Source organism: Mauremys reevesii, linkage group 12, assembly GCF_016161935.1.
Source record: "Mauremys reevesii isolate NIE-2019 linkage group 12, ASM1616193v1, whole genome shotgun sequence".
Classification (NCBI taxonomy): domain Eukaryota; kingdom Metazoa; phylum Chordata; order Testudines; family Geoemydidae; genus Mauremys; species Mauremys reevesii.
The window spans coordinates 45,390,260-45,458,155 of NC_052634.1; the positions used below are offsets into that span (position 1 = coordinate 45,390,260).

General features: G+C 53.9%; 23 non-coding genes across 23 annotated transcripts; 18 read left to right on the forward strand and 5 right to left on the reverse strand.

The window, feature by feature from the left end:
- Positions 1-6,030: 6,030 nt before the first annotated feature.
- TRNAS-AGA lies at positions 6,031-6,112 on the reverse strand. The gene has a single exon. It is a non-coding gene; the product is annotated as a tRNA-Ser (tRNA).
- Positions 6,113-11,195: 5,083 nt separating this feature from the next.
- On the reverse strand, positions 11,196-11,268 carry TRNAR-UCG. The gene has a single exon. It is a non-coding gene; the product is annotated as a tRNA-Arg (tRNA).
- Positions 11,269-17,569: 6,301 nt separating this feature from the next.
- Positions 17,570-17,641, forward strand: TRNAD-GUC. The gene has a single exon. It is a non-coding gene; the product is annotated as a tRNA-Asp (tRNA).
- Positions 17,642-18,799: 1,158 nt separating this feature from the next.
- Positions 18,800-18,871, forward strand: TRNAD-GUC. The gene has a single exon. It is a non-coding gene; the product is annotated as a tRNA-Asp (tRNA).
- A 1,162-nt stretch (positions 18,872-20,033) lies between these two features.
- Positions 20,034-20,105, forward strand: TRNAD-GUC. The gene has a single exon. It is a non-coding gene; the product is annotated as a tRNA-Asp (tRNA).
- Positions 20,106-21,267: 1,162 nt separating this feature from the next.
- TRNAD-GUC lies at positions 21,268-21,339 on the forward strand. Its single transcript has one exon. It is a non-coding gene; the product is annotated as a tRNA-Asp (tRNA).
- Positions 21,340-22,501: 1,162 nt separating this feature from the next.
- Positions 22,502-22,573, forward strand: TRNAD-GUC. The gene has a single exon. It is a non-coding gene; the product is annotated as a tRNA-Asp (tRNA).
- A 1,161-nt stretch (positions 22,574-23,734) lies between these two features.
- On the forward strand, positions 23,735-23,806 carry TRNAD-GUC. The gene has a single exon. It is a non-coding gene; the product is annotated as a tRNA-Asp (tRNA).
- A 2,384-nt stretch (positions 23,807-26,190) lies between these two features.
- Positions 26,191-26,262, forward strand: TRNAD-GUC. The gene has a single exon. It is a non-coding gene; the product is annotated as a tRNA-Asp (tRNA).
- A 2,386-nt stretch (positions 26,263-28,648) lies between these two features.
- Positions 28,649-28,720, forward strand: TRNAD-GUC. Its single transcript has one exon. It is a non-coding gene; the product is annotated as a tRNA-Asp (tRNA).
- A 1,160-nt stretch (positions 28,721-29,880) lies between these two features.
- On the forward strand, positions 29,881-29,952 carry TRNAD-GUC. The gene has a single exon. It is a non-coding gene; the product is annotated as a tRNA-Asp (tRNA).
- A 1,161-nt stretch (positions 29,953-31,113) lies between these two features.
- Positions 31,114-31,185, forward strand: TRNAD-GUC. The gene has a single exon. It is a non-coding gene; the product is annotated as a tRNA-Asp (tRNA).
- Positions 31,186-38,423: 7,238 nt separating this feature from the next.
- Positions 38,424-38,496, reverse strand: TRNAK-CUU. Its single transcript has one exon. It is a non-coding gene; the product is annotated as a tRNA-Lys (tRNA).
- Positions 38,497-43,621: 5,125 nt separating this feature from the next.
- Positions 43,622-43,703, forward strand: TRNAS-AGA. Its single transcript has one exon. It is a non-coding gene; the product is annotated as a tRNA-Ser (tRNA).
- A 1,766-nt stretch (positions 43,704-45,469) lies between these two features.
- Positions 45,470-45,578, reverse strand: TRNAI-UAU. The gene is made up of 2 exons: positions 45,541-45,578; positions 45,470-45,505 (listed from the first exon to the last, which is right to left on the reverse strand). It is a non-coding gene; the product is annotated as a tRNA-Ile (tRNA).
- Positions 45,579-46,376: 798 nt separating this feature from the next.
- TRNAQ-UUG lies at positions 46,377-46,448 on the reverse strand. Its single transcript has one exon. It is a non-coding gene; the product is annotated as a tRNA-Gln (tRNA).
- Positions 46,449-49,292: 2,844 nt separating this feature from the next.
- Positions 49,293-49,365, forward strand: TRNAR-CCU. Its single transcript has one exon. It is a non-coding gene; the product is annotated as a tRNA-Arg (tRNA).
- Positions 49,366-52,497: 3,132 nt separating this feature from the next.
- On the forward strand, positions 52,498-52,570 carry TRNAK-CUU. The gene has a single exon. It is a non-coding gene; the product is annotated as a tRNA-Lys (tRNA).
- Positions 52,571-54,335: 1,765 nt separating this feature from the next.
- TRNAK-UUU lies at positions 54,336-54,408 on the forward strand. Its single transcript has one exon. It is a non-coding gene; the product is annotated as a tRNA-Lys (tRNA).
- Positions 54,409-56,244: 1,836 nt separating this feature from the next.
- TRNAT-CGU lies at positions 56,245-56,318 on the forward strand. The gene has a single exon. It is a non-coding gene; the product is annotated as a tRNA-Thr (tRNA).
- Positions 56,319-61,826: 5,508 nt separating this feature from the next.
- Positions 61,827-62,043, forward strand: LOC120376533. Its single transcript, XR_005587391.1, has one exon. It is a non-coding gene; the product is annotated as a small nucleolar RNA U3 (small nucleolar RNA).
- A 2,520-nt stretch (positions 62,044-64,563) lies between these two features.
- On the forward strand, positions 64,564-64,636 carry TRNAK-UUU. Its single transcript has one exon. It is a non-coding gene; the product is annotated as a tRNA-Lys (tRNA).
- Positions 64,637-67,075: 2,439 nt separating this feature from the next.
- TRNAK-CUU lies at positions 67,076-67,148 on the forward strand. The gene has a single exon. It is a non-coding gene; the product is annotated as a tRNA-Lys (tRNA).
- The last annotated feature ends 748 nt before the right edge of the window (positions 67,149-67,896 follow it).

Here is a 67,896-nt window from a genome sequence, read left to right on the forward strand (position 1 = left end):
TTTAGCGAGTGGAAATTGTGAAACTGCATTGAGGGGACTGGACCACTGACCTACCAGCTCTTAACACCCAAACTTTCAGTAACTCTATTGTCAGTGCCTGCGAGTGTAATTCAAACCATAAGAAAAAACACACTGGGCCAGACCAATAGTCCATCTAGCTCTGAATCTTGTCTTCTGACAGTAGCCAACACCAGGTACCCCAAAAGCCACTCCTTATCGCACCACTAGGAGTTGAACCCAGGATCTCCTGTTTACAAAACAGATGTTTTAACTAGCTAAGCCACGGTACCTACTTTTACTTAAAGCATCATGTCTGCCCACACCTGACTCTCTGCCAATCCCCACTGGGCCCTGACAAGCTTTGCTCGTGTTTGGATTCTGTAAAGCAGAGGAGCAGGGAAAGGTTTACTCCCGCAGTGTGTGAGTGATTCTTTGCACAGGTCTACGCTACAAAATTAGGTCGGTGTAATTACATTACTTAGGGGTTTAAAAAATTTACATCCCCCCCCAAGCAATGCAGTTATATCAACCCAGCCCCAGTGCAGACAGCAGCTCAGCTGTCAGAACTTTCTGGAGCTATGAAAGGGGAGGGGCCCAGACTCTGTAGCAGGAATGCAGGGCAGGTGAGTTCACGGCAGACAGGGTGGGATACAGGTGGAGGCCAGTTATGGTGATATAATGACCAGCAGCATTTACACTGACACTTTGTTGCTTTACATTTGCTGCAAAAAGCTCTAGGCCTCTTATTGAGGTGGTTTTATTTTGTCACCAAAACAGGGCAGTTTTGTCGCCAGACATGGCATTGCAGTGTGTGCACCAGCCACAAGCTACCGACCGAGGGAGTGTTGTGTGTTTTTCACTTACCTGAGCAATATAATGATGCTGAAATAACTTTGCAGTGCAGACCTGGCCAAAGATTCACACACACACACACACACACACACCTTGCAAGGAAAACCTCACCCGCTCCTCTGCTTTGCAGAATCCAAACACAAGCAAAGCTTGTCAGGCCCCGGTGGGGATGGCAGGGAGTCAGGTGTGGGCAGACATGACACCTCAGTTATAGGCAGGTACCATGGCTTAGCTGGCTAAAGCACATGTTTTATAAACAGGAGATCCTGGGTTCAACTCCCAGTGGTGCTTTATTGATTGGCTGTTGGGGCACCTGGTATTGGCTACTGTCAGAGGACAAAATATGGAGCTAGATGGACCTTTGGTCTAGCCCAGGGTGGCTGTTTTTATGGTTTAAATTACACTCACAGGCACTGATAATAGAGTTACTGAAAGTTTGGGAGTTAGGAGCTGGTAAATGAGAGTTCTAAGCCCCTCACAGATGACCCCCTCCCTCTGGGACAGGGGCAGGTCTGAGCTCTCCCACCAAATGGCTCATTGTGGCTGCCAGAACCTGTAGGCAGCTCATTTAGTTTGCGCCGAGGGTTGAGTTCTGCTTTGTGCACTGTGTGCATGAATGAAAATCCTAAACTGCCCTTTGAAATAACGAATGCAGCAGGACATGTTATTGTCCCTGCCCCAAAGCAGACAGACCAATGGAGAAATGCCATTGAGTCCAGGGTAATACTCCACTGCCAGTTTATCTTTTTCACTTGCTAAACTCCCTCCCAACCTTGTGGGGTCCCAGAGCCCGGTATTGAGCCTGAGCCGAGATGTCTACGGTGCAAATTTACCACCCCACGGCCCAAGCCTGGGAGCCTGCACTGGCACGGGACAGCCGTGGGTGTTTCATTGCAGTGTGGACATAGCCTAGCATTATGTCTACACTGCCATTAACACACCCAAGTCACTATTCTCAAACCCTGGGTCAGTTGATTCAGGCTTGTGGGGCTTGTGCTGCAGGGTTATAAAATTACAGTGTAGACACTTGGGCTTGAGCCCAGCCTCCGAGACCCCACGAGGGGTGAGGGTCTCCGAGCCTGGGCTCCAGTAGCCCAAATCAGATCATCCAGGCCAGCCGGGCCAGTGGGATTTTATCACAGTATAGATGCCCTCTCAGGATATGTCTACACTGCAATGTAAGCCCAGGGTTAGCAGAAGTCATGTCAGCAGCCCCAACACATAAACATAAACCACAAGGGAAAGTCCCACCCCCCAGATAAGCTGGGCAGTGTCCTTCTCCCTACGGTTCGTAAGTCCAGCAACCAAAAGTCCTTTAACATGAGCCCCCCCACCCCCGCACCCCACTCACAGCTGTTGTCCTTAGTCAGTGCAAACCCAGAGGTGCCTCTGTAGAGTTCACCTGCCATCCTGGGTGGAAAAGGGGGAAACTAAGAAAGCCCCGTACTCACTATGTTGTCTAGGGACTCACTCATCCCTCTACAGCCACCCTGGCCTAACATTGGTCTGACACCTACATTTTAGTATTGGGACCCAAACCCCAGCCCACTTGGCTTTGGAACCCATGTCCCCTGCCTAGCAAGTGCTATTGAATTGAGGGTGAGTCCCTCCATCGGGGTCTGCCAAGCACAGTTGTGCTGCCCTCGATTCACACAACAAGGATAACAACCCTTTATTTTACTCCTGCCCCTGTAACATGGAGACTGGGAATCCAACACCAGCCACAAGTGATCATTTCGGCAAGCAACCCAACCTATTTCCAACATACTGTAAAATCCACATGCAGACTCATAAATGAAACCTTGCAAGAAAATCTTCCTGAGGGGGTCTGAAGCACCTGCTGCTGGAGGGAAGGAGGGAGCTGTGAGTTGGGATTGAGGAGCAGCGTGAGGAGGAGGGGCCTGTGGGTTGGGATTGAGGGGCACTGGGAATAGGAGGGGGCTGTGGGTTGGGACAGAGGAGAAGGGTGAAGAGGCATAGGATCTGGTTGGGAGTGAGGAGCAGTGAGCATAGGAGGGACTGAGGGTTGGGATTGAGGGGCACTGGGAAAAGAGGGGACATGGGTTTAGGCTGAAGAGCATCCTCGTTTGGGGATCCAGCAGGAAAGGGGAAGGCAGCAGGTGATTCTAATTCCTTAGGGATTTTCAGTTGTGTTTATGTGTGTGTGTGTGCAGGGGAGGAACATGCTCTATGCCCAGAGACCTTTATTCCTCCAGGCTGCAAGGACAGAGGGGCTGTCAGGAAGTTGCCCCTTCAAACCCACACACAAAAAGGCCCTCTGAGGAAAGGGCAAATCCTGAAGAGAAAAAGTAACAAAGAGGACATGAGAAAGACAGTTTAAGATCTTTGTGAGTAGTTTATTACCTGACCAGAGACTTGAACTCTGGACTCTCAAATTAAAAGCCTGATGCTCTACCAACTGAGCTAGCCAGGCTCTCAAAAAAAAAGGAAAGTAAGTTGGTGCAGAGGAGAAACTAGTCAAGAAAACAAGAGCGGGAAACAATAGGGGAAACCTGCTGCTCTCTCTGGCCTGGTCAACACTACGAGTTTATATCGAATTTAGCAGCGTTAAATCGCATTAACCCTGCACCCGTCCACACAATGAAGCCCTTTAGATCAATATAAAGGGCTCTTAATACCAGTATCTGTACTCCTCCCCGACGAGGGGAGTAGTGCTGAAATCGGTATTGCTATTTCGGATTAGGGTTAGTGTGGCCGCAATTCAATGGTATTGGCCTCCGGGCACTATCCCACAGTGCACCATTGTGACCGCTCTGGACAGCAATCTGAACTCGGATGCACTGGCCAGGTTGACAGGAAAAGCCCCGCGAACTTTTGAATTTCATTTCCTGTTTGCCCAGCATGGAGTGCCGATCAGTTCAGGTGACCATGCAGTCCCAGAATCAAAAAAGAGCTCCAGCATGGACCGTACGGGAGATACTGAAGCTGATCTCTGTATGGGGAGATGAATCTGTTCTATCAGAACTCCGTTCCAAAAGACAAAATGCCAAAGCATTTGAAAAAATCTCCAAGGCCATGATAGACAGAGGCCACAACAGGGACTCAACACAGTGCTGAAACTTAAGGAGCTGAGACAAGCATACCAGAAAGCCAAAGAATGAAATGGACGCTCATGGAGGGAGGGGCGACTGACATCTGTAGCTATCCCACAGTTCCCGCACTCTCTGAAAACCATTTGAATTCTTGGCTGAGTTCCCAAAGCCTGAAGGGTCAAAAATATTGTCGCAGGTGGTTCAGGGTATATGTTGTCCCCCTCCCTCCCCATGAAAGCAAAGGGAAAAAAATCATTTCTTGCCTTTTTTTCAATGTCACTGTATGTCTACTGGATGGTGCTGGCAGATGTGGTGCTGCAGCGCTACACAGCAGTGTCCCCTTCCGTTCTGCAGATGGTATGGTAGGGCTGATATCTGTCATTGTTATCCCATGAGTGCTCCTGGCAGGTCTTGGTGAGGTCAGCTGGGGGTGCCTGGGCAAAAATGGGAAGGATTCTCAGGTAATTATCTTCTTTAAGCTTTGTCTAATGGAGATTCAGTCCTCCCTCGAATATCATAGCAGCTGGAGGCTTCCCTCCCCTCCCCGCTTTGAACTCTACTTGCAGAGGCAATAAAGTCAGTGTTGTTTCAAATTCCTGCATTCTTTATTACTTTGTCACACAAATGGGAGGATAACTGCCACGGTAGCCCAGGAGGGGTGGGGGAGGAGGGAAGCAATAGGTGGCGTTGTTGCAGGGGCACCCCCTAGAAGAGCATGCAGCTCATCATTTCTGCAGGATGTCTGGGGCTCTGACCCAGAGCGGCCGTTTGCCTCTCTGGTTCTTTAGTAGGCTTTCCTGATAGTCTAGACAGGACTGACTCTCCCTTTAGACAAAACTTAAAGAAGGGAATAACCTGGGGAGTCATTTCCATTTTTGTCCATGCGCCCCCGGCCAACCTCACCAAGGCCAGGAGCACCCATGACAGCAGTAGATAGTACAGTGTAACTGTCACTGTCAACTTGCAAAGCAGCAGACAGTACAATATGGCTGGTAACCATCTTTACTAACTTGCAGAAGGGAAGGGAATGCTGCTGTGTAGTGCTGCAGTACCGCATCTGTCAGCACCATCCAGTAGACATACAGTGATGGTGTAAAAAGGTTGAATGGGCTCCATGGTTGCCGTGCTATGGCGTCTGCCCGGGCAATCCAGGGAAAAGGGCGCGAAATGATTGTCTGCCGTTGCTTTCACGAAGGGAGGCTTGAGTAACGACATTTACCCAGAATTACCCACGACACTGTTTTAGCCCCGTCAGCATTGGGATCTCAACCCAGAATTCCAATGGGGGGGGGGGAGACTGCGGGAACTATAAAAGCAGCAAAGAATCCTGTGGCACCTTATAGACTAACAGACGTTTTGCAGCATGAGCTGTGGGTGAATACCCACTTCTTCGGATGCAAGTAGTGGAAATTTCCAGGGCAGGTATATATATGCAAGCAAGAAGCAAGCTAGAGATAACGAGGTTAGATCAATCAGGAGGATGAGGCCCTGTTCTAGCAGTTGAGGTGTGAACACCAAGGGAGGAGAAACTGGTTCTGTAGTTGACAAGCCATTCACAGTCTTTGTTTAATCCTGAGCTGATGGTGTCAAATTTGCAGATTAACTGGAGCTCAGCAGTTTCTCTTTGAAGTCTGGTCCTGAAGTTTTTTTGCTGCAGGATGGCCACCTTAAGATCTGCTATTGTGTGGCCAGGGAGGTTGAATATCTGATTTGCGTCCATTTATCCTTATCCTTTGGACAGTCTCTACGGAAAAGGATAAATGGACACAAATCAGATATTAGGAATGGCAATATACAAAAACCTGTAGGAGAACACTTCAACCTCCCTGGCCATGCTGGGCACTTCACTGGCAGAGCGACATCTATCAGGGTGTGACCCCTCTCCAAACCTATAGAGTTCAGGTGACCTAAGCCCTGGTTAGATAGTGCTGAAGGAAAGGAAGAATTGTTCTGTCCATGTAGCTATTACAGGGATGGGAAAACCCCTCCACTCATTGTCTACTCCAAAGTGTTATAGCAGTGCCACAGCAGCATTTTTAGTATAGACAGAGTGAAATTAGATCTGGCTCTAGTTTGCACTGTGGATGCTCAGCTACTAATAGCAACAACAACAGTGCAGTGCTTGTGTAGTTGGCAGGATTCCAACCTGCGCAGGGAGACCCCAATGGATTTCTAGTCCATCGCCTTAACCACTCGGCCACAACTACTTAACATATAAAGCCATTTCACTACATGATGATTCTGTTCTCACTGAATTGTCACTTAAAATTGTTTGCTCAGACCAGCTTCCCCACCACACTCATGGCTGCATTAGTGTAAGTGTGTCCTTGGCTGAACAGCGAGAATTCCTGCCCATTTCCCTTCTGGTTGGAGCAGGATGAGAGTGTGTTTGTGTGAATGACATTGCTGTAGATTGTTGTTCATTCCCCACTCTGACAATTCAGACAGTCCCTTTCCTAGTCAAATCTCCAGCACATCGTTCCAATAGCAGGGGGCAGGATTTCTCTGGGGCACTGAGGGCTGCTGTGTGAACTCAGCCTTGCATTCCACCCTTCATGGACTAACAACAGCAGCAGAAAGAAAGAGCCGAGCCAATATCTCCCTGGCAGGGATGCAGGTGCCACGTCCCCTCTGTCTGACCATCGCCATTGCAGGAGAGAAGGGTTCACTGGAATCAAATGCCCTGGCTCAGACCAGAGACATAGGAAGATTTTGCTGTTCATGGATCTGTGCAAATGAAATTTTGTCTCTGTGTGAAACTGAGGTCAGAAATGAAACATCCACAATGCTCTAGGGAATGTGGGTGAAGGACTCGGGCTGAGAAATGATTTAACAGGGGGTTGTTTCAATTTATTGCCCCAATTAAAATCTATGGCAGCCATTGTTGTTAGTATTTGTACCTGTGTTGGGACACCCCAGTGGGTGTCAAGTCCATTGCCTTCACCAGGGGCAGTCGATTATTTTATCAGGGTACAAATTTCTTGGCCAAGGTATAGTCAAGGCCTAGACTCCAGAGAAAACAATACACTGCTGCTACGAAGAAGTACCTAAAAAGATTTTGCAGCCACCATGGGCATAACTATGATGTGTCGTGTTTCACTCTTTATACCTGGCGCCACCTCCTTTCCCTTTAGCCTTGTAGTTGACCTAGGGCAAAGCTGAACATCTCCTCAGATACCAGGGAGTGTTTATGTCCATCCCTGCGAGCTACACAGGGGTTTGATGTTGCTGCTTTCAGTCCTCTGGCTCTGGCGGGATAAGGAACAATTCAGGCTGTCACTGAACTGAAGGAGGAAGATCAGTTTTGACAGGGAGAGGGACGCCTCCTCTTAAAGGTGTTTGTCTGGCTGGCAGTCCTGGTTCCCAGGTCTCGCCCATGGGGCTCCAGCAGTTGTGGGACCAGGTCACCCCTTGGCCCCACCTGCTGCCCCAGGCGCCGCACCCCCAGGGTCCTCGTCAGTGCAGTGGAGCTGAGCAGCGTCTGCCTGCTCGCTCCAGTGGCTGCCGGCCCCTCCCCATGGCAGGGCAGGGTGGGTCGGTGCCTCCGTGCGCTGCCCCCACCCCGAGCCCCTGCAGCCAATGAGACGCTGCGGGGGTGATGCCTGGGGGCAGCAGCACACGGAGGCCCCCCAGCCTGCCCTGCCTTGGAGCCCCAGGTAAGCACCACACTCCTGACCCCTTCCTGAGCCTGCACCCCCACCCCCTCCTCATATACTCACTCCCAGCCCCAAACTCCCTCCCAGAGCCTGCATCCCTTCCACACACTCCTGCCCCAACTCCCTCTCAGACCCTGCACCCCTCCTGCACCCCAATCCTCAGCCCCAACCCAGGGCCTGCACCCTAGACCTCCTCCCCCCACCCAAACTCCCTCCCAGAGCCTTAGGCAGGTGAGGGGCAGAGTTTTGGGGGCAGGTTCTGGGCAGTATGAGTGACATTATTGGCCCACTGGGAGGACTGGAGGACTGGCACCGGCCCTAAGGTAAATTGAGGTTGAGACCCTGCTTTAAGGGATTGGAGCAATGCTGGAGAGACTGACGGGCAGGAAGCTGGGGAGCTGTGTGTGCTCCAAGGAGAGTTGTTGTTGTGCTCTGGTGACACAGAGTGGGGGTGGGGAGTTTGTAAACTGTGGTGTTTGTACAGAGATAAAGTTTACTAACCCCCAGGTTAAAAACTGTTTCTGCTCTTGGCTGTACACGACACTCTCTGTGTAGCGTATACATCGGTGGGTGAATGTTTCCCTGCAGAGTAGTGGGATCTAATCCAAGTGATTCCCTTTAAAAACTTTTTTGAATGAAAATCGATTTCCAGACCCATCTCCAGTATGTTCAGGAGTTCGCTGAAGGGGGGCAGGGGGCTTGAAATGAATTTAAACACTCAGCATTTTCCTGTGCAAATGAATAAAGACCTAGCAGAGCTGTCCAGCAGCTGAAATCAGTTCCAGTCCTCGGCGTCTCTAAGAGGGACACTCGGTAGCTGAGGCATGTGGGACACCTCTGTGGTGAGGACAGGTGAAAAAATGCTGGATTCAGTGAAAGCTGAGACCATAGGAGGGGAAGGTGAACGGCAGCACCACACAGGGTCATAACACTCAGACACGGGGCTTCACTGCAACTGCCCCTGTGTTTTCCATTATTTCTATCCTAAGGAGCACACCCTCCCCCTCCCCCACACACTGTCACACACAACCTTCTCCCCTTGAGCCCCATCCCACCCCTCCCCCTCTCCCCCCACACGCCATGGGACACAGTCTCTCGGTGACTCACCCAGATGGGGGCTTGTCTCTGCATCTCCCCAACAGGGGAGCAGAGAGCCGAAAGGGCCACAGGAGACCAATGGAGCTAGGCAGGGATAGAAAATACTTCCCCTCCCTTCCCAAGAGTCCCATTAATCTCACCCATGGGACGTTCCAGCACCGGGTGGGCTCAAAGCACCAACCTTCCCCTGAGCAATGGAAGGGGAACCAGCTCTAGCACATGGAAGGAGGCTCCCCACCTCTGCTGCTGCCATCCTGCAGCCTTTAATATGGATTTGTTTTAGCTAATGCAACACCCCCCCCTCCGCTAATCCCTCCATGAAACATGGCGACAAGCTCCTGAAAGCAGAGTCCAATTGTGCAATGGGTTAGTGCCTAGTACTCCCAGAGCAGTGCTGAGTCAAGTCATGTTGAGGTTGTGAGTTCAAACCTCACTTGGAGCACTACTTTCCTTTAAGCAAATGGCTTCTGCCAATCATTTTGCCCTGCAGAAAATACAGTTGCAGCTCAGAAGACACCGAGGTCCCCTTGCTTTACAGAGAGCAGGGCAGATTCCACAGATCTTCCAGGCTCTGCTCTCCACCAGCCGCCTGTGTCAGGAGGGGTCAGGCAGAGCCCAGAGCACTGCCCCCGACTCCCCCTCAGTCTTTGCTCCCCAAACCACCTGTGTGCTCACCCTCTTCGCTGTGAGACTCAAACCCTGCCTGGCTTTCTGTATGTTGGGGTTTTGTTGTCTGTCGTGTTGATGTGCATGTGGGTCCTGTGTGATTTTTGTGGATGCCATATAGTTTTGTGTGTGTGTGTGTATGTGTATGACTTTTGAATGCAGGTTGTTTTTTGCTAAGTATTCTTTTGGTATGTGGTTTTTGTGCTTTCCTGTTGTGGGCTTTTGCTGTAATTTTTGGGTGTGGATTTGTTCTATGTTTTGTGTGGCTTTCCCTTATGTGTCTATGGCTCTGTGTACTGGGTGGGTTTGGTTTTTGTTTATGTCTGTGTGGGCCTGTGCAGTCTGTGATGTTCTCTTTCTCTATTTGTCTCTCTGTTTGTATCTTCATGTGTAAATTCACTGGAACTTTTCAAACTCTCCACAGCTTTGCCAATTTTCACCAGGAATTTTACTCATTAACAAATTCTCACTTGTTCCCTACCAGTTGGTGACCATTGTCCGAGGGGCCTGTCAGTCTCAGGGTCCTGATTTCCCATTGACCCTTCCCCCTTCTATTGGGACTGGGAACTAGCCAACCAAAAAACCCCACTCAGTTTTAGTAAAGGGCCAACAGTCCCTTACACAAGCTGGGCCTGTGAGGGAGGGAGAGCTCAGTGGTTTGAGTATTGGCTGGCTAAACCCAGGTGTGTGAGCTCAGTCCTTGAGAGGGCCATTTAGGGATCTGGGATAAAAATCTGTCTGCGGATTGGCCCTGCTTTGAGCAGGTGGTTGGACTAGATACCTCCTGAGGTCCCTTCCAACCCTGGTATTCTATGATAGGGTCACCAATATTCAGAGAAACTACCACAAGCTGGTCCCATGGTGTAAGGGTTGGCATGCTGAAATCTGAGTTCAAATCTCAGTGGGACCTTGTGGTAAATCCCTGGAGATCCAAGTGCTTTCCTATCTCCAGCTGTATAAGAATAAGTTGTTTACCTTGTACTGAGTGACTCATACCCACTGGAGCCAGGTCTTTGGTTGGAATGGGGTCTAGAAGTGGCTATGGTTTGACTGGGTGTTTGGGATTTCTGATGCCCACAAGTTTGGCCCTTGTGCTTTCTACCAAACTTTTCCTCTTGCCCACATGGCGCTTGAAGAAAGGAGTGTCAGGGCCAGGTTTCATAGTCAGGGAAAGGCAGGAGGGAGGCAGAGTCCCAGACTGGAGCCCAGCACACCTCTCCTCCTCTGGGCACCTAGGATAGAGGCGGCTGGTGCTGACAGCTCCAAGGGAAGGCTTAAAAGCCACAGAGCAACCAAGGGCAGGGCAAGAGGAGAGGAGAACCATGCCTATGCGTGGCCAGCAGACAGCCACAGAGACACCCAGCCAGGCTGCTCCTGGCATGCCGAACCCCACTGAAAACCACCCACAGCCAGCTGCTGATGCTTTGTGGCCAACATCAGAAGATGGGAGGAAAGCAGGGCCAGCCCCCCTGGTGGGGCCTCTTACCGTTCCCACTCCAGGTGCTCACTTTGGCAGTGGGGCAGGAGATTTTACCCCAAGAGGCTTTTCCCCAGCTGGCGAGAAGCAGAGACACACCCAGGCTCCAAAGGTGCTATGTAGCAAGTACCCTCCAGCACAGGGACAGGCGCACACTTGGAAGAGGGAAACTGCTCCACACTCTAGCCCGGGCAGACGCCCATTTTCTTTGGCAAGTCAGGAAGGGCAAAGGAGAGACTGGAAGCACCTGGGGCTCATGCCCCAGCCTTTGTGACACCCAACCCCCAACTCCTTCCTGGGGCTCTAGCTGAAGCCAGAGCATTGGCCTGAGCTGCCAAGAAGAGGTTCCAGCCCTGAAGGGAGCAGGACGTTCAGCACAAAGGTAAAATTGCACAACCACGAAGGGACTTGAACCCTCAATCGCCTGATCCGAAGTCAGATGCCTTATCCATTAGGCCACGTGGTCACAAGAACAAAACCTTTCCAAGCACTTATTTGGAAAAGGCAGACACTGTGTTTCTCAGGTCCTCTACTGAATGGGGCCGAGACTCTCTGGGCACAAGAAGTCGAGTTCCCAGCAAGATGTGAGACAATTCTCTTGAGCCAGGTGCAGGACTTTGGCAGGGAGGCTCAGGCATGAGGGACTGGGGTGCAGCGGACAGCCCAGCTATCTAGGTGCTTAGATTTGGTCTCACTGAGGAGGAGGAGGAGGAGGAATCCTGCTGACAGGCAGTGGCTGTGGAGAAAAAGAGGGATCTCCAGGCTGCTCAGGTCTCCTTCTTCCAGCTCCTCATCTGGCTGAGCTGCTCCACCGGCCTGGACAAGTCCTCTGCATGCACAGCAAATAGCTCAAGAGCCATTGCTGCCCAAACCTGTGCTGGGGGGTGAGCTTCTGTCTTCCCTGTCCCATCTGCGCTAGAGCAGACCTAGAGATTGAGAGAGACAGTCAACAACTATTAAGGCTAAGATTATAAAAGAGGGTCACAGAATCTGTGACTTTCAGAGATCTCAGTGACATTTTCCACCTCAGCCCTGGGGCAGCAAGACTGGAGCTGTCGGCCGGTGGGGGCCCCACAGCTATCAGCCACCAGTGTCGGAAGGGGCTCCCACAGGCCCATGCCACCACGGATGGACCCCACAGCTCCCAGCTGCTGTGGGTGGATCCAAGAGCTCCCAGCAACCACATGTGACAGGGGGACCCTGGAGCTCCCAGTGGGGTGACCAGGTTATACAGTCCGGTCAGCGTTGCTGCGGGGCTCAGGCAGGCTGGTCCCTACGTGTCCTAGGGCATCGCACTGCACCCTGGAAGTGGCCAGTAGGTCCCCCCTGCTGCGCCGCTGACCAGGAGCCGCCCGAGGTAAATCTGCACCCCAACCCCCTGCCCCAGCCCTGAACCCCCCCAAACCCAGAGCCCCCTCTTGCACCCCAGAGCCCTCACCCCTCTGCACTTCAACCTCCTGCCCCAGCCCAGAGCTTCCTCCCACACCTGGAACCCATCATCCCTGCCCCCACCCCAGAGCCATCACCCCGTCGTGGACCCCACCCCTGCCTCAGCCCACAGCCCCTCCTGCACTCTGAATCCCTCGGCCCCACCCTGCAGCCTGGAGCCCCTCCTCCACCCCAAACCCCTCATCTCCCCACAGCTCCCACAGGCAGACCCTGGGGCTCCCAGCAGCCATGGGTGGCGGGAGCCCCACAGCCCCACCCCACTGCGTATGGACCCTGCAGCTCCTACGAGCGGACCCCAGAGCTCCCAGCCGCTGCGGATGGACCCAGGATTTCCCAACAGGCCTTGATGGCGGGAGGACCCCGCAGCCCCACGTCATTGCTCACAGACCCTGCAGCGCCGCAGCCCCGGGAGCTCCCGGCCGCCCCGGGCAGGAGAGGAGCCCCTGGCGCCAGACACTGCAGGCAGAGCCTGGAGCTCCCGTCACCGGGGTGGGGTGAGGAGAAGCCGCAGCCCCGGAGCTCCCGGCCGCCCGGGCAGGAGAGGAGCCCCGGCGCTCAGACACCGCAGGCAGAGCCCGGAGCTCCCAGTCACCGGGGTGAGGAGAAGCCGCAGCCCCGGAGCTCCCGGCCGCCCCAGGCAGGAGGAGCCCCGGCGCTCAGACACCGCAGGCAGAGCCCGGAGCTCCCAGTCACGGGGTGAGGAGAAGCCGCAGCCCCGGGAGCTCCCGGCCGCCCGGGCAGGAGAGGAGCCCCGGCGCTCAGACACCGCAGGCGGAGCCCGGAGCTCCCAGTCACCGGGGGTGAGGAGGAGCCGCAGCCCCGGCCAGTGCAGGTGGCCCCGCAGCTCCCAGCCTCCGCGGGCGGGCGGACGCCAGAGCCCCCGCTGCCATCGGGACCCGCGCCGCCCGGCAGGACCCGTCACCCGCGACCGGCAGGAAACAGCCGCGCGAAGCGCCGCGCCCTGTGACCCCGGTGCTGCAGCTTCTCGCCCGGCGGGAGGCGGCGCCGCTGCTGCGGTCTCGGTCCCTCCGCCCGGCAGCGGGACCCGCCCCGCGCGGCCTCGCGCCGCTTCTCGCGGGCGGCGCTGAGCTCTGAGCGCACAAGGCCCTGGCGGCTCCGCCCCGCATCGCTGTCAGACAACGTCACCAATGGGAGATGAGCCCGTCAGAAACGTCAGGTGGGGAGGGCCCAATGGGAGACCAGCTTTCAGAGACCCGCCCCGCGCGAGGGCCAATGGGAGATCAGCTGTCAGAAAACACTAGGCAGGCCGGCACCAGCCAACCAGGAACCGCCCCTCATCTCAAGGACAGCCCCGCCCGCACCTGTCCTATGCCCCACAGCAGCAGCCAGCACCAGGGGGTTTGTGTCACACCTCACAACAACCCCCAAAGCAGAGTCTCAATTCCCCTCCCCCACCCCTGCTGCTGCTCTTCAATAGGTAACAAGAACCCCACCCACACACCAAAAAGAGAAAGGGGCAGGGAGCACTGTCTAAAGCCAACAATCTCCCTCACCTCTCCCCCCCCCCGCCCCCGCAGCCCCTTCCCCATGTCTGGCCACACGCTCCCAGGTCAGGGTGACCACACACTCCCCGTCGGGGCAGGCTCTGCTCAGCCCGGCTCCCCACAGCCTGCACTAAACATGTGGGGACCAACCCCAAAACTTACTCATATTTTACCCCAATGGCCCCAAAAAGCTGCTTTTAATATGCAAATAAGGTGCTGCCACACTCAGGCCACGCCCCAGCTCTCCAGTGGAGCCACCCAGGAGAGAACCAGGTGATATTTAAATTAGCCAAAGCAACAAAGAATCCTGTGGCACCTTATAGACTAACAGACGTTTTGCAGCATGAGCTTTCGTGGGTGAATACCCACTTCTTCGGATGCAAGTGGTGGAAATTTCCAGGGGCAGGTTTATATATGCAAGCAAGAAGCAAGCTAGAGATAATGAGGTTAGTTCAATCAGGGAGGATGAGGCCCTGTTCTAGCAGTTGAGGTGTGAAAACCAAGGGAGGAGAAACTGGTTCTGTAATTGGCAAGCCATTCACAGTCTTTGTTTAATCCTGAGCTGATGGTGTCAAATTTGCAGATGAACTGGAGCTCAGCAGTTTCTCTTTGAAGTCTGGTCCTTAAGTTTTTTTGCTGCAGGATGGCCACCTTAAGATCTGCTATTGTGTGGCCAGGGAGGTTGAAGTGTTCTCCTACAGGTTTTTGTATATTGCCATTCCTAATATCTGATTTGTGTCCATTTATCCTTTTCCTTAGAGACTGTCCAGTTTGGCCGATGTATATAGCAGAGGGGCATTGCTGGCATATGATGGCATATATTACATTGGTGGATGTGCAGGTGAATGAACCGGTGATGATGTGGCTGATCAGGTTAGGTCCTGTGATGGTGTTGCTGGTGTAGATATGTGGGCAGAGTTGGCATCGAGGTTTGTTGCATGGGTTGGTTCCTGAGCTGGAGTTACTATGGTGCGGTGTGCAGTTGCTGGTGAGAATATGCTTCAGGTTGGCAGGTTGTCTGTGGGCGAGGACTGGCCTGCCACCCAAGGCCTGTGACAGTGTGGGATCATTCTCCAGGATGGGTTGCAGATCCCTGATGATGCGCTGGAGGGGTTTTAGCTGGGGACTGTATGTGATGGCCAGTGGAGTCCTGTTGGTTTCTTTCTTGGGTTTGTCTTGCAGTAGGAGGCTTCTGGGTACACATCTGGCTCTGTTGATCTGTCTCCTTATTTCCTCGTGGGTACTGTAGTTTTGAGAATGCTTGGTGAAGATTTTGTAGGTGTTGGTCTCTGTCTGTGGGGTTAGAGCAGATGCGGTTGTACCTCAGTGCTTGGCTGTAGACAATGGATCTTGTGGTGTGCCCGGGATGGAAGCTGGAGGCATGAAGGTAGGCATAGCGGTCGGTAGGTTTTCGGTATAGGGTGGTGTTAATGTGACCATCAATTATTTGCACCGTAGTGTCTAGGAAGTGGACCTCCTGTGTAGATTGGTCCAGGCTGAGGTTGATGGTGGGGTGGAAGCTGTTGAAATCGTGGTGGAATTTTTCCAGAGTCTCTTTCCCGTGGGTCCAGATGATGAAGATGTCATCAATGTAGCGTAGGTAGAGAAGGGGCGTGAGTGGACGGGAGCTGAGGAAGCGTTGTTCCAGGTCAGCCATAAAAATATTGGCATATTGTGGGGCCATGCGGGTGCCCATAGCGGTGCCACTGATCTGGAGATATATATTGTCATCAAATTTGAAATAGTTGTGTCTGAGGATAAAGGCACAGAGCTCAGCAACCAGTTGTGCTGTGGCATCATCAGGATACTGTTCCTGACAGCTTGTATTCCATCAGCGTGTGGGATGTTGGTGTAGAGAGCCTCTACATCCATGGTGGCCAGGATGGTGTTTTCTGGAAGGTCACCAATGCATTGTAGTTTCCTCAGGAAATCAGTGGTGTCACGGAGATAGCTGGGAGTGCTGGTGGCATAGGGTCTGAGTAGAGAGTCCACATATCCAGATAGTCCTTCAGTGAGAGTTCCAATGCCCGAGATGATGGGGCGTCCAGGATTTCCAGGTTTGTGGATTTTGGGCAGTAGATAGAATAGCCCTGGTCGGGGCTCTAAGGGTATGTTGATTTGTTCCGGTGTTAGTGTAGGGAGTGTCCTGAGTAGATGGGTCAGTTCCTTAGTGTATTCCTCAGTGGGATCTGAGGGCAGTGGCCTGTAGAATTTGGTGTTGGAGAGTTGTCTGGCGGCCTCCTTTTGGTAGTCAGACCTGTTCATGATGACAACAGCACCTCCTTTATCAGCCTCTTTGATTATAATGTCAGGATGGTTTCTGAGGCTGTGGATGGCATTGCGTTCTGCACGACTTAGGTTATGAGGCAAGCGATGTTGTTTTTCCACAATTTCTGCCTGTGCACGTCGGCGGAAGCATTCAATGTATAGGTCCAGACTGTCATTTCGACCCTCAGGAGGAGTCCATGTGGAGTTCTTCTTTTTGTGCTGTTGGTGGGAGGGTAACTGTGTATCAGTGCGCTGTTCAGTGTTTTCCTGAAAGTATTCTTTGAGTCGGAGACTGCGAAAGTAGGCTTCCAGATCGCCGCAGAACTGTATCATGTTGGTGGGGGTGGCAGGGCAAAAAGAGAGTCCCCGAGATAGGACAGACGTTTCTTCTGGGCTGAGTGTGTGGTTGGATAGATTGACGATATTGCTGGGTGGGTTAGAGGTACCACGGTTGTGGCCCCATGTGGCAGGTAGGAGTTTAGACAGCTTACAGTCCTTTTTCCTTTGTAGAGAGGTGAAGTGAGTGATGTAGATCTCCTGTCTTATTTTAGTGAAGTCCGTTTGTATGGAAGTTTGGTTATTGATGAGAGTCTCCAGGTTGGAGAGCTCTTTTTTGATGTGATCCTGTTTGCTGTATAGGAGGCTGATCAGGTGGTTCCTCAGTTTCTTTGATAGAGTACGGCATAATCTCTCACTGTGATTTCCACCACTTGCATCCGAAGAAGTGGGTATTCACCCACGAAAGCTCATGCTGCAAAACGTCTGTTAGTCTATAAGGTGCCACAGGATTCTTTGTTGCTTTTACAGATCCAGACTAACACGGCTACCCCTCTGATACTTAAATTAGCCAGGACGTCGCTCAGTCATTTCCCTCTGCTCCCAGCAGGTGGCGGCGGAGAGCTCCGAGATCGCTCCCTTCCCTTTCTCGCGTCGGCTTCAGCCCCCGGGTTACAAACGCACCAACCGGGGAGCAGGAGTGTGGGGCTGCTCCAGGGTGACCAGATGTCCCATGTTTAAAGGGACAGGCCAGTTTGGGAGGACTTTTTCTTCTATAGGAGCCTATTACCCCCCCACCCCCGTCCTGTTTTCCACAGTTTCTTCAATGTCACCATATGGGGCAGCTCTGCGGGGACGGACTTGCACACTTGGGAGCCATCAGCCGGATCTGCGTGCCAGGGAAGCTGCGTCCCTCCAGAGGCGCCTGAGAAGCCAGAGGGGCCGTGGGTGAGTTTGTGATGAGGTGAGTGTGAAGTGTGGAAGGGGGAGGGTGGCAAGAGGAGGTTTTGAGAGGCAAAACAGTGCTGCTGAGCTGGAAGGGGAGGGCAAGGTCCCAGGCGGGTGTTGTGTGAGGAGCTGTGTAGGCCCGGAAAGGCGTCCTGCTGGGCAAGGGCAGGTGAGGAGGGCCAGGGCTGTTGCTGCGGCCAAAGCCTTTGGGAAGCAGAAGAGGGCCAGGAGTGTTGTTGCCTGCTGGGGCCCATGCGACGGTGTAGGTGTACGCTGACCATAGCTGGTCTGTGGGAGCTGGGTCCGCTTATCATGCCCCTTTCCTCGTTAGTATAGTGGTGAGTATCCCCGCCTGTCATGCGGGAAACCGGGGTTCGATTCCCCGACGGGGAGGGTCACCCCTTTTGAAGGGGGGACAAAGAAATCCCTTGCCTGCCCGCCACATGCCTTGCATTCTCCTTCAACGGCCACTTCCCTTCGCACCCCGCACTGATGACTTTCACCTCCAGAGAGACAGTTACCTCGCAAGGACACGCTCGCCCTAGCCAAAGCCTCCCCCGGGGCCTGCACGTGGGGGCACGTTTCAGAGCGGCAAAGGGAAATAGGCTGGCCAGGGCCATGAGGACAATGGCCCAGACAAACGGGGAGGGACTTGGTCCAGAAGTGGAGGAAGACAGAAAAAGGGACAGGCATGGGATTGGCTTCCTGTCTTGTTTCCTTTGCTCAGCATTTGACCTGTGACTGTAATGGGGAGACTTGAGAAAGACCTGTGGCCGCCGGTGAGGTAGGTGGCCGCCCCGAGAGCGCAGAGCTGAGCATTTTCCGCTGGGCTGCTGCCTGCGCCCCCAGCACCTGGCCGTGATCGTATAGTAGTTAGTACTCTGCGCCGTGGTCGCAGCAACCTTGGCTCGAATCCGGGTCACGGCGTTGCTTTTTGGTGGGGAGGGGCTATCCTGCAGCACGCCTCTTGGCTCAGTCTGATGGCGTCCGTTTGCAAAGAGAGCCATCAGCCGGTCCTCAGTTTCTGCTTGGTAAAGGCAAGTCAGTGGGGTCCATCGGTCAGAAAAAGAGTCCCAGGACTTCTTGCTGGGCGCCAGGGTCCAAAAGCAGCGCATTCCCTCCTGGAAAGGGCTGTGTTTGAATGTCCGTCCAGTGCGTTGAAGGGAAGGATCTGCGTGCCAGGGAAGCTGCGTCCCTTCAGAGGCGCTTGAGAAGCCAAAGGGGCCGTGGGTGAGCTTGTGATGAGGTGAGTGTGAAGTGTGGAATGGGGAGAGTGGCAAGAGGAGGTTTTGAGAGGAAAAAAGGTGCTGCTGAGCTGGTAGGGGAGGGCAAGGTCCCAGGCGGGTGTTGTGTGAGGAGCTGTGTAGGCCCGAAAAGGCGTCCTGCTGGGCAAGGGCAGGTGAGGAGGGCCAGGGCTGTTGCTGCGGCCAAAGCCTTTGGGAAGCAGAAGAGGGCCAGGAGTGTTGTTGCCTGCTGGGGCCCATGCGACGGTGTAGGTGTACGCTGACAATAGCTGGTCTGTGGGAGCTGGGGCCGCTCATCATGCCCCTTTCCTCGTTAGTATAGTGGTGAGTATCCCTGCCTGTCACGCGGGAGACCGGGGTTCGATTCCCTGACGGGGAGGGTGACCCCTTCTGAAGGGGGCACAAAGAAATACCTGGCCTGCCCGCCACATGCCTTGCATGCTCCTTCGACGGCCACTTCCCTTCGCACCCCACACTGATGACTTTCACCTCCAGAGAGACAGTTACCTCGCAAGGACACGCTCACCCTAGCCAAAGCCTCCCCCGGGGCCTGCACGTGGGGGCACGTTTCAGAGCGGCAAAGGGAAATAGGCTGGCCAGGGCCATGAGGACAATTGCCCAGACAAACGGGGAGGGACTTGGTCCAGGGGTGGAGGAAGACAGAAAAAGGGACAGGCATGGGATTGGCTTCCTGTCTTGTTTCCTTTGCTCAGCATTTGACCTGTGACTGTAATGGGGAGACTTGAGAAAGACCTGTGGCCGCCAGCGAGGTAGGTGGCCGCCCCGAGAGCGCAGAGCTGAGCATTTTCCGCTGGGCTGCCTGCCTGCACCTCCAGCACCTGGCCGTGATTGTATAGTGGTTAGTACTCTGCGCCGTGGCCGCAGCAACCTCGATTCGAATCCGGGTCACGGCATTGCTTTTTGGTGGGGAGGGGCTATCCTGCAGCACGCCTCGTGGCTCAGTCTGATGGCGTCCGTTTGCAAAGAGAGCCATCAGCCGGTCCTCAGTTTCTGCTTGGTAAAGGCAAGTCAGTGGGGTCCATCGGTCAGAAAAAGAGTCCCAGGACTTCTTGCTGGGCGCCAGGGTCCAAAAGCAGCGCATTCCCTCCTGGAAAGGGCTGTGTTTTGAATGTCCGTCCAGTGCGCGTTGAAGGGAAGGATCTGCGTGCCAGGGAAGCTGCGTCCCTTCAGAGGCGCTTGAGAAGCCAAAGGGGCCGTGGGTGAGCTTGTGATGAGGTGAGTGTGAAGTGTGGAATGGGGAGAGTGGCAAGAGGAGGTTTTGAGAGGAAAAAAGGTGCTGCTGAGCTGGTAGGGGAGGGCAAGGTCCCAGGCGGGTGTTGTGTGAGGAGCTGTGTAGGCCCGAAAAGGCGTCCTGCTGGGCAAGGGCAGGTGAGGAGGGCCAGGGCTGTTGCTGCGGCCAAAGCCTTTGGGAAGCAGAAGAGGGCCAGGAGTGTTGTTGCCTGCTGGGGCCCATGCGACGGTGTAGGTGTACGCTGACAATAGCTGGTCTGTGGGAGCTGGGGCCGCTCATCATGCCCCTTTCCTCGTTAGTATAGTGGTGAGTATCCCTGCCTGTCACGCGGGAGACCAGGGTTCGATTCCCTGACGGGGAGGGTGACCCCTTCTGAAGGGGGCACAAAGAAATACCTGGCCTGCCCGCCACATGCCTTGCATTCTCCTTCGACGGCCACTTCCCTTCGCACCCCACACTGATGACTTTCACCTCCAGAGAGACAGTTACCTCGCAAGGACACGCTCACCCTAGCCAAAGCCTCCCCCGGGGCCTGCACGTGGGGGCACGTTTCAGAGCGGCAAAGGGAAGTAGGCTGGCCAGGGCCATGAGGACAATGGCCCAGACAAACGGGGAGGGACTTGGTCCAGGGGTGGAGGAAGACAGAAAAAGGGACAGGCATGGGATTGGCTTCCTGTCTTGTTTCCTTTGCTCAGCATTTGACCTGTGACTGTAATGGGGAGACTTGAGAAAGACCTGTGGCCGCCAGCGAGGTAGGTGGCCGCCCCGAGAGCGCAGAGCTGAGCATTTTCCGCTGGGCTGCCTGCCTGCACCTCCAGCACCTGGCCGTGATTGTATAGTGGTTAGTACTCTGCGCCGTGGCCGCAGCAACCTCGATTCGAATCCGGGTCACGGCATTGCTTTTTGGTGGGGAGGGGCTATCCTGCAGCACGCCTCGTGGCTCAGTCTGATGGCGTCCGTTTGCAAAGAGAGCCATCAGCCGGTCCTCAGTTTCTGCTTGGTAAAGGCAAGTCAGTGGGGTCCATCGGTCAGAAAAAGAGTCCCAGGACTTCTTGCTGGGCGCCAGGGTCCAAAAGCAGCGCATTCCCTCCTGGAAAGGGCTGTGTTTCGAATGTCCGTCCAGTGCGCGTTGAAGGGAAGGATCTGCGTGCCAAAGAAGCTGTGTCCCTCCAGAGGCGCTTGAGAAGCCAAAGGGGCCGTGGGTGAGTTTGTGATGAGGTGAGTGTGAAGTGTGGAAGGGGGAGGGTGGCAAGAGGAGGTTTTGAGAGGAAAAAAGGTGCTGCTGAGCTGGTAGGGGAGGGCAAGGTCCCAGGCGGGTGTTGTGTGAGGAGCTGTGTAGGCCCGGAAAGGCGTCCTGCTGGGCAAGGGCAGGTGAGGAGGGCCAGGGCTGTTGCTGCGGCCAAAGCCTTTGGGAAGCAGAAGAGGGCCAGGGGTGTTGTTGCCTGCTGGGGCCCATGCGACGGTGTAGGTGTACGCTGACCATAGCTTTTCTGTGGGAGCTGGGGCCACTCATCATGCCCCTTTCTTCGTTAGTATAGTGGTGAGTATCCCCGCCTGTCATGCAGGAGACCGGGGTTCGATTCCCCGACGGGGAGGGTGACCCCTTTTGAAGGGGGGACAAAGAAATCCCTGGCCTGCCCGCCACATGCCTTCCATTCTCTTTCGACGGCCACTTCCCTTCGCACCCCGCACTGATGACTTTCACCTCCAGAGAGACAGTTACCTCGCAAGGACACGCTCGCCCTAGCCAAAGCCTCCCCCGGGGCCTGCAAGTGGGGGCACGTTTCAGAGCGGCAAAGGGAAATAGGCTGGCCAGGGCCATGAGGACAATGGCCCAGACAAACGGGGAGGGACTTGGTCCAGTGGTGGAGGAAGACAGAAAAAGGGACAGGCATGGGATTGGCTTCCTGTCTTGTTTCCTTTGCTCAGCATTTGACCTGTGTGTGTAATGGGGAGACTTGAGAAAGACCTGTGGCCGCCGGTGAGGTAGGTGGCCGCCCCGAGAGTGCAGATCTGAGCATTTTCCGCTGGGTTGCTAGCCTGCGCTCCCAGCGCCTGGCCGTGATCGTATAGTGGTTAGTACTCTGCGCCGTGGTCGCAGCAACCTTGGCTCGAATCCGGGTCACGGCGTTGCTTTTTGGTGGGGAGGGGCTATCCTGCAGCACGCCTCTTGGCTCAGTCTGATGGCGTCCGTTTGCAAAGAGAGCCATCAGCCGGTCCTCAGTTTCTGCTTGGTAAAGGCAAGTCAGTGGGGTCCATCGGTCAGAAAAAGAGTCCCAGGACTTCTTGCTGGGCGCCAGGGTCCAAAAGCAGCGCATTCCCTCCTGGAAAGGGCTGTGTTTTGAATGTCCGTCCAGTGCGCGTTGAAGGGAAGGATCTGCGTGCCAGGGAAGCTGCGTCCCTTCAGAGGCGCTTGAGAAGCCAAAGGGGCCGTGGGTGAGCTTGTGATGAGGTGAGTGTGAAGTGTGGAATGGGGAGAGTGGCAAGAGGAGGTTTTGAGAGGAAAAAAGGTGCTGCTGAGCTGGTAGGGGAGGGCAAGGTCCCAGGCGGGTGTTGTGTGAGGAGCTGTGTAGGCCCGGAAAGGCGTCCTGCTGGGCAAGGGCAGGTGAGGAGGGCCAGGGCTGTTGCTGCGGCCAAAGCCTTTGGGAAGCAGAAGAGGGCCAGGGGTGTTGTTGCCTGCTGGGGCCCATGCGACGGTGTAGGTGTACGCTGACCATAGCTGGTCTGTGGGAGCTGGGGCCACTCATTATGCCCCTTTCCTCGTTAGTATAGTGGTGAGTATCCCCGCCTGTCACGCGGGAGACCGGGGTTCGATTCCCCGACGGGGAGGGTGACCCCTTTTGAAGAGGGGACAAAGAAATCCCTGGCCTGCCCGCCACATGCCTTCCATTCTCTTTCGACGGCCACTTCCCTTCGCACCCCGCACTGATGACTTTCACCTCCAGAGAGACAGTTACCTCGCAAGGACACGCTCGCCCTAGCCAAAGCCTCCCCCGGGGCCTGCACGTGGGGGCACGTTTCAGAGCGGCAAAGGGAAGTAGGCTGGCCAGGGCCATGAGGACAATGGCCCAGACAAACGGGGAGGCACTTGGTCCAGGGGTGGAGGAAGACAGAAAAAGGGACAGGCATGGGATTGGCTTCCTCTCTTTTTTCCTTTGCTCAGCATTTGACCTGTGACTGTAATGGGGAGACTTGAGAAAGACCTGTGGCCGCCAGCGAGGTAGGTGGCCGCCCCGAGAGCGCAGAGCTGAGCATTTTCCGCTGGGCTGCTGCCTGCGCCCCCAGCACCTGGCCGTGATCGTATAGTGGTTAGTACTCTGCGCCGTGGCCGCAGCAACCTCGGTTCGAATCCGGGTCACGGCATTGCTTTTTGGTGGGGATCGGCTATCCTGCAGCACGCCTCGTGGCTCAGTCTGATGGCGTCCGTTTGCAAAGAGAGCCATCAGCCGGTCCTCAGTTTCTGCTTGGTAAGGGCAAGTCAGTGGGGTCCATCGGTCAGAAAAAGAGTCCCAGGACTTCTTGCTGGGCGCCAGGTTCCAAAAGCAGCGCATTCCCTCCTGGAAAGGGCTGTGTTTCGAATGTCCGTCCAGTGCGCGTTGAAGGGAAGGATCTGCGTGCCTGGGAAGCTGCGTCCCTTCAGAGGCGCTTGAGAAGCCAAAGGGGCCGTGGGTGAGTTTGTGATGAGGTGAGTGTGAAGTGTGGAAGGGGGAGTGTGGCAAGAGGAGGTTTTGAGAGGAAAAAAGGTGCTGCTGAGCTGGTAGGGGAGGGCAAGGTCCCAGGCGGGTGTTGTGTGAGGAGCTGTGTAGGCCCGGAAAGGCATCCTGCTGGGCAAGGGCAGGTGAGGAGGGCCAGGGCTGTTGCTGCGGCCAAAGCCTTTGGGAAGCAGAAGAGGGCCAGGGGTGTTGTTGCCTGCTGGGGCCCATGCGACGGTGTAGGTGTACGCTGACCATAGCTGGTCTGTGGGAGCTGGGGCCACTCATCATGCCCCTTTCCTCGTTTGTATAGTGGTGAGTATCCCCGCCTGTCACGCGGGAGACCGGGGTTCGATTCCCCGACGGGGAGGGTGACCCCTTTTGAAGGGGGGACAAAGAAATCCCTGGCCTGCCCGCCACATGCCTTCCATTCTCTTTCGACGGCCACTTCCCTTCGCACCCCGCACTGATGACTTTCACCTCCAGAGAGACAGTTACCTCGCAAGGACACGCTCGCCCTAGCCAAAGCCTCCCCCGGGGCCTGCACGTGGGGGCACGTTTCAGAGCGGCAAAGGGAAATAGGCTGGCCAGGACCATGAGGACAATGGCCCAGACAAACGGGGAGGCACTTGGTCCAGGGGTGGAGGAAGACAGAAAAAGGGACAGGCATGGGATTGGCTTCCTCTCTTTTTTCCTTTGCTCAGCATTTGACCTGTGACTGTAATGGGGAGACTTGAGAAAGACCTGTGGCCGCCAGCGAGGTAGGTGGCCGCCCCGAGAGCGCAGAGCTGAGCATTTTCCGCTGGGCTGCTGCCTGCGCCCCAGCACCTGGCCGTGATCGTATAGTGGTTAGTACTCTGCGCGTGGCGCAGCAACCTCGGTTCGAATCCGGGTCACGGCATTGCTTTTTGGTGGGGAGGGGCTATCCTGCAGCACGCCTCGTGGCTCAGTCTGATGGCGTCCGTTTGCAAAGAGAGCCATCAGCCGGTCCTCAGTTTCTGCTTGGTAAGGGCAAGTCAGTGGGGTCCATCGGTCAGAAAAAGAGTCCCAGGACTTCTTGCTGGGCGCCAGGTTCCAAAAGCAGCGCATTCCCTCCTGGAAAGGGCTGTGTTTCGAATGTCCGTCCAGTGCGCGTTGAAGGGAAGGATCTGCGTGCCTGGGAAGCTGCGTCCCTTCAGAGGCGCTTGAGAAGCCAAAGGGGCCGTGGGTGAGTTTGTGATGAGGTGAGTGTGAAGTGTGGAAGGGGGAGTGTGGCAAGAGGAGGTTTTGAGAGGAAAAAAGGTGCTGCTGAGCTGGTAGGGGAGGGCAAGGTCCCAGGTGGGTGTTGTGTGAGGAGCTGTGTAGGCCCGAAAAGGCGTCCTGCTGGGCAAGGGCAGGTGAGGAGGGCCAGGGCTGTTGCTGCGGCCAAAGACTTTGGAATGCAGAAGAGGGCCAGGAGTGTTGTTGCCTGCTGGGGCCCATGCGACGGTGTAGGTGTACGCTGACAATAGCTGGTCTGTGGGAGCTGGGACCGCTCATCATGCCCCTTTCCTCGTTAGTATAGTGGTGAGTATCCCCGCCTGTCACGCGGGAGACCGGGGTTTGATTCCCTGATGGGGACGGTGACACCTTTTGAAGGGGGGACAAAGAAATCCCTGGGCTGCCCGCCACATGCCTTGCATTCTCCTTCGACGGCCACTTCCCTTCGCACCCCGCACTGATGACTTTCACCTCCAGAGAGACAGTTACCTCGCAAGGACACGCTCGCCCTAGCCAAAGCCTCCCCCGGGGCCTGCACGTGGGGGCACGTTTCAGAGCGGCAAAGGGAAATAGGCTGGCCAGGGCCATGAGGACAATGGCCCAGACAAACGGGGAGGGACTTGGTCCAGGGGTGGAGGAAGACAGAAAAAGGGACAGGCATGGGATTGGCTTCCTGTCTTGTTTCCTTTGCTCAGCATTTGACCTGTGTGTGTAATGGGGAGACTTGAGAAAGACCTGTGGCCGCTGGTGAGGTAGGTGGCCGCCCCGAGAGTGCAGATCTGAGCATTTTCCACTGGGCTCCTAGCCTGTGCCCCCAGCGCCTGGCCGTGATCGTATAGTGGTTAGTACTCTGCGCCGTGGTCGCAGCAACCTTGGCTCGAATCCGGGTCACGGCGTTGCTTTTTGGTGGGGAGGGGCTATCCTGCAGCACGCCTCGTGGCTCAGTCTGATGGCGTCCGTTTGCAAAGAGAGCCATCAGCCGGTCCTCAGTTTCTGCTTGGTAAGGGCAAGTCAGTGGGGTCCATCGGTCAGAAAAAGAGTCCCAGGACTTCTTGCTGGGCGCCAGGGTCCAAAAGCAGCGCATTCCCTCCTGGAAAGGGCTGTGTTTCGAATGTCCGTCCAGTGCGCGTTGAAGGGAAGGATCTGCGAGCCTGGGAAGCTGCGTCCCTTCAGAGGCGCTTGAGAAGCCAAAGGGGCCGTGGGTGAGTTTGTGATGAGGTGAGTGTGAAGTGTGGAAGGGGGAGAGTGGCAAGAGGAGGTTTTGAGAGGAAAAAAGGTGCTGCTGAGCTGGTAGGGGAGGGCAAGGTCCCAGGCGGGTGTTGTGTGAGGAGCTGTGTAGGCCCGAAAAGGCGTCCTGCTGGGCAAGGGCAGGTGAGGAGGGCCAGGGCTGTTGCTGCGGCCAAAGCCTTTGGGAAGCAGAAGAGGGCCAGGAGTGTTGTTGCCTGCTGGGGCCCATGCGACGGTGTAGGTGTACGCTGACAATAGCTGGTCTGTGGGAGTTGCGGCCGCTCATCATGCTCGTTAGTGTAGTGGTGAGTATCCCCGCCTGTCACGCGGGAGACCGGGGTTCGATTCCCCGACGGGGAGGGTGACCCCTTTTGAAGGGGGGACAAAGAAATCCCTGGCCTGCCCGCCACATGCCTTCCATTCTCTTTCGACGGCCACTTCCCTTCGCACCCCGCACTGATGACTTTCACCTCCAGAGAGACAGTTACCTCGCAAGGACACGCTCGCCCTAGCCAAAGCCTCCCCCGGGGCCTGCACGTGGGGGCACGTTTCAGAGCGGCAAAGGGAAGTAGGCTGGCCAGGGCCATGAGGACAATGGCCCAGACAAACGGGGAGGCACTTGGTCCAGGGGTGGAGGAAGACAGAAAAAGGGACAGGCATGGGATTGGCTTCCTCTCTTTTTTCCTTTGCTCAGCATTTGACCTGTGACTGTAATGGGGAGACTTGAGAAAGACCTGTGGCCGCCAGCGAGGTAGGTGGCCGCCCCGAGAGCGCAGAGCTGAGCATTTTCCGCTGGGCTGCTGCCTGCGCCCCCAGCACCTGGCCGTGATCGTATAGTAGTTAGTACTCTGCGCCGTGGCCGCAGCAACCTCAGTTCGAATCCGGGTCACGGCATTGCTTTTTGGTGGGGAGGGGCTATCCTGCAGCACGCCTCGTGGCTCAGTCTGATGGCGTCCGTTTGCAAAGAGAGCCATCAGCCGGTCCTCAGTTTCTGCTTGGTAAGGGCAAGTCAGTGGGGTCCATCGGTCAGAAAAAGAGTCCCAGGACTTCTTGCTGGGCGCCAGGTTCCAAAAGCAGCGCATTCCCTCCTGGAAAGGGCTGTGTTTCGAATGTCCGTCCAGTGCGCGTTGAAGGGAAGGATCTGCGTGTCAGGGAAGCTGCGTCCCTTCAGAGGCGCTTGAGAAGCCAAAGGGGCCGTGGGTGAGTTTGTGATGAGGTGAGTGTGAAGTGTGGAAGGGGGAGTGTGGCAAGAGGAGGTTTTGAGAGGAAAAAAGGTGCTGCTGAGCTGGTAGGGGAGGGCAAGGTCCCAGGCGGGTGTTGTGTGAGGAGCTGTGTAGGCCCGAAAAGGCGTCCTGCTTTGCAAGGGCAGGTGAGGAGGGCCAGGGCTGTTGCTGCGGCCAAAGACTTTGGAATGCAGAAGAGGGCCAGGAGTGTTGTTGCCTGCTGGGGCCCATGCGACGGTGTAGGTGTACGCTGACAATAGCTGGTCTGTGGGAGCTGCGGCCGCTCATCATGCTCGTTAGTGTAGTGGTGAGTATCCCCGCCTGTCACGCGGGAGACAGGGGTTTGATTCCCCGACGGGGAGGGTGACCCCTTTTGAAGGGGGGACAAAGAAATCCCTGGCCTGCCCGCCACATGCCTTCCATTCTCTTTCGACGGCCACTTCCCTTCGCACCCCGCACTGATGACTTTCACCTCCAGAGAGACAGTTACCTCGCAAGGACACGCTCGCCCTAGCCAAAGCCTCCCCCGGGGCCTGCACGTGGGGGCATGTTTCAGAGCGGCAAAGGGAAATAGGCTGGCCAGGGCCATGAGGACAATGGCCCAGACAAACGGGGAGGCACTTGGTTCAGGGGTGTAGGAAGACAGAAAAAGGGACAGGCATGGGATTGGCTTCCTCTCTTTTTTCCTTTGCTCAGCATTTGACCTGTGACTGTAATGGGGAGACTTGAGAAAGACCTGTGGCCGCCGGCGAGGTAGGTGGCCGCCCCGAGAGAGCAGAGCTGAGCATTTTCCACTGTGCCGCTGCCTGCCCCCCCAGCACCTGGCCGTAATCGTATAGTGGTTAGTACTCTGCGCCGTGGCTGCAGCAACCTCGGTTCGAATCCGGGTCACGGCATTGCTTTTTGGTGGGGAGGGGCTATCCTGCAGCACGCCTCGTGGCTCAGTCTGATGGCGTCCGTTTGCAAAGAGAGCCATCAGCCGGTCCTCAGTTTCTGCTTGGTAAGGGCAAGTCAGTGGGGTCCATCGGTCAGAAAAAGAGTCCCAGGACTTCTTGCTGGGCGCCAGGGTCCAAAAGCAGTGCATTCCCTCCTGGAAAGGGCTGTGTTTCGAATGTCCGTCCAGTGCGCGTTGAAGGGAAGGATCTGCGTGCCTGGGAAGCTGCGTCCCTTCAGAGGCGCTTGAGAAGCCAAAGGGGCCGTGGGTGAGTTTGTGATGAGGTGAGTGTGAAGTGTGGAAGGGGGAGTGTGGCAAGAGGAGTTTTTGAGAGGAAAAATGGTGCTGCTGAGCTGGTAGGGGAGGGCAAGGTCCCAGGCGGGTGTTGTGTGAGCAGCTGTGTAAGCCCGAAAAGGCATCCTGCTGGGCAAGGGCAGGTGAGGAGGGCCAGGGCTGTTGCTGCGGCCAAAGCCTTTGGGAAGCAGAAGAGGGCCAGGAGTGTTGTTGCCTGCTGGGGCCCATGCGACGGTGTAGGTGTACGCTGACAATAGCTGGTCTGTGGGAGCTGGGACCGCTCATCATGCCCCTTTCCTCGTTAGTATAGTGGTGAGTATCCCCGCCTGTCACGCGGGAGACCGGGGTTCGATTCCCCGACAGGGAGGGTGACCCCTTTTGAAGGGGGGACAAAGAAATCCCTGGCCTGCCCGCCACATGCCTTCCATTCTCTTTCGACGGCCACTTCCCTTCGCACCCCGCACTGATGACTTTCACCTCCAGAGAGACAGTTACCTCGCAAGGACACGCTCGCCCTAGCCAAAGCCTCCCCCGGGGCCTGCACGTGGGGGCACGTTTCAGAGCGGCAAAGGGAAGTAGGCTGGCCAGGGCCATGAGGACAATGGCCCAGACAAACGGGGAGGCACTTGGTCCAGGGGTGGAGGAAGACAGAAAAAGGAACAGGCATGGGATTGGCTTCCTCTCTTTTTTCCTTTGCTCAGCATTTGACCTGTGACTGTAATGGGGAGACTTGAGAAAGACCTGTGGCCGCCAGCGAGGTAGGTGGCCGCCCCGAGAGCGCAGAGCTGAGCATTTTCCGCTGGGCTGCTGCCTGCGCCCCCAGCACCTGGCCGTGATCGTATAGTGGTTAGTACTCTGCGCCGTGGCCGCAGCAACCTCGGTTCGAATCTGGGTCACGGCATTGCTTTTTGGTGGGGAGGGGCTATCCTGCAGCACGCCTCGTGGCTCAGTCTGATGGCGTCCGTTTGCAAAGAGAGCCATCAGCCGGTCCTCAGTTTCTGCTTGGTAAGGGCAAGTCAGTGGGGTCCATCGGTCAGAAAAAGAGTCCCAGGACTTCTTGCTGGGCGCCAGGTTCCAAAAGCAGCGCATTCCCTCCTGGAAAGGGCTGTGTTTCGAATGTCCGTCCAGTGCGCGTTGAAGGGAAGGATCTGCGTGCCTGGGAAGCTGCGTCCCTTCAGAGGCGCTTGAGAAGCCAAAGGGGCCGTGGGTGAGTTTGTGATGAGGTGAGTGTGAAGTGTGGAAGGGGGAGTGTGGCAAGAGGAGGTTTTGAGAGGAAAAAAGGTGCTGCTGAGCTGGTAGGGAGGGCAAGGTCCCAGGCGGGTGTTGTGTGAGGAGCTGTGTAAGCCCGAAAAGGCATCCTGCTGGGCAAGGGCAGGTGAGGAGGGCCAGGGCTGTTGCTGCGGCCAAAGCCTTTGGGAAGCAGAAGAGGGCCAGGAGTGTTGTTGCCTGCTGGGGCCCATGCGACGGTGTAGGTGTACGCTGACAATAGCTGGTCTGTGGGAGCTGGGACCGCTCATCATGCCCCTTTCCTCGTTAGTATAGTGGTGAGTATCCCCGCCTGTCACGCGGGAGACCGGGGTTCGATTCCCTGATGGGGAGGGTGACTCCTTTTGAAGGGGGGACAAAGAAATCCCTGGCCTGCCCGCCACATGCCTTGCATTCTCCTTCGACGGCCACTTCCCTTCGCACCCCGCACTGATGACTTTCACCTCCAGAGAGACAGTTACCTCGCAAGGACACGCTCGCCCTAGCCAAAGCCTCACCCGGGGCCTGCACGTGGGGGCACGTTTCAGAGCGGCAAAGGGAAATAGGCTGGCCAGGGCCATGAGGACAATGGCCCAGACAAACGGGGAGGGACTTGGTCCAGGGGTGGAGAAAGACAGTAAAAGGGACAGGCATGGGATTGGCTTCCTCTCTTTTTTCCTTTGCTCAGCATTTGACCTGTGACTGTAATGGGGAGACTTGAGAAAGACCTGTGGCCGCCGGCGAGGTAGGTGGCCGCCCCGAGAGCGCAGAGCTGAGCATTTTCCGCTGGGCTGCTGCCTGCGCCCCCAGCACCTGGCTGTGATCGTATAGCGGATAGTACTCTGCGCCGTGGCCGCAGCAACCTCGGTTCGAATCCGGGTCACGGCATTGCTTTTTGGTGGGGAGGGGCTATCCTGCAGCACGCCTCGTGGCTCAGTCTGATGGCGTCCGTTTGCAAAGAGAGCCATCAGCCGGTCCTCAGTTTCTGCTTGGTAAGGGCAAGTCAGTGGGGTCCATCGGTCAGAAAAAGAGTCCCAGGACTTCTTGCTGGGTGCCAGGGTCCAAAAGCAGCGCATTCCCTCCTGGAAAGGGCTGTTTTTCGAATGTCCGTCCAGTGCGCGTTGAAGGGAAGGATCTGCGTGCCTGGGAAGCTGCGTCCCTCCAGAGGCGCTTGAGAAGCCAAAGGGGCCGTGGGTGAGTTTGTGATGAGGTGAGTGTGAAGTGTGGAAGGGGGAGGGTGGCAAGAGGAGGTTTTGAGAGGAAAAAAGGTGCTGCTGAGCTGGTAGGGGAGGGCAAGGTCCCAGGCGGGTGTTGTGTGAGGAGCTGTGTAGGCCCGAAAAGGCGTCCTGCTGGGCAAGGGCAGGTGAGGAGGGCCATGGCTGTTGCTGCGGCCAAAGCCTTTGGGAAGCAGAAGAGGGCCAGGGGTGTTGTTGCCTGCTGGGGCCCATGCGACGGTGTAGGTGTACACTGACCATAGCTGGTCTGTGGGAGCTGGGGCCATTCACCGTGCCCCTTTCCTCGTTAGTATAGTGGTGAGTATCCCCGCCTGTCACGCGGGAGACCGGGGTTCGATTCCCCGACGGGGAGGGTGACCCCTTTTGAAGGGGGGACAAAGAAATCCCTGGCCTGCCCACCACATCCCTTGTGTTCTCCTTCTACGGCCACTTCCCTTCGCACCCTGCACTGATGACTTTCACCTCCAGAGAGACAATTACCTCGCAAGGACACGCTCGCCCTAGCCAAAGCCTCCCCCGGGGCCTGCACGTGGGGGCACGTTTCAGAGCGGCAAAGGGAAATAGGCTGGCCAGGGCCATGAGGATAATGGCCCAGACAAACGGGGAGGGACTTGGTCCAGGGGTGGAGGAAGACAGAAAAAGGGACAGGCATGGGATTGGCTTCCTGTCTTTTTTCCTTTGCTCAGCATTTGACCTGTGACTGTAATGGGGAGACTTGAGAAAGACCTGTGGCCGCTGGCGAGGTAGGTGGCCGCCCCGAGAGCGCAGAGCTGAGCATTTTCCGGTGGGCTGCTCCCAGCGCCTGGCCGTGATCGTATAGTGGTTAGTACTCTGCGCCGTGGCCGCAGCAACCTCGGTTCAAATCCGGGTCACGGCATTGCTTTTTGGTGGGGAGGGGCTATCCTGCAGCACGCCTCGTGGCTCAGTCTGATGGCGTCCATTTGCAAAGAGAGCCATCAGCCGGTCCTCAGTTTCTGCTTGGTAAAGGCAAGTCAGTGGGGTCCATCGGTCAGAAAAAGAGTCCCAGGACTTCTTGCTGGGTGCCAGGGTCCAAAAGCAGCGCATTCCCTCCTTGAAAGGGCTGTGTTTCGAATGTCCGTCCAGTGCGCGTTGAAGGGAAGGGTCTGCGTGCCAGGGAAGCTGTGTCCCTCCAGAGGCGCTTGAGAAGCCAAAGGGGCCGTGGGTGAGTTTGTGATGAGGTGAGTGTGAAGTGTGGAAGGGGGAGGGTGGCAAGAGGAGGTTTTGAGAGGAAAAAAGGTGCTGCTGAGCTGGTAGGGGAGGGCAAGGTCCCAGGCGGGTGTTGTGTGAGGAGCTGTGTAGGCCCGAAAAGGCGTCCTGCTGGGGAAGGGCAGGTGAGGAGGGCCATGGCTGTTCTGCGGCCAAAGCCTTTGGGAAGCAGAAGAGGGCCAGGGGTGCTGTTGCCTGCTGGGGCCCATGCGACGGTGTAGGTGTACGCTGACCATAGCTAGTCTGTGGGAGTTAGGGCCACTCAATGTGCCCCTTTCCTTGTTAGTATAGTGATGAGTATCCCTGCCTGTCATGCAGGAGACCGGGCTTTGATTCCCCGATGGGGAGTGTGACCCCTTTTGAAAGGGGGACAAAGAAATCCCTGGCCTGCCCGCCACATGCCTTGCATTCTCCTTCGACGGCCACTTCCCTTCGCACCCCGCACTGATGACTTTCACCTCCAGAGAGACAATTACCTCGCAAGGACACGCTCGTCCTGTCCTTCCGCCCCCGGGCCCAGCTTCGGGGTCTGCATGTGGGGGCACGTTTCAGAGCGGTAAAGGGAAATAGGCTGCCCAGGGGCATGAGCAGTGATTTCCCAACACCCTCCCCCCCTAGTTTTGTGAACTAGTTACATGCCAAACCTGGTGGCTGAACTTCGCGACTTTGTCCTCACCCACAACTATTTCACATTGAGGACAATATATATCTTCAAGTCAGCGGCACTGCTGTGGGTACCCACATGGCCCCACAGTATGCCAACATTTTTATGGCTGACTTAAAATAACGCTTCCTTAGCTCTCGTCTCCTAATGCCCCTACTGTACTTGCACTACACTGAAGACATCTTCATCATCTGGACTCATGGAAAAGAAGCCCTTGAGGAATTCCACTGTGATTTTAACAATTTCCATCCCACCATCAACCTCAGCCTAGATCAATTCACTCAAGTGGTCCATTTCCTTGACAGTACTGTGCTGATAAGCGATGGTCACATAAACACAACCCTATACCGGAAACCCACTGACCGCTATACTTACCTACATGCCTCCAGCTTCCATCCAGGACACACCACATGATCCATTGTCTATGGCCAAGCTCTAAGATACAACCGTATTTGCTCCAATCCCTCAGACAGAGATAAACACCTACAAGATATCTATCAAGCATTCTTAAAACTACAATACTCACCTGCTGATGTGAAAAAACAGGTTGACAGAGCCAGAAGAGTACCCAGAAGTCACCTACTACAAGACAGGCCCAACATAGAAAATAACAGAACACCACTGGCCTTTACATTCATCCCCCAATTAAAACCTCTCTAGCGAATCATCAAAGATCTACAACCTATCCTGAAAGATGATCCCTCACTCTCCCAGATCATGGGAGACAGGCCAGTCCTTGCTTACAGACAACCCCAAACCTGAAGCAAATCCTCACCAGCAACCACAGAATAACAACACTAACCCAGGAATCTATCCTTGCAACAAAGCCCGATGCCAACTCTGTCCACATATCTATTCAAGTGACACCATAATATGACCTATTCACATCAGCCATGCCATCAGGGGCTCGTTCACCTCCACATCTACCAATGTGATATATGCCATTATGTGCCAGCAATGCCCCTCTTCCATGTACATTGGCCAAACCAGACAGTCTCTGTGCAAAAGAATAAATGGGATGCAAATCAGACGTCAGGAAATATAACATTCAAACACCAGTAGGAGAACACTTCAACCTCTGACCGTTCAGTAACAGATTTAAAGGTGGCAATTTTGCAACAGAAAGCTTCAAAAACAGACTCCAACGAGAAACTGCTGAACTTGATATGCAAACTAGATACAATCAATATAGGCTTAAATAGAGACTGGAAATGGCTGAGCCATTACACACATTGAATCTATTTCCCCATGTTAAGTATCCTCACACCTTCTTGTCAAACTATCTTAAATGGGTCATCTTGATTATCACTACAAAAGTTTTTTTTCTCCTGCTGAGAATAGCTCATCTTAATTAATTAGCCTCTTAGAGTTGGTTGGGCAACTCCCACCTTTTCATGTTCTCTGTGTGTATGTGTATGTGCATATACATATATCCTCACTATATGTTCCATTCTATGCATCCGATGAAGCCATTTATCAACATTGAATTTCATCTGCCATTTTGTTGCCCAATCACCCAGTTTTGTGTGATCCCTTTGTAACTCTTCGCAGTCTGCCTGGGACTTAACTATCTTGAACAGTTTTGTATCATCTGCAAATTTTGTCACCTCACTGTTTACCCATTTTTCCAGATCATTTATGAGTATGTTGAACAGTAATGGTCCCAGTACTGACCCCCTGGGATACCACTATTTATCTCTCCATTCTGAAAACTGATAATTTATTCCTACCCTTTGTTTCCAAAATTTTAACCAGTTACTGATCCATGAGAGGACTTCCTCTTATCCCATGATGGCTTACTTTTCAAAAGTCAATTTAAATTAAATACATTTTTTTTAATTATATATATTTTTAGAAATCTAGACCTGTTATGTGTAACTTGCATTAACCTTATATTAAATTTGCATTATCCTAACAAAACATTTACTTTATTCACATCTCTTTTATATATCTCATTGGCCCTGACACCCCCCCCCCCGTAAATTCAAAAACCCCCCCGAAATTCAATTCCAGGGGAAACTACGGGGCGCCGCCGCCTGCCTGGCGAGAAGCCGCAGCACCGAGGGGTCACAGGGCGCAATGGGTTTCTGCGCACCTCTGTTTTCTGCCGGTCGAAGGGTGACGGTTCCTGCCCGTGGGGGCCGGGGGGTCCCGATGGCAGCTGGGGGCTCTGGCATCCACCTGTGGCAGCTGGGAGCTACAGGGCCATCTGCAGTGGCCGGGGGCTGCGGCTTCTCCTCACCCCCGCAGTGACTGGGAGCTCCCGGCTCTGCCTGCAGTATCTGAGCGCTGGGGGCTCCCTCTCTTGCCTGTGGCGGCCGGGAGCTCCAGGGGCTTCGGAGCTGCAGGGTCTATTAGCAATGATGTGGGGCTGCAGGGTCCTCATGCCATCAAGGCCTGTTGGGAAATCCTGGGTCCATCCACAGCGGCTGGGAGGTCTGGGGTCCACTCGTAGGAGCTGCAGGGTCCATAGGCAGTGGGGTGGGGCTGTGGGGGCTCCCCGGCCACCCATGGCTGCTGGGAGCCCCAGGGTCTGCCTGTGGGAGCTGTGGGGAGATGTGGGGTTTGGGGTGGAGGAGGGGGCTCCAGCCTGCAGGATGGGGCCGAGGATTCAGAGTGCAGGAGGGCTGTGGGTTGAGGCAGGGGTTGGGGTCCAGGACGGGGTGATGGCTCTGGGGTGGGGGCAGGGATGATGGGTTCCAGGTGTGGGAGGAAGCTCTGGGCTGGGGCAGGAGGTTGAAGTGCAGGGGGGTGAGGGCTCTGGGGTGCAAGAGGGGGCTCTGGGTTTGGGGGGGGTTCAGGGCTGGGGCAGGGGGTTGGGGTGCAGACTTACCTCGGGCGGCTCCTGGTCAGCGGTGCAGCAGGGGGGACCTACTGGCCACTTCCAGGGCGCAGCGCGGTGCCCTAGGACATGTAGGGACCAGCCTGCCTGAGCCCCGCAGCACCGCTGACTGGACTTATAACGCAGTCACCCGACTGGGAGCTCCAGGGTCCCCCTGTCACATGTGGTACCTGGGAGCTCTGGGATCCACCCACAACAGCTGGGAGCTGTGGGGTCCATCCGTGGTGGCATGGGCCTGTGGGAGCCCCTTCCGACACTGGTGGCTGATAGCTGTGAGGCCCCCACCGGCCGACAGCTCCAGTCTTGCTGCCCCAGGGCTGAGGAGGAAAATGTCCCTGAGATCTCTGAAAGTCACAGATTCTGGGACCCCCTTTATATAATCTTAGCCTTAATAGTTGTTGACTGTCTCTCTCAATCTAGTGGTCTGCTCTAGCGCAGATGAGACAGGGAAGACAGAAGCTCACCCCCCAGCACAGGTTTGGGCAGAAATGGCTCTTGGGCTATTTGCTGTGCATGCAGAGGACTTGTCTAGGCCAGTGGAGCAGCTCAGCCAGATGAGGAGCTGGAAGAAGGAGACCTGAGCAGCCTGGAGATCCCACTTTTTCTCCACAGCCACTGCCTATCAGCAGGATTCCTCCTTCTCCTCAGTGAGACCAAATCTAAGCACCTAGACAGCCAGTCCGTCCGCTTCCTGAGCCTCCCTGCCAAAGTCCTGCACCTGGCTCCAGAGAATTGTCTCACATCTTGCTGGGAACTCGACTTCTTGTGCCCAGAGAGTCTCGGCCCCATTCAGTAGAGGACCTGAGAAACACAGTGTCTGCCTTTTCCAAATAAGTGCTTGGAAAGGTTTTGTTTCTATGACCGTGTGGCCTAATGGATAAGGCATCTGACTTTGAATCAGGCAATTGAGGGTTCAAGTCCCTTCGTGGTTGTGCTTGTGCAATTTTACCTTTGTGCTGAAAGTCCTGCTCCCTTCAGGGCTGGAACCTCTTCTTGGCCGCTCAGGCCAATGCTCCGGCTTCAGCTAGAGCCCCAGGAAGGAGTTGGGGGTTGGGTGTCACAAAGGCTGGGGCATGAGCCCCAGGTGCTTCCAGTCTTGCCTTTGCCCTTCCTGACTTGCCAAAGAAACTGGGCGGCTGCCCAGGCTAGCGTGTGGAGCAATTTCCCTCTTCCAAGTGTGCCCCAGTCCCTGTGCTGGAGGGTACTTGCTACATAGCACCTTGGGAGCCTGGGTGTTTCTCTGCTTCTCGCCAGCTGGGGAAAAGCCTCCTGGGGTAAAATCTCCTGCCCCACTGCCAAAGTCAGCACCTTGAGTGGGAACGGTCAGAGGCCCCACCAGGGGGGCTGGCCCTGCTTTCCTACCGTCTTCTGATGTTGGCCACAGAGCATCAGCAGCTGGCTGTGGGTGGTTTTCAGTGGGGGTTCGGCATGCCAGGGAGCAGCCTGGCTGGGTGTCTCTGTGGCTGTCTGCTGGCCACGCATAGGCATGGTTCTCCCCTCCTCTTGCCCTGCCCTTGGTTGCTCTGTGGCTTTTAAACCTTCCCTTGGATCTGTCAGCACCAGCTGCCTCTGCTCCAGGTGCCCAGAGGAGGAGAGGTGTGTTGGGCTCCAGCCTGGGACTCTGCCTCCCTCCTGCCTAGCCCTGACTATGAAGCCTGGCCCTGGCCCTCCTTCCTTTAAATGCCATATGGGCAAGAGGAAGAGTGTGGCAGCTGCAGGTACAGGGACCAAAGTTGTGGGCATCAGGTGAAGCAGTGAGAAACAACCATATGGTCAACCCACAGGACTCTCTAGCCAGACTGTTAAGCTCATTGAACCAGCCAGACCAAAGACCTATCTCCAGTGGGCATCAGTCACCCAGCAGGAGGGAAAAACCTCACTCTAGTTCATCCTGACAGAGGGTAGCCAAGCACATTGAGCTCCAGGGGTTTGCAGCAAAATCACATATCTCCAGGAGGTCCCACTGACATTTGAACTCAGATTGCAGGATTCAAAGTCCTGAGTGCTGCCCATTACACCATGGGACCAGCTCTATGTGGGTGGCAGACATTGGGAACAAGGGGCCTGTCCCTAGAGCATGTGGCCACTGCCAGAGCAAGTGTCCAGCCCGTGGTGTCCCTGCAGCACAGCCAGGGCCTGGGGAGGAGGCCTGGGACATGTGAGGGAGAGACTGTGACCTGCCCTGACCCTCCAGAGACGCTGGTTGTGATCTCCCTGCACCGCAGAACAGGGTGACGTGTTTTCCTTTCCCATCTTTCCTTATGTTTTACATTGATTGCTGGGTAGTAAATGGTGTTTGCTTGAAGCACATGCAATGAGGAGTGGGTCAGGGACGTGCCCAGAGTGGAGACGCTGTAGCCCTGTTCAAGTGATCATGACAAGATTGGGGGGGTCAAGCCCCCCAGGATTCCTGGGCCCAGCCTTGTTGGGGTTACGAGGACTCTACCACACACCAGAGTAGAAAGAGCGTCCTTGGGGTCAGGCAGCCTCTGGGTAAGGGGGTGGGGACTCAGATCCTTCCGCCAGCCAATTCCACTGGGGTCTTGTAAAATCCAGGGAAGTTCCCAACAATAGCCAGAACAGACTCTCCTTACACTTACGGTCTGTCCTCATTGCTTCTCTCTCTCCCTTCCCCCCATCTCTGCTGCTCCACCTCTGGGCTTTCTCAGCACCTGGCCCCACAGCGCTTCCTGCCAGCCAGAGACTGCGTGTTCTAGGCCTGCTCCTGTGGATGTGGCCTCTCTCCTGATTGATAAGGAAAGGAACCTTTCCAGGAAATGGCCACAGCTTCTGGGAATCCAGCTGTGGCTGTGAACAGAATTTGGGTCCTGGCACACAAGGCTACTTAAAAGCTGAGTGCCTAGACAGGGGCTTGAACCCTGGACCCTCAGATTAAGAGCCTGATGCTCTACCACCTGAGCTACCTGGGCTTGTTGAGAAACATTTTCACCGTTCAGCACAAGAGTGAGCAGGCAGGCAAAAGAGAGGCAAAAAAAGTCCCAGGAACCCCTCCTCTTTCTGTTCAGCCACTGCCTGTCAGCAGGATTCCTCCTCCTCCTCAGGGAGACTAAATCTAAGCACCTAGACAGCAAGTCCGTCTGCTGCACCCCAATTCCCCATGCCTGAGCCTCCCTGCCAAAGTCCTTCACCTGGCTCCATAGAATTACATCTCACATCTTGCTGGGAACTCGACTTCTTGTGCCCAGAGAGTCTCCCTCCCCCCCTCAGTAGATGACCCAAGAAACACAGTGTCCACCTTTTCCAAAAAAGTGTGTGAAGTGGTCTAATGACTAAGATATCTGACTTTGGCTCAAGTGATTGAAAGTTCAAGTCACTTTACGGTTGTATTGCTGCAGTTTTACCATTGTGCTGAAAGTCCTGCTCCCTTCAGGGCTGGAACCTCTTCTTGGCCGCTCAGGCCAATACTCTGGCTTCAGCTAGAGCCCCAGGAAGGAGTTGGGGGTTGGGTGTCACAAAGGCTGGGGCATGAGCCCCAGGTGCTTCCAGTCTCGCCTTTGCCCTTCCTGACTTGCCAAAGAAAATGGGCGGCTGCCCGGGCTAGTGTGTGGAGGAGTTTCCCTCTTCCAAGTGTGCGCCTGTCCCTGTGCTGGAGGGGGGTTGCTACATAGCACCTTGGGAGCCTGGGTGTTTCTCTGCTTCTCACCAGCTGGGGAAAAGCCTCTTGGGGTAAAAATCTCCTGCCCCACTGCAAAAGTGAGGACCATGAGTGGGAACAGTCAGAGGCTCCACCATGGGGGCTGGCCCTGCTTTCCTACTGTCTTCTGTTGTTGGCCACAGAGCATCAGCAGCCGCCCCGCATGGTGGTCTGCGGGTGGCCTTCAGTGGGGGTTTGGCATGGCAGGGAGCAGGGAGCAGGCTGGCCGGGAGTCTTGTTGCCTGTCTGCTGGCCACACATAGGCATGGGCCTGCCCTCATCTAGCCCCGCCCTCAGTTGCTCTGTGGCTTTGAAGCCTTCCCTTGGAGCAGTCAGCACCAGCCGCCTCTGCTCCAGGTGCCCAGAGGAGGAGAGGTGCTGAGCTCCAGCCTGGGACTCTGCCTCCCTATCAAGCCTGGCCCTTGCACTGCTTTCTTCAAGTGCCATGTGGGCAAGAGGAAAGGTGTGGCCACAAGCACCAAACTTGGGGGCATCAGGTGAAGCAGTGAGAATCCCACCCACCAGACAGCCACAGCCACTTCTGGACCCCAACCAAAGACCTGGCTCCAGTGGGAAGGAGTCACCCAGCAGGAGGGAAATGATTCACTCTTATATAGGTGGAGCTAGGAAAGCACTTTGAGCACCAGATCTTTACCACCCACTAACACAAGGTCCTACTGACATTTGAACTCAGATTACAGGATTCAGAGGCCTGTGTATTACACCATGGGAGCAGCTTGTGCTGCCATCTCTGGACATTGGTGACGCTCACAAGACTGGCTTGTGTAAGGGACTGTTGGCCCTTTACTAAAACTGAGTGGGTTTTTTTTGGTTGTCTAGTTCCCAGTCCCAATAGAAGGGGAAGGGTCAATGGAAATCAGGACCCAGAGACTGACAGGCCCCTGGGGCAATGGTCACCAACTGGTAGGGAACAAGTGAGAATTTGTTAATGGAGAAAAATCCTGGTGAAAATTGGCAAAGGTGTGCAGATTTTGAAAAGTTCCAGTGAATTTACACATGAAGATACAAACAGAGAGACAAACACACACAGAGAGAATGAGAAAATCACAGACTGCACAGGCCCACACAGACATAAACAAAAACCAAGCCCACACAGCACACAGAGGCATATACCCATAAGGGAAAGCCACACAAAACATAGAAAGAACAAATCCACACCAAAAATACAGCAAAAGCCCACAACAGGAAACACAAAACCCACATACCAAAAGAATACTAAGCAAAAAACAATCTGCATGCAAAAATCATACACACACCCACGCACACAAAACTATGCCAGGCATCCACCAAAATCGCACAGGACCCACATGCACATCAACACGACAGATGAACCCCCGCCCCCCAACATAGAGAAAGCAAGGCAGAGTTTGAGTCTCACAGCGAAGAGGGTGAGCACACAGGTGGTTTGGGGAGCAAAGACTGAGGGGGAGTCGGGGGCAGTGCTCTGGGCTCTGCTTGACCCCTCCTGACACAGGCGGCTGGTGGAGAGCAGAGCCTGGTAGATCTGTGGAATCTGCCCTGCTCTCTGTAAAGCAAGGGGACCCCGGTGTCTTCTGAGCTGCAATTGTATTTTCTGCAGGACAAAATGATTGGCAGAAGCCATTTGCTTAAAGGAAACTAGGGCTGTAGGTGAGGTTTGAACTCACAACCTCAGCATGACTCCACTCAGTACTGCTCTGTAAGTACTGGGCACTAACCCATTGCACCTCTGGTGCCTGAGTGAGTGTCTTTTCTCCTTGATTCATCGATGGATTAGGGGTTGAGGGGGTTGCATTAGCTAAAACAAATCCATATGAAAGGCTGCAGGATGGCAGCAGCAGAGGTGGGGAGCCTCCTTCCATGTGATAGAGCTGGTTCCCCCTTCCGTTGCTGAGGGGAAGGTTAGTGCTTTGAGCCCACCCGGTGCTGGAACGTCCCATGGGTGAGATTAACAAGACTCTTGAAAGGAGAAGAGAGGGGAAGTCTTTTCTATCCCTGCCTAGCTCCATTGGTCTCCTGTGGCCCTTTCGGCTCTCTGCTCCCCTGTTGGGGAGATGCAGAGACAAGCCCCCATCTGAGTAACTCACCGAGAGGCTGTGTCCCGTGGTGTGTGTGGGGGAGAGGGGTAGGGGTGGGATGGGGCTCAAGGGGAGAAGGTTGTGTGTGACAGTGTGTGGGGGAGGGGGAGGGTGTGTTCCTTAGGATAGAAATGATGGAAAACACAGGGGCAGTGACAGCGAAGCCCCGTGTCTGAGTGTTATGGCCCTGTGTGGTGCTGCCGTTCACCTTCCCCTCCTATGGGCTCAGCTTTCATTGAATCCAGCATTTTTTCACCTGTCCTCACCACAGAGGTGTCCCACGTGCCTCAGCTACCGAGTGTCCCTCTTAGAGACGCCGAGGACTGGAACTGATTTCAGCTGCTGGACAGCTCTGCTAGGTCTTTATTGATTTGCACAGGAAAATGCTGAGTGTTTAAATTCATTTCAAACCCCTGCCCCCCTGCTGGGGATTGGGGTGCAGGAGGGGTGCAGGCTCTGGGGGGAGTTTGGGTGCAGAAGGGGTGAGAGGCTGGTCTATGGAAGGGAGTTTGGGTGGGGGAGGGGTTCTGGGGTGCAGGATCTGGGGGGAGTTTGGGTGCAGAAGGGGTGAGAGGCTGGTCTCTGGGAGGGAGTTTGGGTGGGGGAGGGGTTCTGGGGGGCAGGCTCTGGGATAGAGTTTGCAGCGCCGTAACAAGGGTGAGGCAATTGAGGCACTTGCCTCGGGTGCGCAAAGTGGAGGGGCGCAGCTCTACCCCAATCAGCGGCACTTTGGCGGCAGCTCTACCGCTGCTGCTTCTTTGGCAGCAACTGGGCGACAGGTCCTTCCCTCCGACAGGGACTCAGGGACCTGCCGCCAAAGATCCTGGAGCCGGCCCTTGCCTCGGGCACAAAAATTCCTTGTTATGGCTCTGGGAGTTTGGGTGCTGGGTGCAGGCTCTGGGCTGGGGCAGGAGCGGGGGGAACAGGAGGAGGGGTGGGGTGCAGGCTCTGGGAGGGAGTTTGGGGGGTGGGGGGTGGGGAAGGAGGGCGTGCAGACTCTGGGAGGTGCCGGCAGCCACTGGAGCGAGCAGGCAGACGCTGCTCAGCTCCGCTGCACTGACGGGACCCCTGGGGGTGGCTGGTGGGGCCAAGGGAGTGACCCGGTCCCAAAACTGCTGGAGCCCCACGGGCGAGACCTGGGGACCAGGACTGCCAGCCAGACAAACACCTTTAAGAGGAGGCGTCCCTCTGCCTGTCAAAAACTGATCTTCCTCCTTCAGTTCAGTGACAGCCTGAATTGTTCCTTATCCCGGCAGAGCCAGAGGACTGAAAGCAGCAACATCAAACCCCTGTGTAGCTCACAGGAATGGACATAAACACTCCCTGGTATCTGAGGAGATGTTCAGCTTTGCCCTTGGTCAACTACAAGGCTAAAGGGAAAGGAGGTGGCGCCAGGTATAAAGAGTGAAACACGACACATCATGGTTATGCCCATGGTGGCTGCAAAATCTTTTGATGTACTTCTTCTTATCAACAGTGTATTGTTTTCTCTGGAGCCTAGGCCTTGGCCAAGAAATTTGTACCTTGATAAAATAATCGACTGCCCCTGGTGAAGGCAATGGACTTGACACCCACTGGGGTGTCCCTACACAGGTACAAGTACTAACAACAGTGGCTGCCTTTTAGCCATAGATTTTAATCAGGGCAATAAATTGAAACAAACCCCTGTTAAATCATTTCTCAGCCCGAGTCCTTCACCCACATTCCCTAGAACATTGGGCCACCATGTGGACGTTTCATTTCTGACCTCAGTTTCACACAGAGACAAAATTTCCTTTGCACAGATCCATGAAAAGCAAAATCTTCCTGTGTCTCTTGTCTGAGCCAGGGCATTCGATGCCAGTGAACCCTTCTCTCCTGCAATGGCGACGGTCAGACAGAGGGGTCGTGGCACCCGCATCCCTGCCAGGGAGATATTGGCTCGGCTCTTTCTTTCTGCTGCTGTGGTTAGTCCATGAAACATCAGAGATGAAATGTAAGGCTGAATTCACGCACCAGCCCTCTGAAAAATTTCAGTTCCCCAGAGAAATCCTGCCCCCTGCTATTGGAACGATGTGCTGGAGATTTGACTAGGAAAGGGACTGTCTGAATTGTCAGAATGGGGAATGAACAACAATCTACAGCAATGTCGTTCACACAAACACACTCTCATGCTGCTCCAGCCGGAAGAGAAATGGTCAGGAATTCTCGCTGTTCAGCCCAGAACACATTTACACTGATGCGCAGCCGTGAGTGTGCTCGGGAAGCTGGTCTGAGCAAACAATTTGAAGTGACAATTCAGTGAGAACAAAATCATCATGCAGTGAAATCAATGCATGTCAAGAAGTTGTGGCCGAGTGGTTAAGGCGATGGACTAGAAATCCATTGGGGTCTCCCTGCGCAGGTTCGAATCCTGCCAACTACGCAAGCGCTGCGCTGCTGTTGTTATTATTGTAGTCTTAGTGCCTGAGCATCCACAGTGCGAACTGGAGATAAATCTAGTTTCACTCTGTCTACACTTAAAATGCTGCTGTGGCACTGCTATAGCACTTTGGAGTAGACAGTGACTGGAGGGTTTTTCCCATCCCTGTAACCCGGGCTTAGGTCACCTTACCTCTATGGGTGTGGGGAGGGTCACACCCTGAGAGACGTCGCTCTGCCAATTCAGTGCTCAGCGTACACCAGCCCTTAGATCCCTCTGGGTATTTCAATGCAGGCACTGACCTGTGAGAGGAAAACATCAGCTCACAAACACAGAGACTGAATTTCCCACATTTAATCTCGCTGCACTTTCCAGAAAGTCACAAAATTCAATTCATTCTTGCTAGGACAGAGAAAAAATAAGTGATACTAAGTTTTTGGCTTGATTAAATACAATTAAGTGTTTAATTAATATAGTAAAAATCTGTCCTGATTCCTCTAACTAACACCACAGCGTGAAATAGGAACAGAGACAAAGCTTGTCAGTGACGACTAATTTCACAAATGATCTTCCCATTATTAATTTCCACTTTGGAGGTCTGGGCATCTCCAGTGTCATTGCTCTGCGTTCACCTTCCCCTAGAATTGTTCTCGGACATTCGACTTCCTCTGACATGGGGCTCAGGTCACTTCCTGGAGGATTCCCTGCACCTTGAGGTCTTTAAGCCACAATTTGAGGACTTCAATAACTCAGACATAGGTTAGGGGTTTGTTACAGGAGTGGGTGAGTGAGATTCTGTGGCCTGCATTGTGCAGGAGGTCAGACTAGATGATCATAATGGTCCCTTCTGACCTTAAGTCTATGAATCTAGTCCCAAATATGGAAAACTGCAGTTCAGCATGAGAATAGTGACCCCGTCTCCTTCCTGCACCTGCTCTACATTGCTCCACAGCAGCTTCTCCACCTGCAGAGTCACCCCAGCACTGCAGTGCAGCTCCAGGGTTCAGCAGGGGCCCCTGGCAAGGACAGTGGGTGCAGCTAATAGCCCAGTGTGCCTGGACGTGAGGCAGCTGTAAAAAAGCAACACCACCCCCCAGAAGTACAGAGACTGAATTCCCCAACTTTAACATCATGACCCCCTGTAGAAAGCCACACGTGTCAGTTGTATTTTCACAGGGAGATGCAAAAATCAAGTGACACCAATTTTTAAGTTGAGTAAATAAAGTTGAGGAGATAGTTATTAACCTCACAAAAATATACTAAAGATCCCTCAACATAACACCTGAAGGTGAAATATGAACAGAGACAAACCTTGTCAGCAAAGGCTCATTTCCCAAATGATCCTCAAAATGTTACTAATTCCCACCCCTCCTCCACAGGAGCTCTGTGCAGTGTCACTGTTCTGCAGGCAGCTTCCCATTCAATGCTGTTGTGGGACATTCCCAGGCCTGGAAATGTACCAAGGACAGAATTTGAAGAGCAAACCTGGCTCCCCGCACCAGGCGGGATTTGAGTGTTTTGTCCCTGTCACTTAGTCTGTGTTAATAGTACAGATGCCATGGGCAGGACTCCAGGCTCTGCTTGAGGGATCCCAGCACAGGGGCTGGGGGGGGAGAAAGGAAGGTAGATTCTGACCTGTGCTCTGGAGAGAAGCTAATAAGTGAAGGGGGCATTTCTGACTCCTTCCCTGTCTCAGTGTCCCAGGGCTGGAATTCTACATTCCACAGGGCCAAATGAGGGGGTGATGCCATTTGGTTAATGAAAACCAGTGCTCCAGGTGAGGCTTGAACTCACAACCTCAGCATAGCTCCTCTCAGCACAGCTCCTCTCAGCACTGCCCTATAAGTACTGTGCGCTAACTAATTGCGCCACTGGAGCACCTGTTAATTAAGATTTTCTGAGACCCCTAGGCTGATAAAGCCAAGGAGTGACCCCCCCAAAACATTCTCAGTGGGGCTGAGAGCAGGTAGCAACAAGTGTTGTACTCAGTGGGGTGGATTCTTCTTAAGGGTTCCAGGCACCATTTGACCCTTTTGTTCTTCCCTGTGTAATAACAGAGCTGGTTCAGACTCAATGGAGAGTCTTGCTGCAGACCAACAGATCTGAAATCACTGAGAACCAGCTCTAAGCATTAGTCCTGCTTTGGGACAGTGTCTCTCATGCAAGAAACTGCCCAGTCTGCGCTAGCAGTGAGGCTCCCTCACTAACAGCTGAAATCAGGGAGAGCTGTGTGAAGTGCAGGGCCCCAGAGGTGCCTGAACAGGGGGGAACAGCACCCCAGGTGCCCAGAGGAGGAGAGGTGTGCTGGGCTCCAGCCTGGGACTCTGCCTCCCTCCTGCCTAGCCCTGACTATGAAGCCTGGCCCTGGCCCTCCTTCCTTTAAATGCCATGTGAGCAAGAGGAAGCATGTGACAGCTGCAGGGACCAAAGTTGTGGACATCAGGTGAAGCAGCGAGAAACAACCATATGGTCAAACCACAGGAATCTCTAGCCAGACTGTTAAGTTCTTGGACCCCAACCTGTAGCCGCCAGCCCATTGAACCAGCCAGACCAAAGACCTATCTCCAGTGGGGATCAGTCACCCAGCAGGAGGGAAAAACCTCACTCTCTACCTGAGAGAAGGTAGCCAAACACATTGAGCTCCAGTACTTTGTAGCAAAGCAACATATCTCTACAAGGTCCCACTGAGATTTGAACTCAGATTCCAGGATTCAAAGTCCTGAGTGCTGCCCATTACACCATGGGACCTGCTACTGGTTCATTTTCTAGACCCCTGTGACTCTCAGCTGGTTTGCCCTCTGCACTTATTGCTTCCCACCATCAGCTTCCTCTCGCGGGTCTCTCTCTCCTCCTCCAGTGACTGTGGTCCTGCACTACCGGATCCGTGGGTCCTGACCTGAGTCCCTGCATCCCCCTGCTTTGTCTCCATTCCGTGCAGGCTGCAAAAATGTCAGGGGAGTCTGCTCCTCCCTTCACTAGATGCTCCCGCTCATATCAGCCAACTGCAGCCTCATCTCCTGGAACTCAGGCAGCTGTTGCTTGATCCGATCGTACAGTCACACACTGACTGGCTCCCCTGCCTGGATGCTCTTGTGGAAATCCCACAGGTGACACTGCAGGACTTTACACTGTTGGTTTCTTTAATGTTGTGGTGTTTCCCCAGCCGCCGGAACAAAGCTGCTAACTCCTCCCTCACCGACTCGCATCAATCCCCCTGGTTGCCACAGAACCCTCTGATGCTTTCCCGTTCTGCCAACACCGCCAGGCCTCGCCCCCCTGCTCCTTTATCTTGCAAGCTCTGGATGTTCAGCTTCCAATATCCTCTGCCGTGGGTCAGGGAATTGCCCACATTGAGCATACGGTGAGAGCTGCGTGATCTGAACTGTCCATTGGCACCACCCTGCACTGGGCTGTCGACGTGCTCTCCTTCACGGAAATCCGGTCAGTGCGACTCCTGGCCTGTCCCCGCAGAAAGGTGTATCCCCTCTGCGGCCGGTGTGAGCTCGGGTCAGAGGAATAGGAGGTTACTGCCCACCCTCCACTGGTTCACTGTGCAGAAACAGGTTCTCTAAGCCGACCTCGCTATAGACCTGCACCAGGTAGTGCTCATCGTAGAAGAGTTTCCTCTGACGGTCAGGAAAACAGGACCAGCAGTCCTTAGGCCGGTGCAACAATTGAAATCCCCCCCGACACCAAACACCGTGCAGTCCAGAGGAAGGGAGCCAGTTCCTTCATAGAAATTTCCTTTCATGCCTTAGCTGGGGACCATACACACTAATATAGCAGTAACCAGTGCCATGGAGCACAAAGCCACCAGTAATGCCCTCCCTGGTTGGAGCTCCAGCCCCTTCTGTACTCGCACTGCGAATGTGAAGAACAAGACTCCAACCCCATCATTCTTCCCTGGCCTGGAGGACCAGAGAGATGGGCCCTTCCTCCAATCACCCTCTGCCCATCAAGCTACCCTAGAGTTGTTAATGTGCATTTCCTGAACACCCACCATGTCCAAGCCCAGCTGCTCCAAGACACTGAACATCAAGTGCCTCCTCCTGGGCCCCCAACTCCCTTCCACAGGGCCACTTTCACACATGCCCCTTCCCTGGCACTGCCCTCCCTCAGCTGCACAGAAGAGTTTTACCTCTATACCTGCCTGTCACTGCCCAGCACCCCCTCTAGCACTCTCTTCCTGCCATATTGGGTCCACCAATAACTCACTTAGGAGAGACAGCTCCTGTCCCTCATTGTTAAATGTCAGGCCAGCCAATTAGGGGCAGAAGCCCACAATATCTTTTCCTACTGCAGAGCCCAAGCTCAGGGACTCACCTTGGGCGCAGGGACCACTGTGCTCCCAGAAAACAAGCCACCCCTGTGCAGAGAGGGATGAAAGGGCCTGCCAAAGCCTGGGATTGAACCAGGGACCTTTAGAACTTCAGTCTAACGCTCTCCCAACTGAGCGGCAGTATTTTGGCCTGTTGCTTCTCTGTCTGGGATGTTTTTGCAGCAGTTGCACACAAAAAGGACGTCATTGGGAGCGGCCCATGAAGACAAGACTCGCTTTTGCCTGCCTTGCTCAGCTTGACTTGCTGCCTCACCCCGTTCCTGCCCTAGTGCCCGGGTTGACCTGGTGGTGGAAGGGGACTGGGGGCCAGTGGCGCGGGGAGGAAGTTGAGCTGGACCCTGAGCTAGACTAGACCCTGGCGGTGAGAGTCTGGCCACCACTTGCCGCCCCACCCTGTTGTCCTGGCTTCCCCCACTGGACGTCATTTCGGGAGGGAAGAGGGGCTTCCGCCTCCCCTCCCCGATTTTCACACCACAGAGGAGTGCGAACAGGAAAACGAACGGCTGCTCCACACCCCCACCGGAGGAACCCGGCACCCTTAGCTGCTTCCCCTGCTCCACCCCAGTTATGCTACTGAGTGGAAGTGTCCTGTGTCCATAACACAGAGGTCGATTAATCAAAACCCTCTTCTGCCAGCACCGGGCCTCCTGCTTCTTACACTGGGCCTGCAAGCGAGGGGGCAGCTGGCACAGCGCCATGAGTCTAACCTGTGAGGCAGGAGGCGTCTGACGCCCGCAGCCTGCTGGGGAGCTCCCAGAAGTTATTAAGGGACAGAGACTCCTCAATGCCCTTAGTAACAAGGGTTTGGGGGTCACCGAGGCCAGTAAGGGGGTCACTATGTCAGCCCTGTAACCCTGGGGTCAGGTCACTGTGCAGCTTTGATCTAGAGCTCGGATCCCAACAACCGACCAGCAGCCCACAGCCTCCCCCTGGGTCTGCCCCACCTGGTTCCTCCTTACAGGCCGACCTTACCCCCCTTCCAGCCCCGGATTCGCCCCCTAATCATCCTACTGCCGCTCAGAGCCACAGCCGTGGAGGTGCTGAAGGAGGGAGGGGTGACTCTAGGGTGGGGTTCTTCTCTAACGATGGCTGGCAGAAAGGTGGTGCTCAGCTCTGTCAGCCACCTGCCCAGTTGCCTCGCTGCCAGGGGATGCAGACGTTTCTGTAAGGCCATTAAATGGAGTATTTGGCTTCTGAGTGAATGTGAGGAATGTGCAATCCTGAGAGGGAATTTCCATCCTTCTTTTTACTGCTCCTCAGTGGCCTAATGGATAAGGCATTGGCTTCCTAAGCCAGAGATTGTGGGTTCAAGTCCCATCTGGGGTGGCAAAACTCTTTTCTCCTTGTATATTGCAACAAAGCCTTGGTGTTATTTTCACCAAGGAAACTGGGAGACGTTTGAACCCAAAGTGCTGGATCTTGGGAGCAATCCCTGAGAAACAGCATCTTCCACTTGACAAATGCTTTCTAGACCCATCAGTAAGAAACACTTAATACTAGTGTTTGTCTGAGAATAGAAGGAAGGGGAGTGTTTACTCCGACACCTCAGTGAGTGAAACAGACAGAAAGAGCAAGGCTGTACTGAAAGAGAATGGATCTGTCTGGAGACAAAGCAGAACCTGAGAATGAGCAACAGTGTGAAAAGAAGAACTTCAAATGGGTGTTAGGTGTTAGGTTGGTCTGACAAGTTTCAAGAAAATACCAGTGCTCGTAGACTGATGCGGACACTGGCTGCTTCTGATCTTTTACTGAGAATTCATTGAGAAATATTTTCCTTAACTATGTTATGGAATATTGGGTGGGCAATGAAGGCACCATTCCTCCTGCTTTCGCCCTTCGAGACAACACGGCTACATGGCATGCGGCCAATGCTCACCTTCCAGTCAACTGCTAGAGAAGACAACACAGATAGGGATGGCAGCAGGGCAGACTGGAGCTCCGCCGAGATGGTGGGACCAGGTCTCATCAATGGGGAGGTGGCCACCCCAGCATGCACAAGGCTGAGCTAGTAAGTGCGGCGTGTGCTCCACGGTGCCCCTACTCCCTGCATGTGGTGGTGGAGGGCAGTTACTGAGTTCGGTTGGTTTGGGAAATGTAGGGCTTGGCTACACTTGCAGAGGTAGAGCGCTGGGAGTTAAACCACAGCAGGGAAACCGCTGCCGTGTGTTCACACTGACAGCTGCAAGCGCACTGGAGTGGCCACACTAGCAGCTCTGGCAATGCCACAGAGAGCAGTGCACTGTGGTAACTAGCCCAGTGTGCAAGTGGCTGCAACGTGCTTTTCAAATGGGGGACAGGGGTGGAGTGTGACAGGGAGTGTGTTGTGTGTACGTGGGGGGAGTGACAGTGTGTTTGGGGGGCTGAGAGTGTGTCAGCATGCTGACTTGTGTGTTCGGACAGGAGCAGACCCCACCTCCCCTCATACACACTCAAAACAGCAGCAGCATTCCACACTAATGGTTGCTTTGTCCCGGAGCAGATAAGCAGCCGGCTGTCAGAAACGGAGCTTTGAAAGGGGATATCCGCATGCCTGCAGCCGATTTCAAAACAATGACCAGAGTGGGCACTTGACTTCAGGGGGTTATGGGACATTTCCTGAGGCCAAACACAGTGCAGTGATGCAACACGTCATCCACACTGATGCCCGGGTATTTCAGCAGGGTTCAGCGAGCTTTATGCTTCTCATGGAGGTGGATTACCAGGAGAGCTCCAGCTGCAGAGCCCAGGTGCTCCATGTGCCTTGCGAGTGTGGACACCTCAGGAGTTAGGGCACCCGGGGCTGCTTTAATGGGCTCTAACTTGCAAGTGTAGCCAAGCCCCTAGACTGTGTCACTTGTGTGACTTACTTGTGCTATTGTAATAAATACAATAGACGTGCAATGGACAGAAATTGCACCAGCAGAGAAGTATATTAAAGGGAAACCCTAAGGAAATTAAGAGTTTAAATTATCCTCCACATGTCCCGTGTCCCACTAAAATGAATCCAACCCACAGGGCACGTGGGCAGAAGTATTGGTGTCAGGATGCTACATTGTTAGCACAGTAAATGAAGCTGCAAAAGAAATGATGCTTAAATGACCTCACTCTATTTTTTTACAATCCTGTGTTAAGAGGTAATAGATACAGATGGACACCAGGCAGGGTCGTTTGGAGGACGAAGCCTTTATGCTTCCATCCCCCACCACTGTCAAGTTTTAGCCAATTAGGACAAGTCAGCAAATAAGAACAACCTCAGGTCTCAGTAACTGCTGCAGGTAGCAAAATCCTACAAGGAGCAGTTTCTGGCACTACACCTGCCCAGCTCTGCTCCCCGGCTCTTCTCAGGCTCCTGCTCTCTCCTTAGCTCTGCCCCACTCTGGCCCAGGCAGGGCCAGCTCCCACGGAGGATGGGACCCCCTGGCCTGGTGACTCCCTCATTACACTGCCTGGCCTGTCAGTGCGGCTAACTTGGAGCTTTGGCCTCTCCCCATTGCCCCTGGGGACTGTCAGTCTCAGGGTCCTGATTTCCCATTGGCCCTTTCCCCTTCTACTGGGACTGGGAACTAGCCAACCAAAACCCCCACTAAGCTTTGGTAAGGGGCCAACAGTCCCTTACATGAGCCGGCCCCATGAGGGTCACTGATGGCCAGAGAAGGCAGCATGAGCTGGTTCCATGGTTTAATGGGCAGCACTCAGGCCTCTGAATCCTGCAATCTGAGTTCAAATCTCAGTGGGACCTTGTGGTAAAGCCCTGGAGCTCCTACTGCTCCACTTCCCTATCTCCAGCTCTGCAAGAGCGATTTTTTCCCCTCCTGCTGGATGGGTCAGGGCTCTAGAACTGACACCTGAGGGTTGGGATTCTCACGGCTTCACCTGGTGCCCACAAGTCTGGCACTTGCCACTGTGCTTGAAGGAAGCAGGGCTGGGCAGGTGGGAGCCCAGCACCTCTCCTCCTCTGCGCACCTAGAGCAGAGGCGGCTGGTGCTGACAGCTCCAGGGGAAGGCTTAAAAGCCACAGAGGCTAGGGCAAGAGGAGGAGAGGACCATGATTGTGTGTGGCCAGCAGACAGCCACAGGGCCAGCCTGCTCCCTGCTGTGCTGAACCCCACTGAAGGCCACCCACAGACCGGCATGCAGGGCAGCTGCTGATGTTTCTCAGGTCATCTACTGAGGGGGCTGAGACACTCTGGGCACAAGAAGTTAAGTTCCCAGCGACAAGTGAGACTTAATTGTATGGGGCCAGGTGCAGGGCTTTGGCAGGGAGGCTCGGGCATGGGGGATTGAGGTGCAGCAGATGGACCGGCAGTCTAGACACAGAGATTTAGTCTCCCTGAGGAGGAGGAGGGGGAATCCTGCTGACAGGCAGTGGCTGTGCAGAAAAAGAGGAGGGGTTCCTGGGACTTTTTTTGCCTCTCTTTTGCCTGCCTGCTCACTCTGATAATCACTCTTGTGGTGAATGGTGAAGCTGTTTCCTAACAAGCCCAGGTAGCTCAGGTGGTCGAGCATCAGGCTCTTAACCTGAGGGTCCAGGGTTCAAGCCCCTGTCTAGGTGCTCAGCTTTTAAGTTGCCTTGTGTGCCAGAAGCCAAACTCTGTTCACAGCCACACAGGGATTCCCAGAAGCTGTGGCCATTTCCTGGAAAGGTTCCTTTCCTTAGCAATTAGGAGAGAGGCCACATCCACAGGAGCAGGCCTAGAACACACAGTCTCTGTCTGCCAGGAAGTGCTGTGGGGCCAGGTGCTGAGAAAGCCCAGAGGGGGATGCGGGGAAGGGAGAGAGAGAAGCAATGAGGACAGAGCACAAGTGTACAGGGGGCATCTGGTCTGGCTATTAGGGGGAACTTCCCTGGTTTATACATGACCCTGGTGCAATTGGCCAGAGAAAGGATCTGAGTCCCCACCCCCTTACCCAGAGGCTGCCTGACCTCGAGGACTATTAGGATATAGATATTCAGGCCAGTGTGCAAAGGCCTGTACTTTAAGAATTTAGGTGTATTTTTATCACTTAGCTAGTTATAAAGATATAAAAGAGAGAATAAAAAATCACTGTCTGTCTGTGTAATGGCCTTCTCTTACTGTGACAGTCTGAGGCCTGGTTCTTCGGCTAAGCAGCAAAGGCAGCCATAAGCTGGGAAGTGTATGGTCACATCCTCACATTCCCAACTAGTCACATTGAAATAAGGTGCGATTGGGCTGTGAGGAATACAATCCTGTCCTGATATTCCATCACCTCCAGAGAAAGGGAAACTTAGTTTGGTAGCATCCTGTCTGGCAAGAACTCACTTATCAATAGACACAGCTGGAAAACCCTTATGTCTGTACAGATGTAGTTGTGAAATCCTCCCTTCTGTATTGTTTTGTATGTTTATTTGCATGGTCTCTGTCTGGTTCTGTGATTGTTTCTGTCTGCTGTATATTTAATTTTGTTGGGTGTAACCAGTGAAGGTGGTGGAATATAACCATGTTACAGTATATCAGGACTGGTTAGTCTAGAGAAGGAGTGAGGGTGCCAGGCGGCACGGCAGTCGGGGCCGCGTGGTGAGTGCCCCGCTGAAGCGCTGGCCGCCCCCCTTCTCTCTCCCCCCCGCTCCCTCCCCTTCCCCCCGCCCCCACTAGACCGGGCGCGCACTCTGCAGCACAGGGAGTCCACTGGCTCCGGCCGCCCTGTAGGGTTTTTTTTTGTTTTTCCCCTGCTTTGCCAGCTGCACCGTTGTTTTTCCCCCCACCACCCTGCTTTGCTGCTCCAGCCCCACCATTTTTGTGTTGTCCCCCGCCTCCCACTTTGCTGCTCCAGCTGTGCCGTGTCCCTCCCCTCCAGCTTTGCTGCTCCAGCCCCACCGTTTTTGGGTTGTCCCCCGCCACTTTGCCACTCCAGCCACATCGTGTGCCCCCCAGCTTTGCCACTTCAGCCGCGCCGTATCCCCCCACGCACCCCCGCGTTGCTGCCAAACATGCACCGGTGTATGCCACTGCTGAGTCAGTTGTGAACCTTGCTACCATTATCATTATCCCTTTGAAATAATGATGGTGATGGACACTTGGCTCTGTATCCCAGTGTGTCATGGATGTCTACAGGCTGCATTAGCCAATCCAACCATTTGGCACTTACAGATGGGCACCTCTGTATTGTGCCTGAGTCTTGTACAGCTATGAATGGCTGGTAGATGCCGATATTTTCCCGTCTTTTTAACCAGCTCTAATACCAGGCCAGGCCAGGGCTGGGAAGAGAGAGAGAGCAGCAGGTTTCCCCTATTGTGGCCGTCTCGCTTTTTCTTGACTAGCTTCACCTCTGCACCAAGTTGTGCTTTTCATATGTGAGCCTGGCTAGCTCAGTTGGTAGAGCATCAGTCTTTTAATCTGAGGGTCCAGGGTTCAAGTCCCTGGTCAGGTGAAAAACTTCTCACTGTGATAATAAAAGCCTGTCTTTCTGGAGTCTTGTTCAGTGTTACTCTTTCTCTCCAGGATTTTGCCTTTCCTAAGAAGGGCCTTTCGGGGGGGGGTGTTGAAGAAGCAACTCTTTGACATCCCCTCTGTCCTTGCAGGCTGGAGGAATAAAGTCCTCTGGGCATATAGCATGTTCCTCCCCTGCAGACACAAACACACAGAATATTCATAAGGAATTAGAATTAGAATCCACCACTTTCCTTGGGAGCTTGTTCCTGTCGTGAATCATCCTCGCTGTTGAATATTTGTGCCTTAGATGTAATATATGAATTTGTCTCTTTTCACCTTCCAGCCATTGGGTCTTGTTATGCCTTTCTCTGCTCGATTAAAGAGCCCTTTCATACCCAATATTTTCTCTCCATTAAGGCCCTTCAACACTTCAGTGAAATCACCTTTCAATCTTCTTTCGATAAGCTAAACAGGTTGAGCTCGTTCAATAGCAAAGAGCCACCAAATGTTCTGAGGGCTGGAGAAAAATGTCTTCTAGGGAAAGTGGTGGATTCTCCATCTCTTGATATCATTTAATGAAGACTAGATGCCTTTCTGGAATGTGTTTGCCCAAAAGTAGCTATTGTGTCATACAGGAGGCCTGTAATATGCAGGGGGTCAAATAAGATGCTCTAGTGGTCTCTTCTGGCCATAAAGTTGACTAATTTCTGAAAAACTGAGTGTAGCATTGGGAGCAGTGTCTGATGTTTTCCTGTCTAGCCGGCTTGCTGCCTAGAACGAACGCTCCTTGAGTGGGGTGATCCACAGGGAGTAGCTCAAACCTCCACAGTGCCTGGCCAGGGGCAGGGCATTAGCACAGCAAGGGAGGGGTGTGGCAGTGACATCACAAAGGCCTTTTGCAGGACCTCAGACTATTGGTCAAAGGTGGTGGGGAGGTGGTGACCTCACAGAGAAATGCTGACATCAGCCAGGCAGGACAGGGGCGAGGGGCCGGGGAAACCTCAGAGACCCCTGTGGCTTTGCTTCAGCAAGTCTCCTTCTCCAGGTCTCTCTTTGAGGACTGAGAGAGTATTCGGGTTCAGGCACATGAGTGCCAGGAGGAACCTCTTTCGAGTTTTCTCCTTCCCTTTAGTGATTTTACTTAAAACAGCCGTCCCTGTTTAGAAGGTAAGAGCCTCCTCGAGGGAAGTGGTGTCATGGGCGTGTCACAGTTCGGATGCCAGTGGCCCCCCTACACTGTAAGGAAGTTCCCGCCACCCTGCTCTGTGTTCGCAGTGCGGGAGAGAGCAGCATCCACGGCAGTGATTTGCTCCTGGCTGCCGGAGCAGAGCAGCAGGCTCAGCTGTCAGAACTTCCCAGAGCAATGAAAGGGGAGGGGCCCAGCCTCTGTAGCAGGAATACAGGGCAGGCGAGTTCACAGAGGGCATTGTGGGATACTGGGGAAGGCCAGTTATGGTGATATAATGAACAGCAGCATTTACTCTGTTACTTTAAGTTTGCTGCAAAAAGCTCTAGCTCTCTCATTGAAGTCGTTTTATTTTGTCAGCAAAACAGGGCAGTTTTGTCGCCAGACGTGGCATTGCAGTGTGTGCACCAGCCACAAGCTGCCGACCGAGGGAGCGTTGTGTGTTTTTCACACACCAGAGCAATATAATTCTGCTGAAACAACTTTGTAGTGCAGACCTGGCCAAAGATTCACTCACACACAACTTGTAAGAGAAATGTCACCTGCTGCTCTGCTTTGCAGAATCCAAACACAAGCAAAGCTTGTCAGGCCCTGGTGGGGATGGCAGAGAGTCAGGTGTGGGCAGACACTATAATTTAGCCCCCAACAGGCACCATGGCTTAGCTGGCTAAAGCGTCTGTTTCGTAAACAGACGATCCTGGGTTCAACTCCCAGTGGTGCCTTGTTGGCTGGATGTTGGGGTACCTGTTATTGGCTACTGTCAGAAGAGAAGTTTCAGAGCTAGATGGGCCTTTGGTCTAGCCCAGTGTGGTTTTCCTTATGGTTTAAATTACACTCACTGGCACTGATAATAGAGTTACTGAAGGTTTGGGAGTTAGGAGCGGGTAGGTCAGTGGTCCGGTCCCCACACAGATGACCCCTGTCTCCCTCTGGGACAGGGGCAGGTCTGAGCTCTCCCCCAAATGCTCATTGTGGCTGCCAGAATCTGTGAGCAGCTCATTTAGTTTACGGCAAAGGTTGAGTCCTGCTTTGTGCACCGTGTGTGAGAATGAAAATCCTAAACCTCCCTTTGAAATAACGAATGCAGCAGGACGTGTTATTGTCCCTGCCCCAAAGCAGACAGACCAATGGAGAAATGCCGTCGAGTCCAAGGTAATACTCCCCAGCCATTTTACCTTTTTTGCTGGCTAAACTCCTTCTTATCTGCCCGGCCCAGGCTGTCCTCTGCCTCAGCTGCTGCTCCTGGCCTGCTCTAGAGTCAAACACGCAGGGCCCCCAGGGGAACAGAGGCTGGGACAGGGCAGCAGCCTGGGCTGGGCTGGGAAGATGCTGGGAGTTCTCGTTCCTTGAGAACTGGCCCGGCTCCCTTCTCAACAGCAAACAAATCAATTCCACGTCCCCTCCCCAGAAAAACCAGCCTGGAGCCAAGGGCAGCAGGGGACGATTCCCTGCAGTTCCTACCGAGGCAGGAGAGAACCCAGGGCATTTCTAGCAGAGCTTATGGAACTGACGTGGGGAAACCAGCCTTTAATAACAGGCAGTTCCAGTTTAAGCTAAGTGTTTTTAACAATTTCTACAACATTAAATAACCCTTCAATCATAGTGTCACCATCCATAAAACTTCTTCAGCCTTACAGGTTCCCAAGTGCCCAACTAAACATCTCTTCAAATCCAAGGGAGTGGAGATCAGTCAGTGTTCAGAGTCATCCCCCATAGAAGAACCATGTTGTGGTACATACTGGCCCCATCATGTGGCCATGGCCTTTCCCTCCTCTCTGTTAAAAGTTTTGATATTTTGCACAGAAACTTTCTTCCCTCAGGAGAGACCTGGGAACCAGGGCTGCGAGCCAGACAAACACCCTTAAAAGGAGACGTAACCTGTCAAAATGTGATCTCCCTCCTTCAGTTCAGTGACACCCTGAAATGTTACTTATCCCAGCAGAGCCGGAGGATTGAAAGCAGCTACATCAAACCACTGTGTAGCTAACAGGAATGAACACAAACACTCCCTTGTATCTGAAGAGATGTTTAGTTTTACCCTTTGTTAACTACAAGACTAAAGGGAAAGGCAGTGGTGGTGCCAGATATTAAGTGTGAAACACGAAACAATCATCATAGTTATGCCCAAAGTGACTGCAAAATCTTTCTATATACTTCTTATTATCATCAGTGTATTATTTTCTCTGCTGTCTAGACATTGACTAGACCTTGACCAAGAAATTTGGATCTTGATAAAATAATCGACTATCCCTCGTTAAGGCAATGGACTTGATACCCACTCGGGTGTCTCCACGCAGGTTCAAGTACTAACAACAGTCCATGAAACATCAAGGGTGGAATGCAAGGCTGAGCTCATGCACCAACCCCCTGAAACATTTCAGTGCCCCAGAGAAATCCTGACCCCGGATATTGGAATGATATGGTGGTGATTTGAATAGGAAAGGGACTGTCTGAATTGTCAGAGTGGGGAATGAACAACAATCTACAGCAATGTCATTAACACAAACACACTCTCATCCTGTTCCAGCTGGAAGGGAAATGGGCAGGAACTCTCACTGTTCAGCCATGGACACACTTACACTAATGCAGCCGTGAGTGTGTTGGGGGAGCTGGTCTGAGCAATTTGAAGTGACAATTCTGTGAGAACAGAAACATTGTGTGGTGCAGCAGCTGTACATCACGTAGTTGTGGCTGAGTGGTTAAGGTGATGGACTAGAAATACCTAATAGAGAGCAGCGGTGGGGGAGGGGAATTGAGACTGCTGTGGGGGTTGCTGGTGGGAGTGACACAAGCCCCAGGCGCTAGCGGCTGCTGTGGGGTGTAGGATGGTGGGGGCGGGGCGGGGCTGTCTGGGTGCTTGAGATGAGGGGCGGTTCCTGGTTGGCTGGTGCCGGCCTGCCTAGTATTTTCTGACAGCTGATCTCCCATTGGCCCTAGCGCGGGGCGGGTCTCTGAAAGCTGGTCTCTTATTGGGCCCTTCCCAACTGACATTTCTGACAGGCTTATCTCCCATTGGTGACGTTGTCTAACAGCGATGCGGGGCGGAGCCGCCAGGGCCTTGTGGGCTCAGAGCTCAGCGCCGCCCGCGCTGGGTGATGTCTCTGCCCGTGGCGGCCGCGGGGTCCCGATGGCAGCGGGGGGCTCTGGCGTCCGCCCGCGGTGGCTGGGAGCTACGGGGCCACCTGCAATGGCCGGGGGCTGCGGCTTCTCCTCACCCCCCCCCCCGGTGACTGGGAGCTCCGGGCTCCGCCTGCGGTGTCTGAGCGCCGGGGGCTCCTCTCCTGCCCGGGGCGGCCGGGAGCTCCCGGGGCTTCGGCGCTGCAGGGTCTGTGAGCAATGACGTGGGGCTGCAGGGTCCTCCCACCATCAAGGCCTGTTGGGAAATCCTGGGTCCATCCGCAGCAGCTGGGAGCTCTGGGGTCCACTCGTAGGAGCTGGGAGCTGCAGGGTCCATAGGCAGTGGGGGCTCCCCGCCCCCATGGCTGCTGGCAGGGCCGGCTTTAGGAAGTGCGGGGCCCAATTCAAACATTTTAGGCGGGGCCCCCGCAGGGATGACTAAAAAAAAAAAAATGTAAAAAAAAGCCTTTCATTTCTTAGCAACCGGTTCCCTGTAAAAAGTTCTGATTTAAGGGATGTGCCACAGTATGTATTATTTGTACCAATAGGGTTACCGTACATCCAGATGGCGATTTAAGAACCAAAAAGCCTGACATGTCTGGGAAAATACGGGTGTATGTTAACCCTACCTACAGTTATTTTTTAAAAAGATGGGCCTGAACTAGAAACGAGCTCCATTTCACATGTGTGGGTCCCCGCCACTCCCTGGGGGTGTGCTAGGGTGACCAGATGTCCTGATTTTATAGGGACAGTCCCAATTTTTGGGTCCTTTTCTTATATAGGATCCTAATAACCCCCACCCCCTGTCCCGATTTTTCACACTTGTTGTCTGGTCACTCTAGGGTGTACACCTGTGTGGGTCCCAGCTGTTCCCTGCCCCCCTCATTGAAGCAGGTGTGCAGGGTTACTGCCCTGAAAACTGCAGGCACCAGTGGACATGGGGCTGGCTGGAGGCAGGGCAGGGGCTGACTGGAGGTAGAGTCTGGCTCCAGGCAGGGCAATGGGTGCGGGGCTAGCTGGAGACAGGGGTGTGTGGGGTGGGCTGGCTGGCTTCAGGCACGGTCACAGGGTGGTGCGGCAGGGGTTGGCAGGGCTGGAGACACAGGAGTGCGGGACTGGCTGGCTTCAGGCAGGGGGGTGCAACAGGGGTTGGCTGGAGACAGGGGCTGGTGCAGGCAGGGCAGGGGGTGTGGGGCTGGCTGGAGGCAGGGTCTGGTGCGGGCAGGGCAGGGGGTGCAGGGCTGGAGGCAGGACAGGGGGTGCAGGGCTGGCTGGAGACGGGCTGGCTGGAGGCAGGACAGGGGGTGCAGGGCTGGCTGGAGATGGGCTGGCTGCAGGCAGGGGGTGTGGGGCTGGCTGGAGGCAGGGGCTGGTGCAGGCAGGGCATGGGGGTGCAGGGCTGGCTGGAGACAGGGCAGTGGGTGCGGGGCTGGCGCGGGCAGGGCAGGGGTGCAGGGCTGGCTGGAGGCAGGGGCTGGTGCAGGCAGGGCAGGGGTGCGGGGCTGGCTGGAGGCAGGGGCTGATGCAGGCAGGGCAGGGGGTGCAGGGCTGGAGGCAGGACAGGGGGTGCAGGACTGGCTGGAGACGGGCTGGCTGGAGACAGGGCAGTGGGTGCGGGGCTGGTGTGGGCAGGGGGTGTGGGTACAGCCCACCCTGTACAGTGAGTGCCTCCTCTTTCTTCCTCCCCCACTGGGGTAGCAGCAGCAGCCCAGGGCTCAGGGGCTATTGAAAGGGCCCTGGGCTCCCCTGCGTCCACTGCCCCGGCCCTGTAAATAGCTGTGGGAGCCCTGGGGAAGCGGTGGGGCTCCGGGGGCTATTTAAAGGGCCAGGGCGGTAGAAGCAATGGGAGCCCTGGACTTTTTAAATAGCCCCCAGAGCCCCGCTGCTGCTACCCCAGGGCTCCAGCAGTGGGGCTCTGGTGGCAATTTAAAAGGCCTGAGGCTCCAACCCCTGCTGGGAGCCCCAGGCCCTATAAATTGCCCCCTGGGGAAGCCGGGCCACCCGGTACAGCGCACCAGCTCTTGTCAGTACGAAGTACCAGGGCTTGGGCACGGGGCCCTCTTAGGGGTGGGGCCCGATTCAGGGGAATTGGTTGAATTGGCCTAAAGCCGGCCCGGCATATAGGTAGTATATATTGTGTGGATTCTGCTCACATAACACAGAGAAAGTTGCCTATGCAGCTCACAATAGTAAATAGGGTCAGACCAGAAGATATCTTCTTTCCAAGTGGGAATTGTGCAGGGAGGAACAACAGACCTAGTGCAGCTGTGTTGCCACTGTCTACTAGCACTGAACTGGTTCACAATGCCTTGGTTCAAGTGGCACCGGTTCTAAAAGCAAGGGTGATTTAGTGCTGTGGTTCTCAAACAGGGGTATCCAATGGTCTTCCGGGGGGTACATCAACTCATCTAGATACTTGCCTAGTTTTACAACAGGCTACATAGAAAGCACTAGCAAATTTGTAACAAATTAAAATTCATACATTGATTTGTTTATACTGTTCTCTATACTATACACTGAAATGTAAGTACAATACTTATATTCAAGTGATTTATTTTTATAAATATTGCATCTGATTATGTAAGCCAGTAGTTTTTAAGTGAGGTAAAACTTGGGGGTATGCAAGAGAAATCAGACTCCTGAAAGGGGTACAGGTGTCTCTAAAGGTTGAGAGCCACTGATTTAGTGCAGGTACCACCGGTAACATAGAACCCTGCAAAAACTTCTAGTGCAGATGAATTTGAGAGCAAGCCAGAGAGAAACCGCTGCGGAGCATGCTAGAAAGGGCTGACCTGTCTGGATTGTCTGTGCCTGACAGGCTGTCATTTGGTACGGAGGAGCCTGTGAGAGGTATGGCAAAGCAAGAGGGTTTGATTAGTTGCTAGGAGCTCCACATGCTAATCAGGAGGTGTGTGTCTGTAAATAGCGACATAAACATCTTCTAATGGACAGTGTTCTAAAGCTGTCTCAATTGTGCTTAATGAAATGGGAACCTGGTTTTAGATTTTTGGTCTTTAATTCTCTGGGGGTGAAACCTGTTGTATGAAAACATTCACCGTGGGAAGAAAGCTTGCGTACATTAGCCTGGGTGTGTAGCTGAGCACAGCTTTGTTAAGACTATACTTTCAGGGATCATTTCTATAGTTTGTAACTAGAGAAGTGTGGTTGAAAGTGTCTGACCTTGCTAACCACGATGAGGAGTTAAAGTGTTCTCTTCTGAGCATGAAGTGAGTGGATAGTGGTGCTTTAATGCATCTGCTATCTGCTATTGATGAGTGTTCTTGCTTTTCTTTTGGGAAGCTGAGGGGAAGAGAACACAGACTGAGTGGTTAGTTCTTATAAAACAAGTTTAAAAATAAATGTTTTGGGTTTTTTTCTGTTATCTGAATTTATTTAAAGCTTTTGTGCAGTTCTGTTTAGTAGCAAGTCTTAGTTTGTTTTGGTAGAATTTAGAAGAAAAGTAAAGGTAGTGTGAAAATGGTATTTTAAATGTTTCTAATTCAATACTTACTGAAAGATTTTTTTAAATTTCTTTATACTGCTCTCTCTTTTTTTCTTGTAATCTATTTAAGAATTCAGGTAGGGTCCTGTGTCTGCACGTTCTCTTCCTTTTCCACTTGCTTCTCTCTTCTTCCCTTCCCATTTTTCAGGAAGCCCCTATTTTTACTTCTCCTGCTCTGGCAGGGGGTACGCAGTTTGCTCTTGGCCCCAAGCCCATCAGACAATCCACACAGGATCTGAGAGTAGCTGTCTCTTGGCCGTATAGTGGGTAGAGGGTTCTAAAGCTGTGTCAGGGTGTGTCTACACTATGGGATTATTCCGATTTTACAGAAACCAGTTTTTGGAAACAGATTATATAAAGTCAAGTGAACGTGGCCACACTAAACACATTAATTTGGCAGTGTGTGTCCATGTTCCGAGGCTAGTATCAATTTCCGGAGCATTGCACTGTGGGTAGCTATCCCATAATTCCTGCAGTCTCACCCGCCCATTGGAATTCTGGGTTGAGATACCAGTGCATGATGGGGCAAAAACAGTGTCGCGGGTGATTCTGGGTAAATGTCGTCAGTCAATCCTCCCTCCGTGAAAGCAATGGCAGACAATCATTTTGTGCCCTTTTCCCTGGATTGCCCGGGCAGATGCCATAGCATGGCAATCATGGAGCCCGTTCAGCCTTTTTTCACCATCACTGTATGTCTACTGGATGGTGCTGACAGACATGGTACTGCAGTGCTACACAGTAGCATTCCCTTGCCTTTTGCAAATTAGCAAAGATAGTTGCTAGCCACATTGTACTGTCTGCTGCTTTGCAAATTGACTGCACTATTAGCTGCTGTCATGGGTGCTCTCGGTCAGCTTCAGTGAGATCAGCTGGGGGTGCATGGCCAAAAATGGGAATGACTCCCCAGGTCATTCCCTTCTTTAAGTTTTGTCTAATGGAGAGTCAGTCCTGTCTAGACTATCAGGCAAGCCAATTAAAGACCCAGACAGGCAAATGGTGGCTCCAGGTCAGAGCCCCAGACATCCAGCAGAAATGATGAGCTGCATGCCATTCTAGGGGGTGTCCCTGCAACAACCCCACCCATTGCTTCCCTTCTCTCCCACCTCTCCTGGGCTACCGTTATCCCCCATTTGTGTGATGAAGTAATAAAGAATGCATGAATTTGAAACAACACTGACTTTATTGCCTCTGCAAGTAGAGCTCAAAGGGGGGAAGGGAGGGTAGTCTCCAGCTACTATGATATTCCAGGCAGGACTGAATCTCCAGGAGACAAAGCTTAGAGAAGAGAATGACCTGGGAGTCATTCCCATTTTTGCCCTGGCATCCCTGGCTGACCTCACCAAGGCCAGCCAGGAGCACTCACAGGACGACGATGACAGATACCAGTCCTACTGTACCATCTGCCGTCCGGAAGGGAAGGGGATGCTGCTGCACCGCATCTGCCAGCAGCATCCAGTAGACATACGTTGACATTGAAAAAAGGCGAGAAATAATTTTTTTCCATTTGCTTTCGGGGGGGGGGGGCGACATATACCCTGAACCACCCGTGACAATATTTTTGACCCTTCAGGCTTTGGGAACTCAGCCAAGAATTCAAATGGTTTTCGGAGAGTGCGGGAACTGTGGGATAGCTACAGACGTCAGTTGCCCCTCCCTCCATGAGCATCCATTTCATTCTTTGGCTTTCTGGTACGCTTGTCTCAGCTCCTTAAGTTTCAGCACTGTGTTGAGTCCCTGCTGTGGCTTCTGTCTATCATGGCCTTGGAGATTTTTTCAAATGCTTTGGCATTTTGTCTTTTGTAACGGAGTTCTGATAGAACAGATTCATCTCCCCATACAGAGATCAGCTTCAGTATCTCCCATACGGTCCATGCTGGAGCTCTTTTTTGATTCTGGGACTGCATGGTCACCTGTGCTGATCAGTGCTCCATGCTGGGCAAACAGGAAATGAAATTCAAAAGTAAATTCCAGTAAACCTGGCCAATGCATCTGAGTTCAGATTGCTGTCCAGAGCGGTCACAATGGTGCACTGTGGGATGGCGCCTGGAGGCCAGTACCATTGAATTGTGGCCACACTAACCCTAATCCGACATGGCAATACTGATTTCAGCGCTACTCCCCTTGTCGGGGAGGAGTACAGATACCGGTATTAAGAGCCCTTTATATCAATATAAAGGGCTTCATTGTGTGGATTGGTGCAGGGTTAATGCAATTTAACGCTGCTAAATTTGATATAAACTTGTAGTGTTTATTGGGCCAGAGAGAGCAGCAGGTTTCCACTGTTATTTACCGCTCTTGTTTTCTTGACTAGTTTCTCCTCTGCATCAACTTGGTGTTGTTCTTTGTGAGCCTGGCTAGCTCAGTTGGCAAAGCATCAGACTTTTAATCTGAGGGTCCAGGGTTCAAGTCCCTGGTCAGGTGATAAACTACTCCCCAAGATCTTAAACTGTCTTCCTCAGGTCCTCTTTGATGTTACTTTTTCTCTGCAGGATTTTCCCTTTCCTCAGAAGGCCCTTTTTTGGGGGGGGGGGGGGTTGAAGGGGCAACTTCCTGACAGCCCCTCTGTCCTTGCAGCCTGAGGAATAAAGGCCTCTGGGCATAGAGCACGTTCCTTTCCTGCACACACACACACACACACACACACACACATACAAACACACAGAATATCCCTAAGGAATTAGAATCACCTGCTGCCTTCCCCTGTCCTGCTGGATCCCCAAATGAAGATGCTCTTCAGCCTAAACCCATGTCCCCTCTTTTCCCAGTGCCCCTCAGACCCAACCCTCAGTCCCTCCTATGCTCACTGCTCCTCACTCCCAACCAGAGCCTGCTCCTCTTCACCCTTCTCCTCTGTCCCAACCCACAGCCCCCTCCTATTCCCAGTGCCCCTCAATCCCAACCCACAGGTCCTCCCTCCTCATGCTGCTCCTCAATCCCAACCCACAGCTCCCTCCTTCCCTCCAGCAGCAGGTGCTTCAGACCCCCTCAGGAAGATTTTCTTGCAAGGTTTCGTGTATGAGTCTGCATGTGGATTTTACAGTATGTTGGAAATAGGTTGGGTTGCTTGCCAAAATGATCACTTTTGTCTGGTGTTGGATTCCCAGTCTCCATGTTACAGGGGCAGGAGAAATAAAGGGTTGTTATCCTTGTTGTGTGAATCGAGGGCAACACTACTGTGCTTGGCAGACCCCGACTGAGGGACTCACCCTCAATTCAATTGCACTTGCTAGGCAGGGGACAGGGGTTCCAAAGTCAAGTGGGCTGGGGTCTGGGTTTCAAAACTAAAATTTAGCAAAAAGAATAGGAGTACTTATAGCACCTTAAAGACTAACAAATTTATTTTAGCATAAGCTTTTGTGAGCTACAGCTCACTTCTTTGGATGCATAGAATGGAACATACAGACAGGAGATATTTATACATACAGAGAACATGAAAAGGTGGAAGGATGCATACCAACAGGAAAAGTCTAATCAATTGAGATGAGCTATCATCAGCAGGAGGAAAAAAAACTTTTTGAAGTGATAATAAGATGGCCCATAGAAGGTGTGAGGAGAACTTAACATAGGGAAATAGATTCAATTAGTGTAATGACCCAACCATTCCCAGTCTCTGTTTAGGCTAGTGTTAATTGTATCTAATTTGCATATTAATTCAAGTTCAGCAGTTTCTCTTTGGAGTCTGTTTTTGAAGATTTTGTTGCAAAACCGCCACCTTTAAGTCTGTCACTGAGTGGTTAGAGAGGTTGAAGTGTTCTCCCACTGGTTTTTGAATGTTATGATTCCTGATGCCAGATTTGTGTCCATTTATTCTTTTGCGTAGAGACTGTCCGGTTTGGCCAATGTACATGGCAGAGGGGCATTGCTGGCACATGATGGCATATATCACGTTGGTAGATGTGCAGGTGTATGAGCCCCTGATGGCATGTCTGATTGATTAGGTCCTATGAGAAACACCCACTGAAGGTCACCAGCATGCAGGGCGGCTGCTGATGCTCTGTGGCCAACATCACAAGATGGTAGGAAAGCAGGGCCAGCCCCATGGTGGGGCCTCTGACTGGTCCCACTCACGGTGCTCACTTTTGCAGTGGGGCAGGAGATTTAACCCCAAGAGGCTTTTCCGAGCTGGCGAGAAGCAGAGAAACACCCAGGCTCCGAAGACGCTATGTAGCAAGTACCCTCCAGCACAGGGATAGGTGCACACGCTAGCCCGGGCAGCCGCCCATTTTCTTTGGCAAGTCAGGAAGGGCAAAGGCGAGACTGGAAGCACCTGGGGCTTATGCCCCAGACTTTGTGACGCCCACCCCCCAACTCCTTCCCGGGGCTCTAGCTGAAGCCAGAGCATTGGCCTGAGCGGCCAAGAAGAGGTTCCAGCCCTGAAGGGAGCAGGACGTTCAGCACAACAGTGAAACTGCAGAAACACAACCACCAAGGGACTCGAAACCTCAGTCTTCTGATCCACACTCAGACACCTTATCCATTAGGCCACATGAGAAAAACCCCTCCAAGCACTTCTTTGGAAAAGATGGACATTGTGTTTCTCAGGTCATCTGCTGAGGGGGGCCAAGACTCTCTGGGCACAAGAAGTCGAGTTCCCAGCGACACGTGAGACTTAATTCTCTGGAGCCAGGTTCAGGGTTTTGGCAGGGAGGCTCAGGCATGGGGGATTGGGGTGCAGCGGACGGACCGGCTGTCTAGGTGTGGAGATTTAGTCGCACTGAGGCACAGGAGGGAGGAGGAGGAGGAATCCTGCTGACAGGCAGTGGCTGTGCAGAAAAAGAGGAGGGGTTCTGGGGACTTTTTTTGCCTCTCATTTGCCGGCCTGCTCGCTCTTGTGCTGAACCGTGAAAATGATCTCCACAAGCCCAGGTAGCTCAGTTGGTAGAGCATCAGGCTCTTAATCTGAGGGTCCAGGGTTCAAGCCCCTGTCTGGGTGCTCAGCTTTTAAGTTGCCTTGTGTGCCAGGAGCCAAATGATTCCTGGTGCTGCCCACCAGCCACATGCGGTTTCTCAGAAGCTGTGGCCATTTCCTGGAGAGGTTCCTTTCCTCAGGAATCAGGAGAGAGGCCACATCCACAGGAGCAGGCCTAGAACACAGTGTCTCTGGCTGGCAGGAAGGGCTGTGGGGCCAGGTGCTGAGAAAGCCCAGAGGGGGAGCAGCAGAGATGGGGGGAAGAGAGACAGAGAAGCAATGAGGACAGAGCACAAGTGTACAGGGGGTTCAGGTCTGGCTATTGTGGGGAACTTCCCTGGTTTATACATGACCCTGGTGCAATTGGCCAGAGAAAGGATCTGAGTCCCCACCCCCTTACCCAGAGGCTGCCTGACCCCAAGGACGCTCTTTCTACTCTCCTGTGTGGCAGAGACCTCGTAACCCCGACAAGGCTGGGCCCAGGAATCCTGGGGGGTTTAATGACTCCCAGTCTTGTCATGATCACTTGAACAGGGCTACAGTGTCTCCACTCTGGGCACTTCCCTGACCCACTTGTCATTGCATGTGCTTCAAGCAAACACCATTTATTACCCAGCAATCAATGTAAAACACAAGGAAAGATGGGAAAGGAAAACACGTCACCCTGTTCTGTGGCGCAGGGAGATCACAACCAGCGTCTCTGGAGGGTCAGGGCAGGTCACAGTCTCTCCCTCACATGTCCCAGGCCTCCTTCCCAGGCCCTGGCTGTGCT